Genomic DNA, 60,948 nt, shown 5'->3' on the forward strand with positions numbered 1-60,948 from the left:
TTGAATCTCGAACCTTGTTAAGTTTGAGAACTCAAGGAAGGCAAGATAAGCATTGTGGTTGTACCTCCACATTTTTTAAGTGTAATAACTTAAGAAAAGGTTTGGAGTGTGGCCTGGTGGCCCTACACCTTCTGAGTAAGGGAGCTCGAAGAAAGGTGGGAGGTGAATGTGCTTGAATCTCGAGCCTTCCTGAGTTTGGGAATTCAAAGAAGGCGAGATAAGCGTTATGGTTATGACTTCACATTTTCTAAGTGTAATAACTTGAGAAAAGATTTGGAGTGTGGCCTGGTAGCCCTATACCTTCTGAGCAAGGGAGCTCGAAGAAATGTGGGAGGTGTATGTGCTTGAATCTCGAACCTTACTGAGTTGGAGAACTCGAAAAAGGTAAGATAAGCGTTGTGGCTGTGACTCCACATTTTCTAAGTGTAATAACTTGAGAAAAGGTTTAGAGTGTAGCCTGGTGACCCTATACCTCCTGAGTAAGGGAGCTCGAAGAAAAGTGGGGGTGAATGTGCTTGAATCTCGAGCTTGCTGAGTTTGAGAACTCGAAGAAGGCGAGATAAGCGTTGCGGTTGTAACTCCATATTTTCTAAGCGTAATAACTATAGAAAGGTCTGAAGTGTGGCCTGGTGGCCCTACACCTTCTGACCAAGGGAGCTCGAAGAAAGGTGGGAGGTGAATGTGCTTGAATCTCGAGCCTTGCTGAGTTTGAGAACTCAAGGAATGTGAGATAAACGTTGTGGTTGTGACTCCACATTTTCTAAGTGTAATAACTTGAGAAAAGGTTTGGAGTGTGGCCTGGTGGCCCCACACCTACTGAGCAAGGGAGCTCGAAGAAAGGTAGGAGGTGAATGTGCTTAAATCTCGAGCCTTGCTGAGTTTGGGAACTCGAGGAAGACGAGATAAGCGTTATGGTTGTAACTCCACATTTTTTAAGTGTAACAACTGGAGAAAAGGTATGTAGTGTGGCCTGGTGGCCCTACACTTTCTTAGCAAGGGAGCTCGAAGAAAGGTGGAAAGTGAATGTGCTTGAATCTCGAGCCTTGCTGAGTTTGAGAACTCGAGGAAGGCGAGATAAGCGTTATGGTTGTAACTCCACATTTTTTAAGTGTAATAACTTGAGAAAAGGTTTGGAGTGTGGCCTAATGGCCCTACACCTTCTGAGCAAGGGAGCTCGAAGAAAGGTGGAAGGTGAATGTGCTTGAATCTCGAGCCTTGCTGAGTTTGGGAACTCAAGGAAGGCGAAATAAGCGTTGTGGTTGTGACTCCACATTTTCTAAGTGTAATAACTTGAGAAAAGGTTTGGAGTATGGCCTGGTGGTCCTACACCTTCTCAGCAAGGGAGCTCGAAGAAATGTGGGAGGTGAATGTGCTTGAATCTCGAGCCTTGCTGAGTTTGAGAGCTCGAGGATGACGAGATAAGCATTGTGGTTGTGACTCCATATTTTCTAAGTGTAATAACTTGAGAAAAGGTTTAGAGTGTGGCTTGGTGGCCCCACACTTGCTAAGCAAGGGAGCTCGAAGAAAGGTGAGAAGTGAATGTACTTGAATCTCGAGCCTTGTTGAGTTTGAGAACTCGAGGAAGGCGAGATAAGCGTTGTAGTTATAATTCCACATTTTCTAAGGGAAATAACTTGAGAAAAGGTTTGGAATGTGGCCTGGTGGCCCTACACCTTCTGAGCAAGGGAGCTCGAAGAAAGATAAGAGGTGAATGTGCTTGAATCTCGAGCCTTGCTGAGTTTGAGAACTCGAGGAAGGCGAGATAAGCGTTGTGGTTGTAACTCCACATTTTCTAAGTGTAATAACTTGAGAAAAGGTTTGGAATGTTGCCTAGTGGCCCTACACCTTCTAAGTAAGGGAGCTCGAAGAAAGGTGGGAGGTGAATGTGCTTGAATCTCAAGCCTTGCTGAGTTTGAGAACTCAAGAAAGGCGAGATAAGCGTTGTGGTTGTAACTCTACATTTTCTACATGTAATAACTTGAGAAAAGGTTTGGAGTGTGGCCTGGTAGCCTCACACCTGCTGAACAAGGGAGCTCGAAGAAAGGTGGGAGGTGAATGTGCTTGAATCTCGAGCCTTGCTGAGTTTGAAAACTCGAGGAATGCGAGAAAAATGTTGTGGTTGTCACTCCACATTTTCTAAGTGTAATAACTTGAGAAATGGTTTGGAGTGTGGCCTGGTGGCCCTACACCTTCTGAGCTAGGGAGCTCAAAGAAATGTAGGAGGTGAATGTGCTTGAATCTCGAGCCTTGCTGAGTTTGAGAACTCGAGGAATGCAAGATAAACATTGTGGTTATAACTCCACATTTTCTAAGTGTAATAACTAGAGAAAAGTTTTGGCAAAAAGTGAGGAGAATATTGTATTTAGCAATAATAATGTTTAAACCAGCGGGAATTGACTGGACCTCCCTTGACATTGAGGAGGGTACAATATCCACTAGGGCTAACAGTCTAGATTACAAAAGGGCCTTCCTATTGGGGTGTGAACTTTGGGCAGAGAGACCGCGCATGATATGGGTGGCCGTTTTGAGAACCAGTTTGCCTTTGCGAAAAATTCGGAGTTGGACCATCTTATTATACGCGTAGGAAAGCATATTTTGATAGCGACGCAAATGGAGTTAGGCTCAGTCACGATGTTCATCAAGGGTTTCAAGATCAGCCTGCCAATGGCACAGGGCAAGGCTGGGGCGAGCTAGGTTAGCGGAGGGAACCACAATTTCAACGGTAAAATAGCCTCAATACTGTAGATTAAAAAGAACGGGGATTGACCAGTAGAACATTTTGCTAACGTATAGTAGGCCAAAGAGCGAAAGGCAGTTGGTTAGCCCAAGTTTTAGGAGTTTCCTTGATCGTGCGACTGAAGATGGTGAGTAAACTTTTGTTAGAGGTTTCGGCCTGACCATTGCCTTGAGGATAATAAGCAGTGGAACGATGATGTTTAATATAATTTTCAATGAGCAGATATGTGACATGGCGGTTGACAAAAGGAGTGCTATTACTAGTAAGCATGTGAGATGGGATTCCAAACCGACAGATGATATGCTCACGCATGAACTGAGCAACAGCAAAACCTGTGGCCCGTTTGAACGGGATGGCCTCCACCAAATTGGTGAAGAATTCCGTAGCGACCAAAATCCACTTATAGCCATTAGATGTAGGGCAAATGGGACCAATAAGATCAAGACCCCAAGTATAGAAAGGTTATAGGGTGGTTATGGGATGGAGGAGTGTAGCCGGTGTATGAAGGAGATGATTGTGAAACTGGCAAGGTTGATAAGTCTGAACGTGCGTCTTAGCGTCCGTATCTATCCATAAAGAAGAACATAAAGTGGTTTACTGTGGCATCGACTATGGTGTAAATAATGGGTAAGAGGAAGTCGTCCTTAGGACAAGCTTTGTTGAGATCACGAAAGTCAACACAGATACGGATATCGCCATTCTTCTTTGGTACAGGAACGATATTAGCAAGCCAAGTGGGGTGGATGATGGGCTTTATGAGACCCGCCTGAAGTAGCTTCTGGATCTCGTCCTGGATCTGAAGTTCAAGGGCGGGTCGAAATATATGAGGGGCCTGTTTAACGATGTGGTGGCCAGGTAGAATATTGAGATGATTAGATACCAAGCTAGTGTTAAGGCCTGACATCTCTTAATAAGTCCAAGCGAAAATATCAGAATATTTGCATAGCAATGAGAGCAGTTGTTCGCAGAAGAGGGCTTGTAGATCATCAGCAATGAAAATACAACGAGGCTGGTCTTGATCGAGCGCGAGGTTAACTTCCTTGAGGTCAGTGAAAGATGGTCGTTTGCGATTATGGTCATGGGACTCAAACTATTTGATGTGACAGGCTGAGTCCGGACACCGTCATAAGCAGTAAACATACTTGCCACTATTGAGCGGAACACGCTAGCACTTACGAGGTCAAGAGCGACCATGACGGGAGCGAGGCTTATAAGTCTTGGGGGGTGGGAAGATGTTTTGCTGAGCCTTGTCCCAAGTGGGGACTGGGGTAGAAATGATGTGAGCCTGCTCTGGTTCGTCATCGACCCATTCGTCGAAGAAAAGGGACACGATGAAGTAGGTTTCTTCCTTAGCATTAAGTCGTTTGAAGCATGGTACTGTGATAATACGGTTGCCTAGGAAGCCTTTAAAGCATTGATGATAGGTGGAAGGGACAATTTCGAAACAATGCATCCAAGATCGTCCAAATAAGATATGGTAAGATGTGTCAGCCTTGATAGCATAGAAGCGGGCGTGGGCCCGGAACTTACTGACAGCCAGGTCGGCTGTAACATGGCATAAAGTGCGTCGCAGATCGTTACCAAAACCAGTGACCTTGATGGGCTCTTTGATGAGATGAGCATCCGGAATGTGAGCTTCTGAAATACAACCAATGAAATGACATTGACGGAGGATCCATTGTCAAGAAAAGTGCGTTTAAACTCAACACCGTTAGGGATGCCATGTAATGTTTTCGATTTTTGCCATTTTTCTTTTCCGAAATTTTATCGCCGCAAAGGCATTTTCGTCTTTTCACATTTTTCGTGCCGGACATTGTGGAGTGTACCGGTTATGTCCTAGAATTTGTTTGGGGCATTTCATTGAGTCTAAGACTCTTTGAAATGTAGGGGTGACCATTCTTGTTTTTTTTAGCTTTTCGAGCCGGACGGTCTCGTGTGGGACCTGCTACCGGAATTGTCAAGCATAGGGATTTTAATTGAGTCCATTTGCATCATATGCATTTTTATTGGTGTAATTTTTATGTGGATATAAGTTATTATATGTGTAAATGCATTGTGTGGTGTGAATAAATGGTGAAAGAAAAAGAGAAAAGAAATGAAAATAGGTGGGACACCCATTAAACCACTTAGGGCCAAGAGACCATGTTTGGTCTCTCATTTTTCCTCCTCTCTATCCCGCTGGTTCTCTCTCTCACTCTCTTGCTTGTTTTTTCTTTTTCTTCTCTCATTCAATCTTTGAAACTTGGTAACTCCTTCATTACTTGGTGGATTAAGGTGCCATTCGAGGCAAAACGAAAAGCACGATGAACTCTACGCGTGTGTACCAGCAAATTCAGATTTGGTGCCTCCTAGGGATTTCAAAATTTAGTGGTTCATTTTTTAGGGTTTTGCTCCAATTTGAGGTAGGGGCTTCCTAATTCACATTATTCATGCACCTTTGTGAGTTAATCTACATGAATTATGTTATAGCATGCTTATTTGTGTTAATTGTAGCCTAAATTGTCTTGATTATATAAATATGAATATATGAAGACTTGTCTTGATTGTGTTATATGAGAAGCATGTTTATATTGTAAGTTATGCCTATTGTATTGTTCGCATGCTATGAATGGTGTATGAAAGCATGCCCTATTGTATTTTGTAATAATCCATTAATGTTTAAATATTAGAAGTATGAGAACTTACTTGTGTTATGTCAAATTCCTCATTTCTATAGTATTGAGATCATGTGACATGCATGTGTACCATTGGGTTGCATGAAGGGAAGAAATTGTTTTTGAAATGAAAATGGGGAGTTTTGGGAAAGAATGTTTGATGAAAGTGTTTTGATAAAACTCGGTCGCTGCGGAGTCACCAACGGGCCGGTAGGTTAATGTAACCTAGAGGGAACTAGGGAGATTGCCCTAGCATGGTTGAGTTATCTAGGCCCCACGATGATGCTGCAGAGTCACCAATGATCTAGGGACAATAGCCAATCCTTCCCTCGGCGCTGAGGAGGTACCAAAAGGGGTTACATTAACAGTTTGAAAGCGATGATTCTGATTGTGAAAATGGGGAGTGACATCGGCATGCATTGCATCTCCATAGCATCTTATTATTTGTGTTGAGAATGATAACCATGTTGTATTCTCCCCTATGTTATATGACCCCAACTCCTATTGGCTTATTCTTTATTTTGAATTCACGGGGTCTCATGAGGTGCGTCTTAGGCGCCGCCTACTGCGCAAATTGCTCACCCCATTATATTATTATATTTTCAGGTCATGGCAAGGAAATGGCGGATGAGAATCCTCCGCAAACTTGGAAGTTGTTAGAAGATGATTTTTTTGCTATTTTGTATTTGGCCATTTCATGTATAATTATAGTTTTGGAAATGTAATTAAATTTGTACTTATGGTTTTTGGGATAATGTAATAAAGTTTTACTCACTCAAAATCAGTTTATGCAATTTAAGTAACGTATGGTGATTTATGTCTTAATGGTTGTTGTATTTTTATTTGATATTATAATGTGAATAAAATTACATGTGAGTGTAGTGGCGTGGTTAAATTACCAATGTTGGTGTATTTGGGTTATCACTGGACAGTGGGAAAAGAAGTGAGAGTTTCCCAGAACTGATCGACGTGTGGCTTCCCATACGTCGACCGGTATCTTCACAGTGTGGGTCATTGTGGCTCACGTTGCAAACCAGTCGACGTATTGCTTCCCATACGTCGACCGGTATCATGTCCCAAACCAGTCAACGTATGGCGTCCCATACGTCGACCGGTATCTCGGCAGTAGGTTTTCCCACTATTCGCAGCCCAAACCAGTCGACGTATGGCTTCCCATACGTCGACCGGTATTATGTCCCAAACCAGTCGATGTATAGCTTCCCATACGTCGACCTGTATCTCGACGTATAATGTATATACGTCGACTGGTTTCTGCCTCATATGTAATTGCAATTTAAGTTCTTAAATTACACTTTGATACCCAAGTGAGGTTGCATGTAATTATTTTATGACCCACCAAAATGCAATAATTATATTTTCACCTCCGAAAGGACTATACTGCCCCGAATCTCATTTTATTTATTATGTGATACACGTAAATGACTATTGCGTCCTTTGGGTCTTAAATTTTTTTAATATGGCAAATTACCATCTTGCCCTTTTCGGACCTTGATATTTAAATTTAACGTAAAATGACTGTATTACCCTCAGACGTTTCTGGGTCGAATAAGGACCCGTTTAATGATCCGGATCCATGAGGAGCTGGGTTGTTACATGCCAGCAACATATAAAGGGCAGTCTAGATTCGAGGAAACCTTGCGGTTGGATTCACTAAAAGAAATGACAATACCCTGTGGTTTATCCGCTTCTGTCCGTGGCGGCGCTAAAACGGTAGCCGCACAATGCTCAAGGACCATGGTCTCAGGGTTGGTGAACAAAGGTACCTGGGAAAACTCATCAAATTCATTATAGCACGCGACTCCCGCGGTAACATCTGGTGACGAGGGTACGAGACCTTCCGCACATTGGCGGGGTTAGTAACCTCAAGTTCGCCACTGGCGATTTTTGTTTGAAACAAACACCTGAGTATTCTACAGTCAGTGGTTGGATGATTAACCATCTGATGATAGATGCAGAAATTTGGGTTGGCACGGTCGTGAACAATTGGTGGTTGGCGAGGTACTGGTAAGACTAAATCCCCATGTTGTACCCATTTTTTTAAAGTGTCAGCCACTTCGTTCATGCGAACTGGAAAATGAGGTGGCTCGTCGGGTCGTGGTGGTCGCTCTTTGGATTCAGTGTCTTTACGTTTCTTGGCTCGCTCGACTTGTATAGAGGGCGGGTCTAATTTATGAAGGGGTGTATGTGCGAGGCCTCCCTAAGCAGGGTTTAGGAGATCGCATACTAGATTACGGACAGCGACGATCAAGCCAGTGAAATAATCAAGTCACAAGTTGCAAAGATTGATCTTGTAATTTCTATCCAAGCCTTGGATATAGATCTCTACACGGTCCTTTTCGCTGCTGTTCTTGAAGCAACCTTTCTGTTTAAAAGCATAAGACAAATTAGAGAGGTGATTCCCCAGGGGATTGGGTCTCCTTTGTTAAAGACAAAGTTGTAATCCACTTTTCATCTTCTCAAAACTTAGCCAGAAATTTGTCCACTAGCTGTTCCTAGGTGGTCACCGAATCTTGTTCAAGACTTTTATACCAACGATAAGCCAATTCAGTAAGGGATTTGGAAAACTCTCGCAGCCGTAACAAGGTGTCATGGCTATGCCCTCCAAGTACTTCAACAAAGCATATGACATGTCCTCAGGGTCTCCTAAGATGTAGTCGTATTTAGGAAACTTGGGGACCAGGTATCTATCTGGGTAAGGCGTTAGGGCTATGCTGCGTGGATATGCTGGCTCGTTACGGAAATCTAATGATCGAGCCGTGCTAGGTGAATTCTTAAAGAAGAAATCTCGGAGACGGGCTTCAGTAACTAGGCCATCTTCCTTGCAAAGGGGTTAGGTGGTCGTGCCTGCTTTTAACATTTGGCTTGAGCATAGGTTGGTGGTGACAAAGGATATGTAGCAGTCGTAAACACTGGTTGAGTAGATGGCATAAGTGGTGTGAGAAAAGACGGCCCTCTTTGCAACTTTTGCTTGTAAGTTTTGGAGCAGCATGGTCTCTATGTTTGCCAAACGTTCCCCCAGTTCTCGTTGAGTTTGTTGCATAGATTGAGTAGAAAAAGACATATACGAGTAGGTATACGTCTGTTGATACCTGCTTGTGGCTGTTTCTGCTTATCGGGGCGAAAGGTTCTCCCCTTGCCCTGACTTCTCTGTCTGTGCCGGCTGGTTGTTTAAATCCATCAGTTCTGTAATGATATCCCTAATAAAGTTGCCAAATTGTAGGGCGTTCTTTATTTATGCTTCTTTAAAATACAGTACAAAGTGGTGATATCCAAATACAGAAGATGATAGAAGATAAGTGCAATAGTCTTTACAGATTTCGATCCCCTTTTATGGCGTAAGGGCTTTTTTATTTATGGTCTTAGCCCATGCTTGTCTCTCAAGAGTTTTGCTTTGGGCTTGGGCCCATTTCACTAGGGTAGTCATTATGACCCATTAGGGTCATATAGGGCTATTTTGGCCTTTTCGCTCGAAATTGAATGCACATCCCCTCGAATGCAGCGGTAGATGAAAGTCATTAATATGATTTTAAGTGTTACAGCCAGAGCACATGGGCACATCGCTTTAGCGGTTCAGGCTAAATGGGTTGAACAAAGATGCTTTTTAGACCCACCACACTTAGATTTCGAAATGCAATGCTTGAGTTGTCGATTCGAGTGAGGATAAGTATTTATTTACCTGGTCTCGCCCTGATGTGCCATGTATCACTAGGGATACGTCCCCTACACCTCTCTATATCACTGTTGTTTTGATTTGATAATGAAATCCCTACAACTCTTGAACATAGTCCTATATTTTGGGTGAATTAAGTAAAATCTATGTGTATTTATTGTGTGTGTGTGTGTGTGTTTGATGTATTTTCTTATATTTTTTTATATAATTTGTAACAATATGTCGACAACATTCTCCCAGAGCATCACGATGATCTGGCGTACCTCATTGGAATGATTGGATATATAAAAAAATATATATTTGTCACACTCTTTTTGGTTTTTCAAACAGGAAGTGTATCTATATTGAAAAATGAGATGGATTAGTAAAATGGTGAAAGGAGACTAGTTAGGATCTAGGCTTTATTAAATTGAGTACGCTGAAAAAGTGGTACCATATATTTTGATTATTTTTATTCATTTATTTCTTATCCAATGATTGGATGAAGCCTCAGATGCAATTTAATAAAGATAAGAAATAGGAAATTTTAAGATGATAGATTTATGTTCTTGATCTTAATATTTTTTGTTTAGACACTTATGTTTTGTAACCCTTTTGAGTGAGTGATGAAAACCTTCACGAATATTCTTTTTCATTAACTGCGTTTTTTAACAGTAAATAAAATATATTATCTCATATTTGCCAAGAAAAAATAAAATAAAATTAACGACGAGAAAAATTAGGAAACTGCAAGCGGCATGCATGGGCTCGTAGCCCAGGAATTAACAGAGAAATGGGCCAAACAAGGATTAACTAGACCAAAAGGCCTTAAATAAGAGTAGGCTCAAAACGCAAATCCAAATAGAGAAGCAGGGCAATTACCCAACAAGGGAGAAAGGGTTGCAGGCCCCACCACCAAGACAACAACCAGCCCAGCGTGAGAAAATAATGCCCCACCAAAACCCACCCCTAACCCTAATTCCAATCAATAACAAAAGGCCTATTTGGGGAGAAAAACTTCCTTGCAAAGTGCAACGTGTATTGCATAGACGATTAGAATGCGTCCGTTGCATAGTGCAACAGGACTCGGGAGATTGGTTGCTATTTGGAGAGCATACTTTATTACTTGCACTTAGCATATAACTTTGCTTAACAAGAATGGGAACACGTTTGGGTTTTTTTTTTAGAAAACTGTTTTTAAAAATTCATTTGGATAACAGTTTTCTTAGAATTTTTTTTTTTTTTTTTTTAAAACAAATAAAACTTACAAAGACTATTTTCAGACAGAATTTTCTGTATAACTACAAAGACTACTTTCAACCCCCTAAATCTAGTCTTGTGAGGGTTGGAGTAATGAGTAGAGGTGTACTTACGAGTTGGGTGGAGTGAACATTGATGACAGGGAAGAGTTTTGTGTAGTGACAGGGCAACTCCAGTGGAAGAGTTTTGTGTACATGGTCTCATGTTAATTTTTTTATATTATTCTAATATATCTTTATTGAAATTTTTTTAAAAAAAAATTGTGCATGTAACCCAGAGTTAGAGTAACTACATATATCTTGTATTTGGTGTTCATTGTTTTATTACTTTGTTGGATGTTTCATGTTTTTGTATAGCTTCCCCAACAAAGTGGTAATATATGATTTTTAATGTTGATTGGTAAACGCAATACATTTTATGATGAAACTTTATTAAATGTTTTAGGGTTGGTAAACCCTATAGTTTGTAATCCTACGAATGTTAATGTGATTGTTATTTTATATATATATATTATACATATAGTATTTTATTTATCAGCACTTTATTATTGTGGATGACGCTATATTGACAAGGGCGGAGGCAGCATGTGCCTAGAGAGGGCCTGCCCATGCTGCCCCATTAAATTTTTTTGTTTTTCTATATATAAATTTGTAAAAATTGACACAATGTCCCCCCTCAAATTAATAAAATGGCCCCTTTGCCTTTGAATTCACTAAATTTTATTTTATTTTATGCCTATAATTTGTAAATATTTATAAAACACCCTCATAAAATTTTAAAGTATCCTCATAAAATTATCTATTTCTAAAAATGCCTTTAATTCTTTATTCATTTTCCTTCTTATTCTTCAAATTTCTTTTTATTTCATTTTCTTCTAAAAAATTCCTTTTTCTTCTTAAAAATTTCTTTTTTTTTTTCACTCATGCATAATTTATGTGCAATAACTTTTTTTTTTTTTTTTTTTTATTTTTTCTTTTTTCTCTTCTAATTCATTTTTTATTCACTTATTCTGCTACATAGTTGTTACACTATTATATTTTTTGCCTGCTTAAAAAAAATTATTTTATCAGTGTTAATATACCCCTTGAACTAAATTTCTGGCACCGGCCCTGTATATTGATAGTGCGACTCCTAACCTATTTGTTTGGAACACGTTTCTGTCAATGAGAAGTAAAATTCAATTTGCTATCCTTTTGGCCTTTGGCTAAAAATTAGTAGGATGGTTGAAATTTTAGCAACACCACCAATGGTGGTCATGTGGTCTTTAATCCACAAGGGCGTGTCATGTCTAATCTAATTTAGCTGCAAGACAAACATGCCCCACTCAGTAGTCAGTCCCATTTAACGGAGGATCCAAGGCAGCTTCTTTTGGTGGAGCTATATATATATATATATATATATATAGAGTTAGGGAGAGAAAGAGAAAGAGAGAGAGAGAAAATGGTAGGACCTGGGAGACCGCAGATTGTGCTGTTCGGGTCGTCGATAGTGCAGTTCAGTTTCAGTCACGAGGGTTGGGGTGCGATTCTCGCTGACATCTATGCTCGTAAGGTACTTCTTCTGTTTGCTCTTCGTCTCTCTCTCTCTCTCTCTAAAATTAATTATAATTCTCTTGTGCTGCTGTTATGCTATGAGTTTTGTTTGGATATTACTTCCGACCAATTTTGTTTAATTACTGTAATTAATATTGCCTTTTTTTGACGTTTTCTGTCAATCGATGATTTATTTATTTAATTATTTATATCTATATTCTACTCTACTCTACGTGTGTGTCACTTCAACTATGATTTTCAATGAAACAGTGGCTTTATCTCTAAATAATGGTGGGGCTCTACACACACATCCATCTTATTCATACTGTAACTTCACCTTATCATCTTTCTTTCTCTCCTCTCCTTGCCTTATTCCCTCAATTCACTTTTGTTAATATATGGCATTTCAATTTACAAAATCCATAACAAAATTACACCAATTAAACATAGTATTTTTTTTTTTTTTTTTTTTACTATTGAACGTAGCATTGGTGGAGTCCGGAATTTACTTCAAGGTGCGCAAGGATTAACTGTAATATTAATAAAAATTTTGAACCAAAATGATAATTAAATTGCAAAAATGGGGTTTCTTTTTTTTGTTAAAGGTCTTTTATGAATTTTTAGGAATCCAGTGGGGGCACTTTTATAATTATCAAAATTTGTATATAGAAATGAAAATAATAGAAAATTCCCATTGCCCCCACTGGAGCCAATGTGGCTCAGCCACTGAACCATAGCTCTGTAATGCACACATACATATATACCTTGTGTACAGAGTATAATTTAAGGGTCCCTTCACCTTTGTTATCGATTTTCTATAGACAAAGTTCAAGACAAGAGAAATTGGCCATATTTCTTACCTTTATTTTTTTTCTTTTTTCTTTTTTTAAGGGTTGGGTGGAATATGTTGTTCTGTGGTCACTGTTTGCCAATCAGTCATATTTCTTTGCATTGTCATTTTTAAATTTCCTTTAAAAAAAATATATATGATTTTAAACACCCTTTTTCAGATGGTGGTTGTTATTCTAATGGTGCATTTAGATTTTTGTGTTAAAATGTGATGTGATATATGAACACGACATTTGAATTCGAGGGATATGTCCAAATAAAGTGAGCTTCAAGAATCCTAATTTAAATATTCGATACTGTGTGTAGCTATCATACAAAAAACATTTTTATTTTTTAATGACAGTATTATTTCTGACAGGCTGTCCGCACCAAGTGGCTTCCAATTAATAAAAACTATAAGCTTTTCGTAAGATTTATATAATTTATTGCCTTTAATCCACTAAGAATACTACAATTTGCTATTATTATTTGACATTGTGGACAGTGGTAATGGAACTTTGAATCATATTGGGGCTGTCAACTTTTCTAAGGGAAATAAGTGATGTCTACGGGTGGGGCAATCAGTGTTTAGGTCTAATATGATATTTATCTTTCTTCCGTATTATAATTTGATCCTCACTCTTGTTGTTACTGCATTTTGAAACAAAAGAATATGTTTGGTGATAAATTCTTTTTATTGTATGTCCCAACTGACTTTGGCTTGCAATTGGATTAGGCAGACATAATCCTGCGAGGCTACTCTGGTTGGAACTCAAGGCGTGCTCTCGAAGTCCTGGATAAAATTTTCCCAAAGGTTTTAAATTCCATGTGTATATCGACATTTATCCATCTCTACAAAATTGTGTAATTTAAGCAATTGGTGAATAGCTTTCTGGCAAACATCTTCGTGCATAATTATGTTCCAAGTTGCTTTTTTAATTGAATTTCGAATAGATGACAATGCTCGTGTAAATGTCAGCATTCCTGTTTTTCAGTAATGTTCTTATGTTATTATTAATTTTTTTTTTTCAATTAGGATGCCTCTGTTCAGCCTGATTTGGTTATAGTCTACTTTGGTGGTAATGATTCGGTTCATGCTCACCCGTCTGGCCTAGGCCCTCATGTACCTCTCCCTGAATATATTGAAAACATGAGGAAGATTGTTATTCATCTCAAGGTAATTCTCTTAGGAGATGACTAAATTATCATATCTGCACGTTTGAGATACCTGACCAAATTTGTTTAAGTGGACTTCGTATCACATTGGTTTATTCCCATGTCTTGCATGCTTTATAATCGGACATGAGTCACATATTTTCAATGACCTACAATTATATATGGTAATTTTTTTTTACTCCCAAATGTCGCTAGCCAATCAACTGGTGTGGCATTGGCATTTTGTTAATAATGAGTCACATACAGAATTTCCATGGAATTGAATGGTCAATTTTGTTCTACATTTCCCATGTGAATTCATCTTCTTAAGTAGAGCCATTAAGTAAATGTGGCAGATGTCTGACAAATGTGGATGAACTTCGGAACATTTTCATTTCAAGAATACCCAGAAATTGATGTAACGCCATCAGTTGGGGTCCAAGTTACAGGGGGATTTTATTTTAAAATGTATGGCATTTTTGGCTTGCAACAACAGTCATAAGGAATTTAAATGTCAGATGAGGATTCGGCTTGTGTGGCATGACTTGTTATATTAATCAGAGCAATATTTTATGCTGTGAATTTGAACTATGCCAGAGCCACCCCCTTGCACTACTTGACAGTACACTGGTCTGATATCCTCTCATGGTATCCATTTTATGCATATCCTAACACAAATCTGTTTGATTACCAGAGCCTTTCGGAGAAGACACGTTTAATCTTTCTTGGTGCTCCTCCAGTCAATGAGGCAAAAATTCGTGAATTTTTGAGGTGCTTCCGCATTGATTTGCAATTTCCTTCTTTCTTTTTCTTTTCTTTTTTCTTTTTGGGTGTCTCGGCACTCTTCAGTTTTAATTGGCAGCTGTGTCTTCTCTGCCTGAACTCAGTGGCAAATTTGATAAGCTTGGTCGGACAAATGAATCATGTCGAATATATTCAGAAGCTTGTATAAAGCTGTGCAGGGAGATGGATGTGAAGGCCATTGATCTTTGGACTGCACTTCAGCAAAGGGATGATTGGTTGACTGCTTGCTTTACGTAAGTATGATTTCATATGTCGCTCTACTCCTTTCCCTCTCCTCATGTCCTCACATTGAGCAGCTTCTACACTATCTTATTCTGGAATGATTTTTACATATTTTGATGTCAGAAAAATAAAAGGAAAAATGAAAAACTTATCTAACTTATTCGATCATTTGAGAAATCGTTGGGAGAAACAAGAATGGCTTCTATGCCTTGGCTGTAAGATGCTGCTATTGGTCTTGCCTTTTTTGCTGAGTCAGTTAATTCCTACAATGGCACATAGACAGGGCATTCCTATCAAACGACGTCAAAAGTGGGAATTTGTGGAGATTTTAGCATCAATCTTGTTTGTTTACCAGGAAAATACAGAGAAGACTGATTTGCATTTAATCATTTCATATGTTTTGTGGTGACATGCTTGTCCATGCTGAAAGACAAATCACTTTAGCATCAATTCCTTTTTTGTTTGTTAAACATACTAAATCTTGCCCATTAAAATGAAAAGGAAAAGAGAGAGGAATTGCTTTAGCATCTTCACCTTTTAGTGATATAGTACTGTGTTTGCCAGTTAAAAATAAATAAGCAAATAAATAAGAAGAGAGCGAATATAGTCTATACTAATATTTAGAGATACTATGCCTTTTGTGGTGACAGCTAGTCGATTCTCATTAATGTTTCTAGAGGAACCAATGCCATAGAAAGCTCTTTTACGGTTTCAGCTCTTTGTAGTGTAGTTTCACTTTTATTTGTGTTCTTAACATCTATATAAATGAATATTCTGTTTCTGTTGTGATACAAAAATTAATTCAACTTCATTTTGACATTTCCGCCGTACGTGGTATTAATCTCCTAACCTCAGCATAGGGGCCGATATCCCTGTTTTGTACTTGATACATTGTGCAATGTAGATGATCTTGTGCCTTCTCAGACTCTGCTCGTTCACTAGCTATTTTGGATCTGTTAGTAGCTTCATGATATGCTGGGACATCATTTTCGCTTTTGCTTACCTTTAACTCTAGATTATGAAGCCTGTTAAGAATTGCACGTTGCTTTCCAGAAGAATATTTTATTACACAATAAGAACTCAAATCTGAGAGGAGAGAAAGAACTCCACTAGGGAGGTAGGCGGGAGAGAATTGATTTCTAATTGGCTTATTGCAATTCCCGCGCCAGTACTCTTCAAAGACTGATGTAAAAAATTAACACTAGTGAACTTAAAAAATGCTTACTGAGGCTATAGCTTTAAATAGAGCAGAATGGAAACATAGGATTCATGTAGCCGACCCGGAGTAGTTGTTAAAAAGGCTTCGATTGTTGTTATTGTAACTTAGAAAGCGCCTGGTCAGCCTTTCCCTGTTAAATTTCTGCAAATTGGTTCGGCTCTCTTCAAATATAAACTAATGTTCCAACAGCTTGTGTGTTCTTTTTTGCCTTTTTGTTTTACTTCAAGATAGTTTCATTTGAATAAAAAAGGCTTTATTGGCTTAAGCTGATCTTTGTTACTCTCCCAGTGATGGAATCCATTTATCGTCTGAGGGAAGCAAGATAGTGGTGGAAGAAATACTGAGAGTCCTGAGATTGGCTGATTGGAAGCCAAGTTTGTACTGGAAGTCAATGCCAACTGAATTTTCTGAGGATTCACCGCATGACTTTGTCGGTCCCAACGGTAAGACTGTTAACGTCTCTGAAATTAGCGTTCACGGGAAAATTCAGTGGGACTAGGTACAGATACTGGCTGAATACTCTAATTTAGTATATGCATATATAATTTTTACAATCCCATTTGTGGGAAATGCTTGTTGAAGTGTTGAAATAGTATCCAAGACTATATAGTCTTAGGGTCAATTTCATTCCAACGAGTAGACCATATTTTCCTGATTTTGTAATTGAGTAATAACCTATGATGGAAAGGTTTCTTTTCATAAATATAGTATCATGCATAATTTTCAAGTTAGGATGGCCCTTGGCATTACTACCAAAATAAATATGTTTTATGGAGAAAATTATAAGAACAGCACGCGTGCTGTACTGCAGAGGATCCCAACTCGAAATCTCAATACCTAATTTGGTGTAGAGAAGATCATGATCCTCTCCATTACTTTTTCTGTTTTGTACTCCGTGATGCATGATCATAGGGTTCAAAGCACAGCACACATAATCTGATTAATCTCTATTTTGGTTTTTCAGAATAAGACTGTTGTTTGATAATAAAAAAATAAGCTAACATTGAATGTTGTGTGGACTGTTGTGAACCATTGGATTGTGCATCACAAAGAACAGGAGAGAGAGAAGTGATGGAGATGATCCTAGTCCTAAGTTTAGATTCTGTCAAGCCACAATGTTTTCCATGTGAAATGCAACTACAAAATCCAGATGATGGTGTAATGTCCACTCTTACTTGAAATCACTCATAAGTAACTAGGAAAAAAACTCATAAGAGGTTATTCATTTCATTAAATTTTGTAATATATATAGATGGAGACTCAAGAGTGAAATGATAATGAACTGTTGCCTAGTTACAGTTTTACAATAACACCAAGCAATGATTCCTTCTATTTCATTATATATATATATATATATACACTACATAAAAAATAAATAAATAAATAAAAAGAAAGAAAAAAGGCCTTTGTATATAATCCTAGCTTGAAGTATATGATGGTATTATTGAAAAGTCAAAAAAAGTTAGTATTTTCTACTTGGACAGCTGGATCTCTGTTTTGGACTAAAAGCTTAATTAAACCAATAAGAATGGCCATTGTAGGGACGTCTTGGCACCACCCCGCTAACAAATGCCAAAATTCAACCCCATCATAAATAATAAAAAAAATAAAGCAACATTCAGGCTGTATATTCAATTTAAATCAAATCATCAATTGAGAATCGTATTCTATTCAATTAATCTCAATAAAATCCTTTAATTCAGATCACTTTTAGCATTACCAAAACTGTAGATTACATTTTTCTTCCTCACTGTAACACTATTATTCCAAACCCTAATTTAAAAGAAAGCCCACCACGTTAATAGGTTACTTGAAAAACAAAAAGAATGCCATCCCTTCTCTCTCTAAAAGGTAGCATCTTTTTTTCTTTTAAGGTATATTATTTAAGCGCCTACAAACATTTCTTTGTTAATCTTCATAAGATGTACACATGATAGGGTTGGTTTTGACACTTCTCTTTTTCTTCGGTTCCTGGTACCCTTCGTTACAATTATTCAAGTATAACTTGATTGGAGATCATTTTGAAATATCTTCTTTTCCTATCATTTTAATAAAGAAAATTTCTTAGGTAATTGAACTCGGTTCAACTATTGCATTTGTGTTGGAACATGCAAGAATTGTTCTTTAACATGACATTATACATCAAATATATTGTTCTTCATACTCTTCAATAAAATAAGTACCCGAGCATAAAAATTAGTAAAATAACTTGGGAGTGCTATACAAATGCAATCTAATTGGAAGCGGGAAAGCATTGGTACATTCACAAGCGAACATGGCCGATGCAAAAGCCCCACTCTCATTCAACTTATTTGACGTCATCACAACCATCCCGTAGATTACCGAGACCATGGTAGAAAATGACCATTAAATCAAGGAGAGATAAATCCAGACCACCATCTGATAGATTTCACAAGAAAGAAAACACCAAGTTTAAGGCACTTCCGCACATAAAAACATGGGACATGGAAAGGAACCTCGTAAATTTTCTTTTTTGTTCTTGATGACTATATATTACATCAAATCCGTAATTCTTAAAATCAGTCACCATGTGCACTAAAGAAACTACTGCGTGCCCAAGCCAACATATAACACAAATCAAACTAGGAATGATACATACAAAAGGTGGGGAAACGAGTAGGTACAGCGGCAGCGGCAGCACTCACCTCACCACTTCCACTGCAGCAATTGGATCAAATTCTTTCAACAAAACTAGGCCATATGCAACCGAAAATCAGAAATCATTCCACATAAATGATAGAACTCAGAATTTCAAATGATCGAGTTTGGTGCATGCTCTTCATGGCAATACATGCTTCAACTGGATAGTTGGAACCTGCCACTGGGTTTTCTTCTTCTCCATCCCTGAAGAATTAGAAAATAGATAAACATATGCCTCTAAATTCGGGTAACATAAACACTGATAAAACAAGGCGGGTATAGTGAGTGACACTTACAAATGCCGCATAATACACAAACGTCAGACCAGCTAGGACAATAAATGCAATCTGAAACACATTATACCTGCAATAAAATAGTTAAAATTTACTATTGGATCATACTAGTCTCGTTAACATTAATCAGCAAGTAATGGAGTCAACTGTAACTTACTTGTACAGATATTTGATTCCACGAAGAGATTGCAACGTGTGACCAAATATTTCTTGTGCAGCAGTAGCTTGAGCATAGTATCCAAATGCTGTGGCACAAAACTGAATCACACTGGAAGCAGAAACATCAACCATGATTACTACCAAACATTGACCAAGAACTGAAAACTCAGAACCACAAAAGGAAAGAACAAGACAATTTATATATCAAATGGAAGCAGACTGACTCATGCAGTTTCCAAAAAAAATGAATTATTAAGAGCAATATAAAGATGTCCATCCGTTTCTTCCAGTAATTCAAGTACTAGTTTCCATCATACCAACATAATGCTAATCTTATGTGAGCTAAACAACCAATTGCCAAGACTAAAAACTACAACGCAAAGTTAACAGTTGACACTCTTAATACCATTAGTATTACCAGTGTCTCAGCAATAAGAGGAACTTGTTGCTTAAAAATTGCAGCACCGTAAGTGCAACTTAAACTTTCTCAACATTATTTCTTTAAGAGTACCCAAGCAAATAATCATATACAATTTAGGTCCAGTCCACGTGAATAACTAATGCAAGGGTAACGTAAGGATGTTGATTCAAGTCATAAGAGAAGCAACTTCGTGCAAAACAATGCCAAAAGTTGGGTTTTCCACCAATCTTCTCCTCTAGTATCCATGCAGGATGGACGAAGATTGAGTAATGCCCTTTAGTTTGGGTCCACGTGTTATGCTGTACCTTGGTGAAATTGTGACTGTGCTATCCAGAGCTATTTCAAATACTGAGCCCATATCAAATTCCACATTCATTGTGAAATAATTGTAAATTCAAGATATCAACCTGATGGAGCAAAGGAGAATGAGTCCCACATTAAAAAGAAAAGAATTCATAAGAGTGGCTCCCCACCTGTAAAAAACCGCCACAAAGCGTCAGCCAGAGACCATACAAGAGAACACCGTAAAAATAAAATAAAAGATAATATAATAGCTTTCAAACACTACAAAAGAGATCATTACTTCATTGGATGAATAGTAATGAAAACTAATCTCAAGCCAAGCATCATTGCCCCAGCAATTACAGCAATCAAAAGATAGAAGCAGAAGAATGCAAATGCTGCGGTGCCCAGAAGACCTGATGAAGTGGCACAACAGAGATCTCAAATTAGAATTCACGATTCATCAAGCAGAAGGGGGGAAAAGGAAAGGAAAGGAAAGAGGGGTGGAAATTTTCAACAGTACCCCATACGTCGTCCAACTTGATAAAAACTTCATTCAGGAACGCGGAAAAAGGAGGGTTAATTAATAGATATATTATAATATGTGCAACCCAAGCCACTGAAACAATCAACCTGTTAAAAAGCCACAAACCATATATATAAATTCAATACAGTTTGTGAATGCGCTTCAGAACATATAACAGAAATGTAAATAAAAATATATATCACAGGTTAAAAATTCCAACCCTGAGACCAAAAAGATGGAAATGAGTTCAAAACACTCACACTAAATGAGTGAAATATATATATATAAACCTTCGAAAAGATTTTATACACCACGTTACACAAAGCAATAGGTCAAAACTGAGCCACTTTGGTTAGATGTTTAACCTTTGGGATAAGAACCAGATTGATATGATAGACACTCTAGAGCAAACTGCCAGTGGTAACAAAATAATTAAAGCAATGTCATCCTTCTTAACTACCTCCCAATACTTCAGGTAAAAAAGAGTCATGCCATTGGGTCCAGGAGCCCTCATGGGATCCATATCTGACAACGCATCCTTTACTTTGGAACTGTCCATATTATAGCCATATCTAGCTATAAAGCTTGACAGCAGAATACCCTTTTTTTTTCTTTTTTTTTTTTTTTGATAATTGACGGCAGAATAAGTTCATACCAAGATGCTAACAAAGTGTAGTTACATCCCATAGCACTCTAAATCAATCAATTATTTCTCTAGTATAAGCTAGATGACTAAGGTAAAAATATAAGATATTCAAAAGAAAAATCATATCCATAGTTTTAGAACTTACCCTAAAACTCCCAACACAAGCTTGGCCAAGTAGCCAAGAATAGTCATAGCCCAAGCAGTCTCAGCCTGAACGAATCAAGCATGAAGATTAGGAGAGAGGAAGAGATCTATATAATTCTTATAGAAATAAATTTATTTTTTGAAAGGAAATTCTTAAATATGTTGGTCGGTCAAGAGGTTAAATATATTTCAATCTATCACCTTTTCACCTTGAGGGTACATCTCTTCTAAAGCTTTCACATCTTCTTCCAGAAGAAGACACTCCTGCAAGGTGAAGGAAGAATAAATCTAATAATCATAAATAGAGATAACAAAGTCAACCAACAATACAAGAAAAGAACATATAATTTCTGCAAAACCACTCCTTTTCCACAAATAAATATAAAAAGGAAAAAGAGAAAAATGGATCTGCCACAATAATTTGAACCTGTACACAAGTGTTGGCAAGAAAACCGCATTTTAACAACAAAAATATGAAACTGCGCACTAAGGGTCATATAAGATTATAAAACAGAATAAAATATGGGTATGGGAATAACAGACCCGTTGAAATCAACACAACCGAGGATCAGAATAAACCATTAGCTTTAAAATAAACCATTACTTATCAAAAAAAAAATCTGACCCAAAGTAGCACAAATAATTACAAGGAACCACTGGTAAGCAGCACAAGTGAAGCACAAAACTTTATACTTTACTTGGAAATTGTAAACATTAAAAGTATCACCTTTATATAATTTTGAAGTCTATACTGTAATTCAAATAGTCTGTCAAAATTCTAAAAATTAATTGATCTAGGTTTTGACCGAGTGACTGCATGTGTTAAATCTACCATATAACATCAAAAAATTAAATATTCTTCTTGATGCTACTTGTAGAGTTCTTCTTGGCTACTTGTAGAGTTCTTCATGCTTGGGAGAGAAAGTTTGCTGTGACTGAGATGCGGCCGGAGTCTACTACTCCGACCAGTCACCGGAGTCATTAACTCCGGTGAAATCCTCTATCACTTTTCGTTTTCGTGTTTTCTCTTTCTCAGTTTGGTGTGAGGTTTTGTGCTTTTTGTGATTCACCATCTTTTGTTATGCCCTCATTCTTGGAAGTTGCTAGGTTGCCTCGTCTGTTTCAAGGTGGGACTGTGAGATCTGCTAACACGTATAGAGGACCTTCAATTTTTTTGGATGATGATTCGGTTGGAAGGAGAAGAGAAGATCTTCGTTCGTGTTTGGTGGGCAAGTTTGACGAGGAAGTGGGTGATTGGGCTCAAATCGCGGCTTGGGTGACTCGTGTTTGGAAGGTCTCATCTGGAATTGTGGTGTCTCCTCTGCCGGATTCCTTGCTGTTGTTTCGTTTTCCATCCTCGGCGGAAGCTTCAAGGGTACTCAAAGAGGGGCGCCGTGATTGGGGGACGGCTACTTTACGGCTGGACAATTGGAGTTTCAGATTTGGGTGTTCTGAGGTGTTGAAAGGAAAGGGGCTGAAGATTGTGACACTTTATGGGCTCCCTCTTCATCTCAGGAGTCATGCCCTGTTCGTGACGGTTGGGTATTTATGTGGAGGTTTTATTTGGGTGGAAGCCGACGAAGCCGTGGATGTTGAACGGGTTCGTATCACAGTGTCGGATGGCAGGGTTTGTCCCTCTTTTGTCTTCATCCACGACGATCGGTTTTGTTATAAGGTTGCCGTGTGGGACGAGAAGCCTCCGGAACTTGTGCCGACGACGGATAGTCTTGAAGGAGGGGATGGTTCGCACTTGGTCAAGGAGGCCGAATGGTTCAAGCGGGATGCTATGGGAAAAAAGGGATTGATAAAGCTTCAACGATGGACGGAGTGAAGGGACGCCCTCTGGATTCGCAACTCTAATTGCTTTCGACGGATTTTCACTCAAAAAAGGGACGAACGTTTGGCGGGTGTCTCTAATCTTCGCCGGCAGATGGGCTTCCGGGAAACTCAGAGGAGTGGATCTTTCACCAAGATTGGCCATCCGGCGTTCTTGCAGATATGGGATCGAGGAAGACAGAGAGGTGATTTTCTTGCGATACAAGCGCGTGGAAGGAAGAGTCTTGCTGGCCATACATGTGAGTGGCGCACAGGGAGTGGCCATTTTAAGTGGAATCAGCTGGTTCCCATTTTGTTTCAAATGATTGGGCTCCGAAGGCGAGGATGCAAGCTCGTGGAGATGGGCCTAAGGATGGGCCGATGTCCGAGTCTTTGGGAGTAAGTAATCCTTCCCCGTGTGGGCCGACCCAGACTTCGGACTTGGCCTATACTTCAAGTGGACCTACTGAAGGTGTTAAAGCCCAAAAGAATGATTTTGATGTAATTGGGCCTATTGGTTTGGGTCGCAATTTGAAGGGCGGGCCGGGTTCATTTAAGGACGTTCCTAGGCAATGTTGGGCAATCGTTTTGAGGCCTTGTCTAATGTCGTGATTAACAATGATGCTCTTCCGTCCGACGTTTTTTCTAATGGGTCTAGAGGAGGAAGACGAGCTAAGGGTTTTGTTCAGGGTCACCGTCTGAAGAAGAAGGTGTCTCTTCCTTCTTTTGGTAGAAGATGGTCAAGGAATGAGAAGCAGAAGTGGATTCCGAGAGCACCGGTTGACTCTGTTCCGGATAAGTCAAGTTTTTCACATGGACTACCATCTTCTCAACCTTTTTCTCCCTCTTCCTCTCAATAGCGAAGGTGTTTGGGGTTGAATAAAGGCGTGGTGGAGTCGGGTTCATAATGTCCCCAGCTTTTGAGAGAGAGCTGGTGGTTGATTGTCATGGCGAAGGTAGTGATTTTAGGCTTGGCTCCTCTCGGCTGTGTGATTTTAGTAGCGAAGGAGTTACTGTTTACGTGGGAAGGGATGAGAAAATTAAGCTGGATGATGTAACAGCCAACGTGTTTTTGAAGGAATTGCGGGACCATTTGGCATTAAAAGGCTTGCAAAGCATCTCAGGAAGTTCTGTTTTGGATGAGGAGGCTGGGACGCCTTTGACTTGCGGTTCCCCTTCCTTTTCCGATGCTTGGGAGGGAGGTTCAAGTTCCTTTTTTGAAGGGGATTTGGGCTTAGTTCAGTGGGAAGGGGTGGTGATGATTTTGACTATGTTGTCCCTTTGGCTGTGATGGGGCCGGAGGTGGAGTGCATGGAAGCATCAGCTGTTGGTGTGGGCAAAGTGAGTTTGGAAGAGGAGTGGTTGAGAGAGAAGGGTGGAGAGGTGGGTTCTCTTGGTGGTGTGTCGTTTGAAGGTAGGTTGGATGAGGCAATGAGGTTGTTTAATGATGTTATTGATGCTCAGATTTGGAGAGCGCAGGTAAAAGGGATGGGTTGCAGGTTGAGGTGGGGGAGAGGGAGGTGAGGAGTCCCACTGATGTCGTTACTTATGAATGGAGGAACAAGGGGTCCAGGGAGTGGGACGATGGAAGGAGGAGTAGGAGTGATTTTTCATCTGTTTCCTCATGAAGCTACGACTTTTTTCATGGAACGTCCGGGGTCTCAATGACCCGAAGAGAAGAAAAGTTGTGAAGTCGGTGATTCGGAAAGAGGGTGGGCATGTTGTGTGTTTGCAAGAAACTAAGATTGCATCGATGACGGACTTGATTGTGAGAAGCTTGTTGTTGGGAGAGGGGGGGGGGGGGGGGATTTGTGGAGTGGATTGCTTTTGATGCGATTGGTTCTGCGGGTGGCATTCTTATCATGTGGGATAACCGTTGGGTTTCTTTGGGGGACTCTCAGGTGGGGCTCTTCTCTGTTTCCTGCGTTCTCTCTCTGTTGGAGGATGGTTTTCGTTGGGTCTTCTCTGGTGTTTATGGCGCTACAGAAGACAGTGTGCGACATTTGTTTTGGGAGGAGTGGAGAGGTCCGTAGACGATGGGAGTTGCCTTGGTGTATTGGAGGGGACTTCAATGTTGTCCGTTCTCCTTTTGAGAGGTCGACGGGGGTAAGATGGACATTTGAAATGGAGTCATTCTCAGAGTTCATTGATGAGTGGAGATTGATTGATTTGCTGTTGGTGGGTGGTCCTTTTACGTGGTCTAGTGGTCGTTCTCCTCCTACTTTCTCTCGTCTTGAAGGTTTTCTGGAAAGGGTTCGATCCTAGTGGGAGGGGTATTGCGTGAGTGGCTCCCCTAGTCATTCTCTCGGAAGTAAGCTTCGTCTGTTGAAGAACGATCTTAAAGTTTGGAATAAAGAGGTTTTCGGTAATCTGGTTTGGCGGAAGAATAGGGTCTTTTCAGAGATTGCCAATATTGATCGGATTGAGGGTCAGGGATCTTTGTCGGACTCCTTGAGACGTAGGAAGGTAGAGTGTCAGGTGGAGTTTGCTGAGATTGTTGTTTTGGAGGAGATTTCGTGGAGGCAAAAGTCTAGAGCTTTGTGGCTCAAGGAAGGGGATAAGAACACAAATTTTTTTCATAGACTTGCTAATGCTAATAGAAGGGGCAATCATATTGGGAGAATCCGAGTGGATGAGGAGGTGTTGTGTAAGGAGGAGGAGATTTGCACGAGTATAGCAGATTTCTACTCGAGATTGTTCACAGAATCAGCTGGTTGGAGACCTTTGCTTGCAAGGCTTCATTTTGACTCTTTATCGGGTGAAGAGAGCTCTGTTTTGGAGGAGCCGTTTTCTGAAGAGGAAGTGTTGACCACGTTGAAGAGCTGTAATGGGGATAAAGCCCCAAGTCTAGATGGTTTCTCCATGAGTTTTCTTTCGGAGAGCTGGAAGGTGGTCCGTGAGGAGATTATGGGTACTTTTCATGCTTTCCATGCCTAGGGCTCTTTTGAGAAGAGCTCGAATGCCACTTTTATTGTTCTCATTCCGAAAAAGGGTGGGGCGTTGGATGTCAGGGAGTTTCGCCCTATTTGCTTGGTGGGGTATATTTACAAGTTGATTGCTAAAGTCCTGACCTCTAAGTTGAGGAAGATCTTAGATGGTGTCATTTTTGATTCTCAGAATGCCTTTATGGGAGGTAGCAAGATTTTGGATTCAGTTCTTATTGCTAGCGAATGTGTTGACTCCAGATTGAGTAGTGGGAATCCGGGTGTTTTGTGCAAGCTGGATATTGAGAAGGCGTATGATCATGTAAGCTGGAGTTTCCTCCTCTACTTGATGGAGAGGATGGGATTTGGGGAGCGGTGGAGGAGATGGATTCTGTTTTGCATCTCTTGTACTCGTTTTTCAGTTCTTGTTAATGGAGCTCCGACCGGTTTTTTCTCTAGTTCGAGGGGATTAAGACAAGGGGATCCTATTTCTCCGTTCTTGTTGCTTTTTGTGATGGAGGCCCTTAGCAAACTGATTCAGAGGGCGATGGAGTTGGGATTCTTGAGAGGTTTAGAGTGGGCAGGGATGCTACTAGCCACTTGGAAATTTCCCACTTGATGTTTGTTGATGATACTTTAATGCTCTGTGATGCTGATGCAGATCAGTTGAGATATCTGAGATGTGTTTTGGTCTGGTTCCAAGTTGTTTTTGGGTTAAAGGTGAATGTTGGTAAGAGTGTTCTTGTGCCGATTGGGGAGGTCCCTGAGATTGAGAGATTGGCACAGATTCTTGGTTGTCGCACTGGCTTATTTCCTATTACCTACTTAGGGTTGCCCCTGGGCACCCCTTCGAGATGTGTGGAGAGTTGGGATCCAGTTGTGGATAGATTTAAGAAAAGATTGGCGGATTGGAAGACACAGTATCTCTCTAAGGGGGGTCGGGTCACTCGGATTAAAATCACCCTTTCTTGTCTCCCCACTTATTTCATCTCTCTTTCAGATTCCTTCCTTTATGGCGGAGAGGATTGAAAGATTGCAGCGCAATTTTCTTTTTCTTTTTTTTTTTTTTTGGAGGGAGGGGGGGGAGGAGTTCAAGTTTCACTTGGTTCATTGGGAGCAAGTTTGTTGTCCTATTCGGAGGGGTGGCTTAAGGATTAGGAGGTTGTTGCCTTTCAACAAGGCTCTCCTTGGGAAATGGCTTTGGAGGTTTGGAGTGGAGAGACGTTGGCTCTGGAGGAGGGTTATTGCGCATAAATTTGGGGAGAGCAGTGGAGGGTGGTGTTCTCTCGTGGGACGTAGGACGTGGTCCTTGGGGAGTGGGGGTTTAGACTGGCATTCGGAAGGGGTGGGATCATTTCTGTAAGCATGTTCGTTTTCGAATCAGGGATGGTAGGAGGATCAGATTTTGGGAGGATCTTTGGTGTGGGGATTTTCCTCTTGCACTCGCTTTCCCACGGCTTTATAGGATTGCTTCTCATAAGCAGGCCTTGGTGGTTGACTGTTATCATCTTAATAATAGGAGACTGACTTGGGATGTTCAGTTTAGGAGGCACTTCCAGGATTTGGATATTGAGGAGGTCACCCGGTTTTTGGACTTTCTGTACCGTCAGACGATCACAGCTTGGGATTCTGATTGTTAGCTTTGGATCCCCAACCCTCAGGGTCGCTTCGAGGTGAAGTCCTTTTTCAAGTGTCTTACGGTAGGCGCTGGAGGCTTTTTCCCTTGGAAGTCTATTTGGCGATCCAAGGCCCCCCTCAAGGTGGCCTTCTTTGCGTGGACTTCTGTCTTGGGTAGGATTTTAACCCAGGATAATTTGAGGAGGAGGAACCAGGTGGTGATTAATAAATGCTATTTGTGTTTGCGTGATGAGGAGACTGTTGATCACCTTCTGCTTCATTGTAGCATGGCTAGGGGCTGTTGGGATTTGATGATTGGGTTGTTTGGGATCCCGTGGGTGATGCCTAGCTCCACTAGAGGGTTGATTGAGGCTTCGAGAGGATTTTCAGTGGGGGTTCTCATTCGGGCCACGCCTCTTTGTGTTTGGTGGTGTATTTGACTTTAGAGAAATCGGAGATACTTCGATGGAAAGGAGAAGCATATCTCTATGCTTAAGTTCTCTATTCTTTCCTAGATGGTCCTCAAGTAAGTTGACCATGTTTGACTTTTCTCTCTCCTCTCTCTTCTTTTTTTGACGCCGGAGTCTCTCACTCCGGCGTCTATCGTTTACATTTATGTTCTTTGCTTTTGGATATTGGCTTCTCGGCAAGGAATTTTGTCATGCTTCGTTCCTATCTCAATGTAGCGACCTTACCTCGTCTCAACTTCCATGGTGAAATCAAAAGTTGTTCCATAGGCGGTGACTCGGTCTTTAGGGTTGATCATCAAAGCATCAAGGAATGTGAATTCGCTTTGCGGTCATGTCTAGTAGGTTGTTTTGACAGAGATGTGGGGTGTAGTGAAGGGATTGAGGCGTGGGCTACGAAAGCTTGGAAGGTTTCAAGCGGCGTAAAAGTTTCTTCCCTTCTCGACGATCTTTTTCTGTTCAGGTTTCCGTCAAAGCAAGAGGCTTTAAGGGTATTGGATGAAGGAAGGAAGAGATGGGGTGAAGCATTTTTATCCATCGACATCTGGTATTTCGCGGTTGGATGTTCTGCAGTGAAAGATCGCAGTATACGGAGGGTGATGTTATTTGGCTTGCCCCTTCAGCTGTGGTGCCATAAGTTATTTGAAGCAATCGGAAATCTATGTGGTGGATTTAGAGGTGTTGAGGCGGATGTTTCGGCGAGTGGAGTGAGAATCCTTCTCTAATGGAGAGAGAATCCTTCTCTACGTTTCCGCAGGAAAAAAGATGCAGTACGTCTTTGTTGAGGATCAAAGAGTGGCCTTTAAGGTCAATTTGATTGAGGAAGTCACACCTCGTATCCTCCCGAAGTCTCACTATGAAGGTGGGGAGAGTTCCTACTTCCCACATGCTGCAACAATCATCAAAGGGGGTCGCCGGAATTTACAATTCCGTCAGGGCTTCAAAGGAAACAGTCGATTGCATGCCCACGCGCCAGAAGCGAGTAGACAGAACAGACCTAGGAGTCATGTTAATCATGTCCTCAATTAGCGCCCACCGTCTCGGTTTGCCCGTTTCAACAATCACTAAACACGTGGCAAAGATCGTGGCATTAATGGAGCCATTCACGCAATAGCCACTGATGGGCCTAAATATGGGCCTGTTGCACGTTCTGGGCCTTTTTTGTTTAATGGGCTAACTAACAGCTTTCAGAAAATTAAAAGAGCCGTTAATTGGGACCCAGCAACCAGCTATCAATTTCAGACTTATTACGCAAAGCCCAAGCATAATGGGCAACACTGAAGCAATTCAATGACCAATGTTACGCGGGGCCCATCTCTTTTCTTAAATCAAAGCCCAGCCCACCTCACTCTCATATTCTAAGTACTTCGCATAGTCCACACTTAAATGGATTCCCCGGAGCTGTCTAGAACTCGCCAGAAAGGAGGAGATGGATGAATCTCTCTGCTGCAGAGGCTGGTGTAAGACCTGTTGACAAGGGGTTTCGTCATTTTTAGTGTTGTGCTGACTTTTCTTCTACATCCTATTCTGCTAATCCACAGCTGAAGGGAAGCACTAGACCTCCGTCTCAGGGCCATTTTCCTGGAGTTCAATGGTCAAGAAAAGAAAAGCAGAAGTGGGTGACTAACGGTTCAGGTATGTCTTCAGATCTTCGGAGCCCCTCTACTGATCCACCCTCTTCTTCTACCCCTTCCTGTGAGGTGATGAGGGGTGATGCATATGTTACGGAGAAGATGGATGGGTTGCCACTTTTGAACTCTGAACATAATGATGGGATAAATGGTAAGGAAGATTGTAAGATTGATCCTCCTGGACAGTTGGTTACTGTTGGTAGTGCAGATGATCTGTCTGAAGGAGTAACAGTTTATATGGGAAGAGATTTGCAGTTTAAGCTATCCAATGATGAGGCTATGGCTCTGTTCAAAGAGATACGTTTGAATGTTGCGTTGAAAGGTCTTAAATGTATGCCTTCTACAACGGATGAGGAGCATGAGGTTGGTAATATTGTTGGATTGGGTGATTATGTTACAGATTCAGATTCTGTTTATGAGTATGGCAGAAAGACTGAAGAGGAGGTGGCTGATGACTTGGGATCTATCCAACAGGTCTGCTTTACTAAGCTTCAACCTTGGCTGAAGGATGACTCTAACATATCAGTGGTGGAACCCCTGGCAGTGGTGAGACCTGATGATGAGGTTACTAATTTGGGGAGGGATTGGGTGGTTGATAACATTGGAACTACTAGTGAGTTGTTAGGAGTTTCTTCAGAAGGTAATAATGCTAAGACTTTATCTCTTCTTCAAGCAATTGTGACTGGAACTGAGATATCAGTCACTAATGAAGTTACAAACACGAAGCCCATATCGTCTTGGAAAGGGATTCACGAGATTAAGAATCTCATCTCTGATGTCAATTACGACAAGAAGAAAGGCGTGGTGATGGAAAGGGGCAGGACTAGGAGGAGGAGTTTGAAGAAGGGGGGAGGGGAGTTAATCTCAACTGGTTTTTAATGAAGCTACGAATCATTACATGGAATGTTCGTGGTCTCAATGACCTGAATAAAAGGAGGGTGGTGAAGGTAGCTTTAAGGAAATGGGGGCCAAGTTGTTTGTTTGCAAGAAACCAAGATGGCATCCATTACTGACGGAGTGGTTAGAAGTTTGTGGGGAGGAAGGTTTGTGGAATGGGAGGCCTTGGATGCTACAGGTTCTTCGGGTGGTATTTTAGTTATGTGGGACAGTAGGTGGTTGTCCAGAATGAATGTGTGGAAGGGGAGATTTTCTGTTTCCTGTGAGTTTAAGATGGAAGAGGACAATTTCAGATAGGTTTTTCTGGGTCTATGGACCGGTCGATGATGCTACGAGACCTATTTTATGGGAGAAACTAAGCCACGTTCAAGGACTATGCTCTTTACCATGGTGTTTGGGTGGCGATTTCAATTCAGTCAGGTTCCTGTCAGAGAGGTCTACTGGGGGAAGAAGGTCTATAGACATGGATCAGTTTTCCGGCTTCATTGATGAACACCTTCTCATTGATCTACTAATGGAAGGTGCAACCTATACCTGGTCTAATGGTAGAGACCCAGTTACTCTCTCAAGATTGGACAGATTTTTGATCTCTAGGGAGTGGGAAGAAAAATTCGCAGATGTTGTTTAGGCGGTCTTAGAAAGGGTTACCTCTGATCATGTTCCTTTAGTTTCAGATTGTGGGAGTTTGTGTTATAAAAAAACCCCATTCCGTTTCGAGAATATGTGGCTGAGAGTGGAGGACTTCCAAGGGGCAGTTCGTTCTTGGTGGGAGGAAGCGTTCGTTACAAGTGCGCCCAGCTTTATATTAACACGGAAATTAAGAGCTCTCAAACTCGCTCTTAAGTAGTGGAATAAGGATGTCTTTGGGAATCTTGAATGGAGGAAGAATAGAGTCTTTGCTGATTTTTCTGAGATTGATCGGCTTGAGGAGGCGAGTGGGAATGTGGAGTCTCTTTCTACTAGGAGAGCTTCCTGTCAGGCAGTTCTTGCTGAGATTGCTTGTATGGAGGAGATTTCATGGCGACAAAAATCCCGGGCTCTTTGGTTGAAAGAGGGAGATCGTAATACAAAATTTTTCCACAGACTTGCTAATGCTCACAGAAGGAGCAATCATATAGGACGTCTACAGGTTGAAGGCGTGGAGTTGTGGAGGGAGGAAGAGGTGCGCAGCGGGATCGCTTTTTTTAATCAAAAGCTCTACACAGAACCTTTAGGTTGGAGACCTAAGCTTGATGGTCTTCCTTTTGAGGCTACTTCTGTGCTGGAGAGAGATGGGTTAGAGCTTCCTTTTACTGAAGAAGAAGTTCTTAAGGCCTTATCCAGTTGTAATGGGGATAAAGCCTGGAGGCCAAACGGGTTCACTATGCGCTTTTTGATGGAAAGTTGGGCGGTTGTGAGAAATGAAGTGATGAGTACCTTTCAGGAGTTTCATTCTACTGGTGTTTTTGATGGGGATAAAGCCCAGAGGCCAAACGGGTTCACTATGCGCTTTTTGATGGAAAGTTGGGCGGTTGTGAGAAATGAAGTGATGAGTACCTTTCAGGAGTTTCATTCTACTGGTGTTTTTGAAAAATCGCTCAATGCATCATTTATTGCTCTTATCCCTAAGAAGGGAAACGCTTCAGATATTAAGGACTTTCGTCCTATTAGCTTAGTGGGTTGTATTTACAAACTCATAGCTAAGGTGCTTGCTCATAGAATAAGAGAAGTTATGGATGGGATTATTTCAGATTCCCAGAATGCCTTTGTTGGAGGACGGCAAATTCTTGATTTAGTTCTTATTGCTAGTGACTGTGTGGATTCAAGGTTGCGTAGTGGTGTTCCTGGAGTTCTATGCAAACTTGATATTGAGAAAGCTTATGATCATGTTAACTGGAATTTCCTTCTCTACTTGCTTAAAAGAATGGGGTTTGGAAGTAGATGGAGGACATGGATTGAGACATGTCTTTCGTCTGTCAAGTTCTCAATTCTTGTGAATAGTTCTCCTGCTAGTTTTTTCGGGTGCTCTCGGGGTATAAGACAAGGTGACCCATTGTCATCTTTTCTTTTTCTTATTGTTATGAAGGGCTTAAGCAAACTTATGCACCAGATAGAGAATTTTGGTCTCATTAAGGGATTCCAGGTGGGAAGAGATATTGACAATCAGGTGGAGATTTCACATCTACTATTTGCAGATGACACTCTGGTTTTCTGTGATGCAGATGTGTCTCAACTTAGATATTTGAGATGCATTCTGGCTTGCTTTAAGGCAGTTTCCGGGTTAAAGGTGAATGTGGCCAAGAGTGTGCTTGCCCCGGTCGGGAATGCACAGGACATCTCTTCTTTATCTGCAGTTTTTAAGTGTAGGGTGAGCTCCTTTCCTATCCCTTATTTGGGATTGCCCCTAGGGGTTTCTTCCAAGTTAGTGGGGAGTTAGGATTCTGTGCTTGATAGGTATACAAAGAGGTTGGCAAGTTGGAAGAAGCAATATTTATCTAAGGGGGGTAAAGTAACTCTTATTAGGAGCACTTTATCAAGCCTTCCCACTTATTTTCTTTCTTTGTTCCAAATTTCATGCTCCATTGCTGATAGAATTGAACAAATTCAAAGGAATTTCCTTTGGGGAGGAAGGGGAGATGAGTTCAAGTATCATCTTGTTAGATGGGAGCAAGTATGCAAACCTATAAAATTGGGAGGTCTCGGTATTAGACGATTGATTCCTTTTAATCAAGCTCTTCTGAGCAAGTGGTTGTGGAGATACGGGAAGGAAAGACATCGTCCTTGGCGCAGATTAGTATCTTGAAGGTATGGGGAAGATGTTGGCAAATGGACTACGTGTCCGGTTTCTATTGCGGGAGGAGTTGGGGCTTGGAAATCCATTCGGAAAGGATGGGATGCCTTTTCCTCTCATATCAAATTCAGAGTTCGTAATGGTAGTTGCGTTCGTTTTTGGAATGATCTTTGGTGTGGGAACCAGCCTTTATGTCGTACATTTCCCAAAGTATATAGTATTGCAGTTGATAAACATGCCATAGTAGCTAACTGTTATCACCTTGATAATAGTGGGATTACGTGGAATGTTCATTTTCAGCGTTCATTTCAGGATTGTGAGTTGGAAGAGGTGAGCATTTTCTTGGATCAATTGTATCGGCAAGAAGGAATTGGCAGGGGTTATGACAATTTGATTTAGATTCCCTCCTCTCACGGGCGTTTTGCAATAAGGTCCTTGTTCTTATGTCTGTCTAATTTTGCATCCTATGATTTTCCATGGAAGACTATTTGGTGTTCTATGGTTCCTACTAGGGTGGCATTCTTTGTATGGACTGCTGTTTGGGGTAAGATTCTGACGATCGATAATCTGAGGAAAAGGAAAAATTTTCTTGTTAATTGGTGTTGTTTATGTAAGCAGGATGGGGAGTCAGTTGATCATCTCCTAATGCATTGCTCTGTAGCGCACGATTGCTGGAATCTCATTCTTGGCCTATTTGGCATGTGTTGGGTAGTGCCACGCTCTACTAAGGAGTTGATTCATGTTTGGAGAGGTTGTCGTGTGAGTAAGAGTGTTCGTGCTTATTGGAGATCTGTACCACATTGTATTTGGTGGTGCATCTGGAAGGAGCGAAATAGTAGAATGTTTGAAGGGAATGAGTCGTCTACAGCGACACTGAAACTTTTTATTATTCGTTCTCTTTTTTTATGTGAACAGAAGTTCGTGTTCCTCTTCTGTTGATTTAATTTCTTTTTTGGATTCTTTTGGGCATTAGACACCGGTTTCTTTTATATCTACGGGACGCGTTCCCCTATTGAACACCTTTTTTAATTTATTATTACTTATTAAAAAAAAAAAGTTCTCTACTCTTTCCACTCTTTTTTGTTGGGTTTCAGGGAAGGATGTTCGATCTGTAGAGGAGTTGGTTGTTTTCTTGGCCTCTTTGAAGGCTTGAGGCGTTTTGGCCTTGTTTTTGTACTTGGGTCTCGCTCCCCTTTTGAGCGGTTCTTCAATTAAATTTACTTATCAAAAAAAAAAAAAAAACATCAAAAAATTAATGATCTGAAGTCTTTTAATCATTAAAATTTATGTCATAAAGAAATCAAATTGCTTCTAGCTCATAATAGTCATTATTACTGCACATAAGAAGCTTATAGAGGTTTGAGCACTCATATTCAGGATATCCCATTTTACGATCAGCACATTACATAAACCTGATGCCCAAAATGTGAAACTCTAAGCTTAAGTACCAGTGGTTACATATATATATAATTGAAATACCTTTTCAACTGCCTTAACATTTTTACGCCATTTTCTTCCCTTAGAACCACTCCTTTCTTCCTGATGAAGTGCATCAGCTGCTTTCTTCAATTCTCTTGCTTTTTTACCTAGCTCAGTTGCTTCCTACGGTATATAGAAATCAACCATCCATTAGCAACTTAAGTATGCATCTATCCATCATGACAAAACAAAGGTGTTAGGTATGTAAATTCAAATAGATACATTATGCGCACAGCAAGACGTACCTTGATATACTGTGAACGAGTGATAACAGCCTTTGGACGCCTAATAAATGAAAATATAAGTCCTAATGGCAGACAAGCAATGCCAACACCGCCAAATATCTACAAGCCAATGAGAGATGCCAATGAGAGATCAATTCTATAAGCATAAAATATCTACAGACCAATGAGAGATCAAAAATATAGGCATAAAACTCTTGTGAACAAGATAAACTTGAAATATATCCAGATCTAACAAATGACACTTTTTCCAATAATTTAACAGACAAATGACACTTTTTCCAATAATTTAACAGACAACCCTTTTAGTCCTTCCTTTTAGTCCTTCTGGACAGTCCATGAAATTTACTCATATTTTTTTCATCGAACCTTGGGGTCTTGTTCTCTGTATAATACCATTAAAATTCCACCATGTGGTGCAGAACCATTTTATCTTACTCCCCTTCAGACGCAATTCAATACCGTACCTTAGTACTGTGCATATCATTGATAAATATAGAAGAAGCAGGATACCACCCCTTCAAATTATATTGGAGAAAAGTAAACATGAGATATGAAAATGAAAAGAATATCACATACAGAGAAAAGAACAGATCCAACAATTGTAGCAAGAGCAACAACGTATTCTGGGAAGGTAGTCTGCATAGTCCATGTTTTCTCTGACGAAGCACTTGCAGTATATGCTGAACACTGGAAAATAAAATGAAAAATGAGAATCATGAAGTAGAAGCCCAGCTGATTTAAAGAATGATTTAATACTGAGCAATACCATGCTAAGCAAATAAAAAGGAATGAAAAGGATTATTGAAAAAGATAAAGGTAATTTGTTTCTTAACCTGCCGTGCACCGCTTCCAATGCATTGTTGACTACTAGAGAAGTCCCATGTACTTGGAAAGGAAGTAGTGGCTGAAGAGAGATGCCTAACAGTGAAATCCACCTTTCCAACAAGCCCTAAAACAATCAAAAAAGAAAAAGGTAAGTTATACAAAGCCAACATGTCAAAACAAAATCAAGGCAATTATAAATCTCCAACACAAGATGCCTCAACTCGCTAGGAAACAATTTCCACCCTAGTTTAATCACACTAGTGTAAATTAAGGAATTATAAAATACAAAAAATGAAAGGGACAAATAAAATAAAAACAAACAACTTGATTAAAGACCAGAGAAGTCATATGATGCTATGGCCAAATGAATGACTATGTATTAGCATCCATCATCAATCCATTTCATACATTCGAATCAATACTTTACACTCCAGGACTTCTAAAATTTACTTCAGTGTTATACTTCTGTAACTTATAATATATTTAACCAGTTCAATAACGAAAAGAAATGGAAGGAAAGCACAGTTAATAGTTATATTTTGTTTAGTAAAAAGGATGGAAAAATGGGTAGAAGGGAAGGTAGGAAGGATGGATGAGATTTCTCGAAGGGAAAGTGCCCTCCTCTCTTCTTGCTTGGTTAAGTGGACGGAAATAGAAGGAGGTGACACCTTTCATTGTTTAATAAGAGGAAAGATAAGGATGTATTTTATATTCTTTTTAATACTATACCATCATTTTATAATTTTACAAAAATTGATGAGGGGTGATAATGTAATTTTACATATGTAACATTAGGGGAAAAAGCAAAGAAAGGAAATGAAATCAATAAAACCTCCTTTTATTTGGTAGGTCATAAGAAGAAAAAGGTAACAGAAAAAAGAAAAAAGAAAAAAGAAATAGTGCAAACTCCTCATGTGTGGGAAAGACAGAAAAAAGGAATGGAATAAAATTGAAGTGAGTATCAGAAGAAAGGGAAAAAAATGGGTGACAGCGTTTGGGAAGAAAGCAAGAAGGGAAGTCTCAAGGGTTAAGAAGCCCCTCCTCTTCCCTCCTCACTTCTTATCCAAGAGAGTATACTCTTTTATTGGTAAATAATTGTTTGTGATTTCTTTGGGGACTCCGAATATGTATTTTTACTTCCCGATTCCATCCAAATGACCTCTTGTGTCGATGTATCTGTATGACTGAAACATATAAACCAATTATTTCCATCATCTTCATATACATTCTACTTTTAAGTTCCCAAGTTTTCCATGTGTTTCCAGTATTTTCAGATATCTTTCCAGAACATTTCCACCACAATTCCATTCGAAGACGACTGAGACAGCATAATAAAATGATTTTGATTCTTGATGAAGAGGCAACGAAATAACATTCTGACACTTGAGAAGAATAAGAAACAGCTGAATTCAAAGACATAGAGATAGACAATGGCATCAAATGTAGCCTAATCCCAACGTGCATTGTCAAACACTGAATACAATTATTAAAGTTCAAAAAAAAAAAAAAACACTGAATACAATTATTAAAGTTCAAAAAAAAAAAAAAAACTACCTCACAGATCAGAATCATAACATATATACCGTGGAGCTAATAGTTGCAAATAATTGTTTAAAGAACATCCAAAAACATCTAAATAATCAGATACGCAAGTGAAAACTAACCATACAAGATTCCGAGCACTAGACCACAAACAATAGCTGTAATTATCACCCACAACAATGCGCTTTTAATCCGTTTGCCGATGCTCCTATATACAAAAACAGCAACATTACATACACAAACAAACGCATATACATACAAATATACACCCTCTAAACTTGTATATGAAAAATCCTAAAATGTACCGACTTGTCCTGATCGCCTTCGTAGTAGAACATAGCGAACGGTATGACGAAGAAGACCAGAATAGCATCGAGAATGTAAATGGCGAGCCACAGATCCTTCATCGGCAAGGTGAGGTTACATGCGCCGTTGTAAATCGCGTGCCGGCAAGCCTGCCGGTTGGCAACATCGGCCGGTAACATCAGGATGGAGATTGCAGCGACGGAGAGGCCCAAGACAACGACGAATTTGGGGAAGTAAGCCTGGTTGGCATCGTCGGGGTGTTGGTAGTTGACGAGGAGGTAGACATTGAAGAGGAAAACCAAGACGCAGACTACTATGGCTACGATCACGAGAGCGAGGTTGAAATCGCCCATTGTTAGTGCTCACGATTCGAATCAGAGTCGATTCGAATCGATTTGGATAAATTAGGGTTTCGTTATGCTGTGATTTAAATGGCTCGAATCGGAGTAGATTTGAATAAATTAGGGTTCGTGTTTGTGTAATTTGAATTAGAACGAGGCTTCGTAGATCTGGTTTTGAGAGGTTCTTACAAAAGCAGAGAGAGAAGGGGTAGGGGTTTCCCCAGTGACGGTTTGATGTGGGGTTAACGTGTTATGTTGAAATCACATTTATGCCCTCGAAACAAAAGTCAATGACGCGTAGGAATTGCAGCGGGTGTGGGGATGGAATTGGGATTTAAATACAGGTTCATCCATGTTATGATTATGACACAGCTGGAGTCTTTTGTTTTCAACGGGATGTTATATCTATTTTCTATTTTCTTAATATTTTTTATTTTTTAAAAATTAAAAAAAATGTAAAAAAAAATAAAAAATACCCGTTCCCACCATTACAAAAAAATTTAAAACCTAATTCACATTATTCGAACAAAAAAAATATATGAAAAGAAAAAAAACATAAAACAAATACACGCAACAAAAAGGAAAATATATATATATCGTTTTTGTTTCTAAAACACACTACCACCATTTTCAAACATTTTTACTTATTTTAAATTTTGAAAAATTATTAACATATATATTAACTATATATTCATACAAATCTTTTGTTTTTTTGCCATTACAACAAATTATTATGTCAATATAATGGTTCATAATAGTATTTTAAAATTCTTTGATGATTCATTTGTCCATAAGTTTTCTAATAAATATTTTCTTAAATTATGTGATAATTTATAGTCACAAGGTATGTTTTGTGATTTATCTGAATAATTATTTTGGTTGTTACCGAGGTGATGAAACACGTAAATGGGATTACCGTCCTGTTCAAACAATGCATTAATTATATAGTAATGGTATGACAATAACAAACAAAGCACACATGAACACATGGATGAACAATTTGGTAAAAATGTGAAAGAGAAAAAATAAAAATAAAAAGCACCCGCTATTTAAAAAGGAGCCTTTCCTTCCAAAAAAAAAAAAAATGTCCTTCCGAAAGTTCTAAAATCTAATTCACATTATTCCAACACAAAAAAAAAAAAAAAAAAAAATGGTATCATATTTATTTTAAAACTAAAAACCAAATACAATAAACGTAAAAGGAAAAATCTATATATCCATATCTATCTTCGCATTATTCGAAAAAAAAAAAAAAAAACTACCATATTTGTTTAAAAACAATACACGCAACAAAATGAAAAAGAAAAAAAAAAAAAAAAGGTAAATGGAAAAAAAATTACCATTTTTGTTTAAAAACACACCTACACTCAACTTCAAACATTTTTGCTTATGCATTAGTTCTATAGCAATGGTATGACAATAATAAGCAAAGCAGTCATGAACACAGGGATGAGCAATTTGATTTTCAGTGTTCTATAATGTATATGGCATCCTCATTCTTCTTCAATTTTTCATATTCCAGTTCCATAAATTTCTTATATATATAATATATACACACACATATATATCGACCAAGATATTTGTTTTTCATTTTTAAACAAGTGACCTTATATCACTTTTGGCTTCCAGTGGGGATTCTTCCACCTTGACTTCCTTGGGTATATGATTTAAAAAATACACACATATTAATATGGATATCTAACCAATTTGTTCCTATCAGTAAAATTGCTCTATTTAATTATATATAGAAATTTTGTTACCTAAAAAAAAAATTCAACTATGACTCGTTTTTTTTGGATGGAACTATGACTCTTTAATTCTAGAGCAATATTGAGTAATCTTAAGCCAGTTATTACTTTCTTATTTGCAATTATTTTCAAAAATGATTTATAGAGTAAATTAGTCAATTGTAATTAATTATAAATAAATAAATAAAGTAAGAAGAAAATTTATATACCAAAAATTATGATAAAAATAAAGGTTGGGTTATGAGTCTGCTTATATAATCTGTAACTAATATAAAACATATACACAAAAATGCGCGCACACGCAAACCCCTTTTTCCCAATTCCATTATTATTAATTTTTGAATAGAAACTGAAGATGCAATAAATTTGTTCTAATATTACACTATATATAATCTCTCTTTTTCTCTCTTATTAACTTTTATTTATTTATAGAAGGTTAGATTTACCCAAAATTCCTCTCTTGGCTCTCAAGCCTGGACCTTTCTGGGCTGTGTCTTCTTCCTGGGTCACACTAGATAGGAAACCCCGCCCACAGTGCTGATGAAATTGGGCCCTGGCCTAATGGATTGGTTTGTGTGTGGCCTAACGGCCCAATAGTGCTCCAGGCTTGGTGGATCGGCCCGAGAGTGGCCCGGTCCACTTTCTGTCCTTTCAGAAACCTGCATACAAAATTTATGGATAAGTTATAGAAATGAATAGTCCTTTCATGTTTGTGTTGATGTTTATAAATGTGTTTTTTTTTTGTTTGAGCCGGTTTATGATAATTTGATTAAAAAAAAGACATTACCTGTAGATTACATTTACGTTCCATTACATTTGTAATCTTGAGAGTGTATCAAGTCAGACAGGTTCTTGGTCGAATTATAATTCTTATGAAGTAATTTTTAATGTTATTTATTAAAAATCTTAAATTTTTTCTTTCATCGGTTAGTGTCTTTTTTTTTAACGCATTGTCACGGCCACAGAGGTTTTCTTTTTGTTCTGACAACAATGGTTGCAATCAGATAACACAATGGTAATGTAATAATTACATAGCTCAAGTGAGAGCAAATGTTGATTACTGTTATGTTTTCGTTTGCAAAAATAAGTAGTAATAAATAAAAATGGGTATTGATTGGAATGCTTGATTATTTTAAACTTATTTATATTGAAGGTTTAATGCATACAAGATCAGGAAGGAGCTAAAAGTTTGGGGTTTAATCCTTTTCGTTGTTTCATTTTGTCACCATTCTGAATATTTTGTATACAAAAATTCTATAACCCGACTACAAAATTCAAACAAACAAGGCCTGAATTCATCATGTAATAATAAAAAAACACAAGATTCAAATCCATATTTCATTAAACCAGAAATGAAACCCAACCATGCAACCAATATTACTCATTGCATCATCACATTACATGAAATTCTTATGTAATTTAATACAATCTCTTGGATTTTGCATATATAATTGCCTGAATCTTCTTCTTCTTCTAGCCATGCCCTAAAGTTGCAACTTGCAATGACATGATATAATTCTTGTATCTATCTGACAAAATATTCCTTTTTTTGCAAAAAAATAATGAAAAAATAAATTCTCCATATCTTCATCTTCTAGCTATATCCCGAGCTTTCTCCTGAGTTTGTACCAATTTCTTTTGAAAAAGCCAATAAATTTCCATGAACTTTCTATCAGAGGCTCCTTGATGCTCAGACCCCTCCCCTTCACCAGTTCTCCCATTTCTAATCTGAGATTGAATCAAGTGGCATTTATGTCCTCCCCTCATTTCTCTTTCTTCAAATCACCTTTGTGTTTGGTGCAACCATATCTATCACACAACCTATAATCTCTCCAAGCATACCTTTATTTAACTGCATTCGTCTATGTGAACAGTTTTTGGAAGTTAGCTGTTTCCCTGTTTTGAGGAGCCGAATAGACACCTCTACTTTATTTGACATTACATTATATTTATATATATTTATTTATACAAGTCCAGGAACATATATTCATGGACACATGTATTCGTATACTTAGAAAATTGAAAATAGAGTAATTTACGTCATAAATATTAGGGGTAGCAAATGGACGGGTTGGGTTGGGTTGTGTTTGGGCAGTGTCAAATATAATGGAGTCGAATATAGGTTGGGACTCATTCAACCCGCTCGTAACGAGTTAAATATGAATTGGATGAAAATGAGTCTGATCAACTCATCATGACCCACCAACCTGTTTTAGGGAAAAAATAATATTATTATTTTAAATAATCTCATTATTATAGTTTTTTATTTTAGATAGATAAAAGCTTGTAAAGATATGTATGAATAATTGTAAATCCTCTAATTTATTTTGAAAATTCATTAAATTTATATTATTTTATTTTGTGACTAGACGTGAACGAAGGTAAGATATTATATATTATAGGATAAATAATTAAATGAATAAATCATGCCGTCTTCCTTTGAAATACAGATGTAAACATAGGTTTATTTTGAATTGTAGTATTACGTACACGAGGACTCGAGGAGTATATGATGCAAAAATAATCTTAGAGAGAGAGAGATAATTTGGGATTGTGAGATAATTTTAGAAAGAAAGAGATGAATTTGAGTCAAATAGAGGTTGTGAAATTGGGTTTCTTATATAATGAGTGAAATAGTTCACCCGCATATATTTTTAAGCGGGCGAATAAAAACGATTTGGTGGGTCATAACCCATCTTGTCACTCCTAAGTTAACTGCTATCATGATAATATACATCAATATACATCAAGAGCCTCATGGTCAGTAACATCCCTTCTACCTTCAAAAGAGAATGGTCAAGGTCCAAGTCTCTACAAAATATGTGTGAGTTTCTTGTCATTTGTCACTGACAAAAAAAAAAAAAAAAAAAAAATTTCATTGTGATAATATAAATTTATTTTTTTGAAACTGAACCCAGCAAACTAATTGCTGAGACATTTCCTCTTGTTTGAAAATTTACACTAATTTTCTTTGCCAAACATAATTTTGCAACAAATTTTTCTCTCAATTAGTTTTGTTGATCTTGATTATAGTTTTAAATTCTCAATAATTTTGGATTTTTGCGTTTTTTTATCGAAAAGTATTTAAACAACTTAAGGGTAAGACGATAAAATGACAATATCACCGACACCTAGTAAATATTTTGATTCAATAGGAGAAGGTAAGTGCCTAAGTGGGGTGTTTTTACACGTGTCTTAATATGCTCACTAGTGTATCCTCCACCTTCACTTCACTTCACTTCACACGTTGAACTGCGCGATATAAAAATTCTCCTAACCGTCTCTCCGCTCACAACTACCAGTCTCACACAGAAAGATTGAAACGACTGATTGGTGAAATATTCGGTTTCTCATCCCTTCTTCTTTGTTCTTCAATGGATTATACCCAACTTTTCAGGTACGTTACATAACAAAACTAGGGTTAGGGTGTGGGTTTTCACCTATCCCTTCAATCTCACCCATCTCTCTCTAGATTTGTGGTGTTTCAGGATGGAGGGATCAGCTCACACTTCATCAATTCCCGCTTCTTCTTCGTCGGCCACATCGCCGTGGGCTTCGAGGACTACAGAGACATCGACATCGTCTTCTTCTTCGCGTGTGCGTGAGGGAGAGGAGGAGACAGGGGATATTGGGCAAGCTCCACAGCTGATTCAGCAAGAGACTGGCGTTTCCTATAATATGGACTTCCCTATGACCGATGAAGAGACGTCGAGATTGATCAGAGACGATACCTGGTCTTGTATCATCGTTGTCCTCACCTTTTGGTTCTTTGGTTCGTTTTTAATTGATCTTAAATCTCTCTCTATATAAATAAATATGCGTGTATTGACTTGAGAATGCTAATTGTGCCGTTTAGCAAAAAATCTCTCACTATGCGCGTATATATATTGATGTTAATGCTTACTTTTCTGTTCATTTGATCTTAATGTCTCTCTCTATATATATGTATGCTATTGTGCTGTTTGGCAAAAATCTATCTCTCTATATATATATCGATGTGATGCTAATTGTGCTGTTTAATTAATCTTAAACCTCCTTCCCTGTATAATTATGCGTGCATTCAGGAATGCTAATTGCCTAATTGGGTTGTTTACCAAAGAAATCTCTTTTATATATATATAAAGAGATTGTGTTGTGAATGCTTGTGCGCGTGTAGTGTGTTGTGAATGCTAATTGTGTTGTTTAGTAAAAAATCTCTTTGTATATATAAATATCTTGACATGAATGCTGATTATGAAAGCTAATTGTGTTAATTATGCTGATTGTGAATGCTAATTGTGCTGTTTAGCTAAAGCTCTGATCAATTTGAGTTTATTTGGTTTTGAATTTGCGTTAATTTTGACTTCAGTATCTATGACTCTGATGTTGGGGGTTTACGGTACCGTGACTTTACAATTTGGACCAAATTGCTCGCTTCTAATACAACCAAACCCCTTCTTTGTTGATTATATAAAGGTAAGGTGGCACTGCGGACTCACTTTGAAAATATGTAACGTGTTTATGCTATTTCACTAATGTTTGTTTTTGGTGCCATGCGGATTGTGTTTTGTTTACAACAGGCGCAAGATTTAGATGATGCAAAGCTTGGGACTACTTTATATGGATTTTACAATGTTCCTCCTCTTGACGTCATTTCCACTTGGTCCGATACTCATACTCCCTATCTACCTTATGGTTCACATAAGGCAAGCTATTTCATTAAGTTTGTCCTCGAACCTTTTACTTTTCTGGGTAATGGTGCTAGAGTTGATTCTTTTCTATGCTACAGGAGTGGATATATTACTTGAATGAGAGATCTCAAATAAACATTTCATACAGTGTAAACTCCTCAAGCTCAGCATACAGTGTAAACTCCTCGAGCTCAGCTTCTATAATCCTTATAATTGCACAAGGTGTGTTTAAACTTCTCAAGCAGAGTTTATATAATGAACTACTGTTCATCTACTTTCTTTCATTACCCAATTAATAGGAATACCAGTAACTCATGTTTGGGAGTTCCGTGATAATTGCATTGCTCCATCTGTGTTTCTATGTCATTTTGTGTACAAAACCCCAACATCACGATGGAACCATCAGAGAAATTTGTGCCATCTTCACAAAAAGATTTCATCAAATCCTAATAGAGATCCCATTAAAAAGATTTGAGGTGAAGACTCCCATTTGCTTTAATGATTCCACCCAGAATGCTGAATTTGTACCTACAATTCTGTGTTAACTAGCTTACAATGGAGCCGTTGAAAATCCATGAATGTGCTCGATGGACAAAATTAGTACTGTTGATCTAAATGTTTTCATGAGCACATTTTCCTTTCTGTATTTTTCTGTCAAGTCCCAGATCATTGGCAGTTTTCAAATTGTAAATAGTTATGATGATAATCGGGCTCTATTCGAAGAAAAGTATTTGGGAATGTAGATTAAAATGCTTGAAACAAACCTGCCACTTCATTTACGATCTTAGAGGCTATCTTTGAATCTATGAACATTCCGCTATTTGTTGTATGGTTTTTAATTACTAGAAACAAGTGTGTAGATACTTTATTGGCTGTTCATATTTGATAAGGAAAGCGGGTATAGTACTTGCTGCTGGTAAATAACTTATCACTTAATGTCTCTATATACGTTTTTGATGAGCATTAGGGAGGAGTGGACGGCTTTTTGTGCCTACATAGCATTGCTGAATTTTCAGGGTTATTAATCTTTTTTCTCCCCTCCTATGAAATCTAATGATCATCAATTTTCCAAGAAACCTATATGCTAATCTAATAGTACTTTCTTCGAATATGTGCCTAAAGTCCAAACTAAGCAAACTGATAATGCCGGCATTGATGTTTCATCTAAACCATTTAAGGTTCTTGCTTATGAGGTGTGCTTGTGATTAGTAATTTACAAATCATGAACCATTTCCCCGACTTTCTATGCTTCTTCAGAATAAATGACGGCCAAGGATGGGATAATTTCTAACCCAGATCTTTACCTGCAAATGTTCTAATTTGGCTCTCTTTTTTCTCACGCTATTTTGTATCCTTTACAATTGTGTGCTTGACTTTGTGTTTTAATAGGCAGAAGTGGTAGATCTGGTAGAACTGTAAAATGAAATTTTATATAGACTTTTGTTTTTGTAAGGTTATCATCTAACTACTATTTTAAAGCTTTAACATTGCAGGAAATGAAGGATTTGCCAAGTGGATTGAGGACCCATCATATCCTAACACGACCTTATCATGGAATATCATTCACGGTTAGTTGAAAAGTTAATAAGTATGTGTCTTCTTTGTATCCCAAGGCTATAATGACATCAACTGCTTCTCCACAGGAAGTGGTACGATCCAGCAGGATATCGTGACGTCTTCCAGTTACTATGTTGCAGTGGGTAACTTGAACTCGGAAGAAGTGGAGGTAATATGCAAAACCGCATCTTATTCGATTGATTTGTGTTTATTGGGAATGTGTTGGGCTTTGTACTATCAGCTACAAAGTTATTTAAAATAATGAGAAATACAGATATTGGGGCTAATAGGTGTTGTTTACCATGAGAGATAGAGAGAACAGAGAGAACAGAGAGAACAAATCTGTATATATTTCACCTACACGCACCAAATAAGCCTATATAGGCTTATATAAGGGATACAAGTCTCCTTAATAACACAAGGGCCTACTAATATAATGTAATTACATAATGGCCCAACATATATATATATATAACATTCTAACACTCCCCCTCAAGCTGGAGAATATATATCAAATAATCCTAGCTTGGAACAGATAGTTCTTAACCGGTTATGACCCAATGCTTTGGTAAACATATCAGCTAATTGATCTTCAGACTTCACGAATGGAGTAGAGATGCTCCCAAGCAATATCTTTTCTCGAATGAAGTGACAATCAACTTCAATATGTTTGGTCCTCTCATGAAACACAGGATTTGAGGCAATGTGAACTGCTGCTTGATTATCACAGAACAATGGAGTAGGAACTTCAACTGTTAACCCAAGTTCTTTTAGAAAATGTTGTATCCAGGTCAACTCACTAGTAGTATGAGCCATTGCCCTATACTCAGCTTCAGCACTAGATCGAGCTACCACCGTTTGCTTTTTACTTCGCCATGTAACAAGATTGCCTTCTACAAATGTGCAGTAGCCTGTAGTAGATCTCCTATCTGAAGGAGAACCAGCCCAGTCGGCATCTGTAAAACCTTCCACCCTGAGATGACCATTTGATTTATATAGTAACCCAACACCTGGAGCTTGCTTGAGATATCGGATAATCCGAAGAACAGCAATCCAATGTGGCATTCTAGGAGCTCCCATAAACTGACTTACAACACTAACTGCATATGAAATATCAGGTCGAGTGATAGTGAGATAAATTAATTTCCCAACTAGACGACGAAATCTGCCCGGATCATTAAATAGATCACCCTCATCAGACACAAGTTTTGTATTCGAATCCATAGGAGCATCAACCGGGCGACCACCCAACATACCTGTTTCTTCTAATAAATCCAACACATATTTTCGTTGTGATAAACTTATACCCTTCTTGGATCTAGTAACTTCAATACCCAAGAAATACCTAAGTTTACCCAAGTCTTTAGTGTGGAATCAATATTGCAGAAACAACTTCAACTTAGCAATGCCTTCAGAATCATCACCTGTGATCACAATATCATCTACATATACAACAAGAAAGATGAAGCCAGCTTTAGTGCGCTGGTGAAATACCGAATGGTCAGTCTGACATCTGTTAAGACCAAATTTGAATGCTGCCTCAGAGAATTTTCCAAACCAAGCCCGTGGAGATTGTTTCAATCCATATAGGGCCTTTTTAAGGCGACAAACAGTGTGAAGAGACTCCCCCTGAGCAACAAACCCAGGTGGTTGCTCCATATAAACCTCTTCGACTAAGTCACCATGCAAAAAAGCATTTTTAACGTCTAACTGAAACAGAGGCCAATGTCTATTAGCAGCAAGAGAAATCAAAACACGAATAGAAGAAATCTTAGCAACAGGGGCAAACGTCTCATCATAGTCAATACCATAAGTCTGGGTATAACCTTTGGCAACAAGACGAGCTTTAACCGCTCAACGGAACCATCTGGAAGATACTTCACGGTGTAGACCCAGCGACAACCAACTGGTTTGACACCTGGAGATAAAGGAACAAGATTCCACGTGTCATTCTGATGCAAAGCATCAATTTCATCTTGCATGGCTTTCCTCCAGCCCGAATCAGAAAAAGCATCCTGCACAGTCTTAGGAACAAATGTAGTAGACAATTGAGAGGAAAAACATGAGAAAGATGGCGATAAGGAATTATAAGAGACATACTGAGCAATGGGATGTTTAGTAACACAGGAGCGAGGAGCCTTACGTAGTGCAATAGGCAAGGATTCAGACGCAATGGAAGGTGTTGGATCCAAAGACTCTGAAGACGACGGAGGAGGCACGACAGCAGATGGCTTTGGTCTTCGAGTGTACACCTGTAACGGGGCAGGCAAAGGAGATCTAGGCTGAAGAGAAAGTGAGGGAAGTGGAACCGCAGGAAGAAGCGACTCAGAAGTAATATCAAGAATTGAATCACTATCTGAAAAATATGGGACGGACTCACAAAAGGTCACATCCATGCTAATAAAGTACCGTTGAGAAACAGGACTATAACAACGATAACCTTTATGAGAACGAGAGTATCCAAGAAATACACACTTTGTGGCACGTGGGTCTAGTTTATCAAAACCAGGACCAACATTGTGGACATAACAGACACAGCCAAAAACTCGAGGAGTAAAAGAAAACAAAGGAGAATCAGGAAATAAAATAGAATGTGGAGATTTGCCATGTAATACAGATGACGGCATACGGTTAATAAGATGACAGGCAGTAAGAACAGCATCACCCCAAAACCGTTTAGGCATGCGCATATGAAACAAAAGAGCACGGGTTACTTCTAAGAGGTGTCGATTCTTACGTTCTGCAACTCCATTTTGTTGAGGAGTATAAACACATGAATTTTGATGAATAATTCCTTTATCACTAAGATAGGTATCAAAAGGGGTTGCAGAATATTCCTTAGCATTATCGGAACGTAAAATACGAATGGGACAGCCAAACTGAGTTTTGATTTCTTTTCGAAATTTTTGAAAAATTAAAAATAATTCAGAACGATCTTTCATTAAAAACAACCAAGTCAGGCGAGAATAATCATCCACAAATGTCACAAAATAATGAAATTTATTGATTGAAGAATGCTTTATTGGACCCCATACATCTGAATGAACCAAATGAAAAGGACTAGAGACACGATTATTAACCCTAGACTTGAAAGACACACGATGGTGCTTACTAAGTTAACAAACCTCACATGACAAGAATTTCAAATTACTAAGACTAGGAACTTGACGCTGCAAAACTTGAAGTGACGGGTGTCCAAGACGACAGTGCCACTGGAATGGAGACAGAGAAGACTGAAGAGCCACAGGATAAGGTGCCACATCAAAGTAATATAAGCCACCAGTTTCATTCCCCGTACCAATCGTCTTCTTCGTCTTGAGATCCTGAAACACACAAAAAGTAGGATAAAATGTAACAGAGCACTGAAGAGATTTAGTAAGCTTACTGACAGACATTAAATTAAAGGGAAACTGAGGAACATATAAAACAGATGAGAGAGACAAGGAATCACTAAGTTAAGTTGTCCCCAAACCTGAAACCTTAGCGGAGGAACCGTTAGCAAGGGTAACTCTTTGAGAAGGAGGTACAGAATTAAAATCAGATAGAAGAGAAGAACATCCAGTCATATGATCGGATGCTCCAGTGTCTATGATCCAAGGACTGCGAGTGGAAGACAATAGACATGTGGGTGCAGTACCTGACTGGGCAAAGGTAGCCGTGGAAGATGAATTAGATGCTTGCTTATAAGAAAAAAACTGAGTATACTCATCACGTGAGACAGGGACCGTATCTGATTCAACTACATTATGAGATCCAGAAGCAACATCATTCGGAGAGGAGGAAACTTGATTTGCATAACTAGATGGTTTCCCATGAAGGTCCCAACAAAAATTCACAGTATGATTAGAAAGACCACAATGAGTACATTTTCGTGATTCCCTGCCACGACCACGTCCTCCCCGTGAATCACGACCGCCACGTGTGGAGCGTCCCCCACGACCTCCACGGAAAACAGTATTTTCACCCTTTGAAACAATCAATGCTGAACGTTCACCACTCTGCCCAGTATTCAAAGTGGAGGTATCACTGACAAGTGTAGCGCGTTGAAGTCTAGAAAACACATCAGCAAGAGATGGAAGTGTGGGACTGCCCATAATCTGTGAACGAAAAGACTCATAAACTGAGGACAAACCAGTAAGAAAACGAACAACATTAAAGTCCTCACGTTGTTGTTGCATACTGCGAACATCAGCAGTAATGGGCTGATACATATTCAGCTCCTCACAAATGCCCATAACTTTGGAATAATACTCTTCTATACTGTGACTACCTTGTTCAAGATGAAAATACTGCTTACAAAGCTCATAAACATGAGTGATATTACCTGTCCCAGAATACAGTTGCTGCAATCTGTCCCATATCTCCTTTGCAGTATCTAAATAAAGTAAAGTTGTACTAATTTGGGGTTCAATACTGTTTATCATCACAGAAATGATCTGAGCATCTTCCTTTTCCCATGCATCAAAAGAAACATCAGTTTCCTTGAGTTTCTCTTTAGTCAGATGATTACCAAGGCCTCTACCTTTGAGAAAAATTTTAACTGATTTAGCCCACAGTATATAATTCTTCCCATTGAGTTTAACAGAAGTCATGGAAGAATGAAGACCAGAAGTGGGAGAAAACAAATCTGAAGTGGAGGCCATGTCTTACCCAGCAAAACAGAGAAGAAAATATGAAGTAGAATTGGTATTCGGGCCGAACCTGGGCAAACGGGTCGGATCCGAGAACAAGTCGGATCTAGGCAAACGGGTCGGATCTGTACGAGCGGGTCGGATCTGGACAAACGGATCGGACCTCGGATCGGATCTGGTCAAACGGGCCGAATCTGGGCTATCCCGGGTTTACGAAACCAGGGTTGGAATAACTATCCCAGGTTTAGTAAACCAGGGTTGGAATAGCCTCACTCCTGCAGCCAAACACCACCCTTCTCCTTCACAATCAGCGCCGGCGAGAACCAGAATGTTGCCACCGATAAGAAATTTCAACACCCGAGATTCGCAATGGAAAGACAAGGCTAGTACACACCCTAGCCCTTGCAGCGGTGACGACAACCCAACAACAACAAAAAAAAACAGCGATCTAACAACGGAGCGGAGAGGGATCGCGATGATGGAGCTTCTGCAACTTGCGACAGCCAAGGAAGCCTCGACCAGCAAAACGAAAGGCGTCAGATTTGAGAACGACGAACAAATCTTCAGCGAGTCAGATCTGAGAACGACGAACAAATCTTCAGCGAAGAACAGAGTTGGCTTCGATCTTGATTTTGATTTGTAGAAGAACAACCCAACCCAGATGCAATCACAACTACAACCCGCTCTGATACCATGTTGTTTACCATGAGAGATAGAGAGAACAGAGAGAACAAATCTGTATATATTTCACCTACACGCACCAAATAAGCCTATATAGGCTTATATAAGGGATACAAGTCTCCTTAATAACACAAGGGCCTACTAATATAATGTAATTACATAATGGCCCAACATATATATATATATATATAACATTCTAACAATAGGTAAAGAGCAAGAAAGAAAAGAAAACTCCTCTTCCTTCTAGATGAACCCAATACTTGCTACTTTTTATATTACTGACTTTTGAAACCAATGTCCTTGATATATATATATATATATATATATTATTATTATTATTTTTTATACCTTAACTTTGACTCTGATTTGTGAAGAGAGTGTCTGATCCAACTTCTTTTTGATTAAACAAAAACATCGTAAGATAAGGTAAAGAAAGAAAGGTAGAGAATAATATAAAAAAATAGCAAGTACTAGATTCATCTGGAAGGAAGATAAAAAAGGATGATGTTTCGAGTAGATGAAGATGAGAAAAGAGTAAGAAGATAAGGTAAAAGAGAGATGAGTAAGAAATAAACAGGAGATGATGATAGACAGGGATTAATAAATGAGAACTATTTCAATTCTCTCAAAGTATTATAGTTACAAGAGAGAGAAGAATCCATGAAAATATAGTTTGGAGCAATCAACTATTTTCCGCCACACGACAATTTCATGAGCTCCCCTTTCCACAATCTTCAGATGTAATATCAAGCTAGTGATCAAAGGAACAACAAGCCCTTTATGTTGAAGTTCAGAGGTGGAGGCTCCAAAATCTCACCAGAACTATATGTTAAGAAAAATAATCCTAACCCATAGTTTGTGAGATGCAAAAATAATATATAGAGAACAACACAAACAAGAACAGCAGATTTATGTGATTCACACGAACTAGGGCTATGTCTACGGAGTCGCAACGATTTTACTATGATGAAAAGCAAAAAATAATTACACAGAGATCACAAATAATAGTCGTCCCCCACTTTACTTATATAGAACTAGGGTGTTAGATGACGTGGCATTCACATCATAATCAATGGCTCAAATTTTGGCTCTTAGTTTTCACCAGCTCACTTATTCGTGGACCGCAAGTCATGATATTCATATGGAAGTTTGCCAACCCACTATGGAATTTGTGCCAGCCATTGATTGGTTCAAGCTACCATATATATATATATATGATATATATGCTAATTTGTTGGCTGGTCTTATTAACAAAGGAAACTAATGATATTAGTTTCAATTTACGGCTCATATAGCTATATAATATAGTTGTATCATTGTAAGGAAACAAATTTGATTGATTGGCATGATCAGTTGACCTTTTTCGTTATACTTGGGCACCAAGTATTTGTTTGGCTATAAATAGCTTTGTTTGTTATTCAATTGAAGATCATCCGAAATTCGAAATTGAGTGAGTTGTATCAATATCAGTATTGAGTAAGAGCTTGTGGGTTTAATTGGGTTTTGGGTGTGGGCCACTTTGCTCTGTATCTTTTTATTTCTATAGTGGAATATTGTTATGTTTTCTCCCCGTGAACGTAGGCCTATCAAATCACGTAAATCCTTGTCTTGTTTGTGTGTATGTTATTTTATCTTCTTGTCATTTATTTTTTCTTGTTCTCATAAACTCCTATTCGATTCTTATTTCATAATAAACTGGTATAAGAGCTTTTTTGGGGAGTTTTTTGAGATGTTAACAAAATACGCGATTGAGAAATTTGATGGCAAGATTAGCTTCAGTCTTTGGCGAATTAAAATGCAGGCCCTGCTCACTCAGCAAGGTCTAAAGAAGAAGATGTTCGGAAAGAACAAGTTGCCAAAAACTATGTCCAATAAAGACAAGGATGAGGTCGATAAAAAGGCGCACAATGTGATTCTTTTGAATCTAGCTAATGAGGTGCTGCGTGAAGTTATTGATGAAGACACGGCGGCAAAGTTATGGTTGAAATTGGAAAGTCTGTATATAACGAAGTCTCTCACCAACAAACTCTACTTGAAATAGAGACTCTACACCCTTCGTATGAAGGAAGGTATGCCTCTTAAGGAGCATATTGATAATTTCAATTCTATTCTTATGGATTTGAAAAATACTGATATTAAAATTAATGACGAGGATCAAGCCCTTATTTTGTTATGTTCTTTTCCTCCTTCCTATGAGCATTTTGTTACCACATTGTTCTATGGAAAAGACACTATTAGTATGAAGGATATTAAATCCTCATTGAACTCTCAGGAGTTGAGGAAAAAGGTGTTTGAGAATATTGGAGATGAATAGGTCGATGGTCTATTTATAAGAGGCAAAAGTGAGACAAAGGGTTCTGGTAGTAGGGGCAAATCTAGATCTCATAAAAATTTGGAATGTTACTATTGTCACGAGATAGGGCACATCATCAGGCACTGTCCCAAACTAAAGGCAAAGAATGGGAATGGCAAAGAGAAGGTTCAAGAAGCAGCTTTTGCGGCAGCTGCTACAACGAGTGATTCGGAAAGTAACGAATATGTTCTTATGACAACCTTGTGTTCAGGTATGTCATTTAATGACAGTTGGATTCTTGATTCTAGTTGTTCCGTTCATATGTGTCCCGGTAGGGATTCTTTCTCCTCCTATAAAGAGGTGAAAGGTGGTTTGATTTTGACGGTGGACAGGAAAGCTTTCAAAATTTTGGAAATTGGAACAATCAAGATCAAGACGCACAATGGGTTGATGAGAACATTGTCAAATGTGCGACATGTACCGAATCTGAAAATGAATCTTATTTCAATAGGTGTGCTAGACTCCAAAGGTTACAAGGTTGTAACAGAGGGTGGAGAAATGATGGTCGTGATGGATTCTCTTGTGATGTTACAGGGCACCAAGGTGAAAAATTTGTATCCTCTCCAAGGAAATACAGTAGCAGGTGGAGCTACTACATGATCTTCTACACTTCGCATAAAGCTGTATATAGGTCTTGGCAAAGGAAGAGTTAGAAAGAGGAGTGACGATCCTAGTTCTCAAAAAAGTTGTGAAGGGACTACACAACTTGATGGGAGAATGAAATCCGTTTTCATATAGCAATCGAAATTGCAACAGTCTTTACAGGGAGGTAGACCCATGAGGATAGGTGTGATATTAACTTGCAATAATCTTGGTGGCAATGAGATAATCCATTCGAGCGCCATTAAGATACGTGGGAGGTAAGTAGTTGCTCACAATAGAGATGCAAGAAAAAGTCAAGGACGTCCTGTACTCTACAAGGGTGAGAAGATGACTTTTCATTACGAACCGGTGGTTTGTGGGCGGTTGAAGAAGATTGTTGAAGGAAAGAGTTTCTAAGGTTGTTTTTGGTAAGCGCTTAGAGTTGGACAGAAATATTGGAGGTATGCTTGTGGCTGTGCAAGACATGCATGGGTTGAAGAATGAGAGCCTAAGGGTTAAGTTTTAGGATGACTCAAACTTATCTAAAATTCTATATAATTTGTTTTGTGGAGAAGACGTGTTGTTTGGCAGAGATACAGTGGCTTATACAAAATTTTCGCAAAGGTGGAGATTTGTTAGATGACGTGGCATTCACATCATAATCAATGGCTCAATTTTTTGCTCCCAGTTTACACCAGCTCACTTATTCGTGGAGCATAAGTCATGATATTCATATTGAAGTTTGCCAACCCGCTATGGAATTTGTGCCAACCATTGATTGGTTCAAGCTACCATATATATATATATATATGTATGCTAATTTGTTGGTTGTTCTTAATTTCTTATTTACAAAGGAAACTAATAATAGTAGTTTCAATTTACGGCTCATATAGCTATATAATATAGTTGTATCATTGTAAGGAAACAAATTTGATTGATTGGCGTGATCAGTTGACCTTCTTCGTTATACTTGGGCACCAAGTATTTGTTTGGCTATAAATAGCCTTGTTTGTTATTCAATTGAAGATCATCCGAAATCTGAAATTGAGTGAGTTGTATCAATATCAGTTTTGAGCGAGAGCTTATGGGTGTAATTGGGTTTTTTGGATGTGAGCCACTTTGCTTTGTATCTCTTTATTTTCATAGTGGAATATTGTTTTGTCTTCTCTCCGTGGACGTAGGCATAGCCGAACTACGTAAATCCTTGTCTCTTTTGTGTGTGTGTTATTTTATCTTCCTGTCGTTTACTTTTCTCTTGTTCTCATAAACTCCTATTCGATCCGATCCTTATTTCATAACATAGGGTTACAGAAGCGCGCCCCGCCCCCCCCCCCCCCCCCCCCCCCCCCCCCGGCGGGGTCTGCCTCAGAATCTGTTTTCTTTTTTGAAATGGCTGCTCTTATGGCCAACCTTCTAATAGTATTGTAGCCATTTTTGAGACTGTTTTCTTCATTGTTGTTGTACTATTAACTTTTTTTCATTTTGTCTAATAATTTGGTGGATCATACCTGTTTTATTTATTTAGTATTTTAAGATCGGAAGGCTCCCACTGTTGTACCATGGAGGTTAGAAATATTTGTTTATGGAGAGAAACAAATGGTTAATATTTCCATTTGTGTGGGCAGTGGTGATGTCATTGTTTCTGAAGCTCATATATATGAAATAACACATATAATGGTTGTTACCATATTAAATAATTGATCAGTTGGAAGCGACCCTGTAATTTTAGGATCTATTTTTTGGTACAATTTGATTAACCTATGTAGCACAGTGTGTCGGGTAGAGTGCTGGTGAGACACATGACCACCAATTTTGAAAAATAAGATGATTTTCAAAGGCATTACACGTGTTGTGCGTATGTATTACAGTGGAATTAGACTTAAAAATACAGCCGCGTTACCTGTTTACTTTTTTGACTTGTTAGCAACCACCCTATCACTACTTCTCCATGTAACCCATGTCCAACTAGCTAGTCATGCCTTTAGTTACAGGACCTCAGCAGGTACTGATTTCATCTAACTGATTGGTGGTGGGCTTTAGAATCTAACGTCTGTTATATGGATTCTTCTACGTGTGTGAGGTACCCCTGTTGAACATACAACACTTGGCTATGGGTACGGGATTGTGTTTAATATGTCTGTTTGGATATGCACCTAGCAAACGTAACTGCTCATTTAAGCTCACTATTAGCATACAAAACTCTTGTTAAGTTCATTTTATCCTAAAAACAAAAGAGATATATATATATATATATATATATATATATATATGGATAGCAATGATGTACTAGTCATTAACCAATTCTTGCAACCATAAAGTTGGAAGTGTGAATCCATGCTATTATGAAACTTGTCAGCTCAATATTTATAAAAAATTAAAATTAAAATTAAGTAGTAGATTGATTGGACGTTTGTTTTCTTCTTTAAGCTGTGTTTATATATCATCCATTTTTTCTTGTTTTCTTCTGTAAGCAACTTTGATGCTTCACTACTTTTTCACTAGTTCACAAAATTCTCACATCGGATTGTATGTTGAACAGGTGCAATTAAACCTTAGGGTAAAGGCTTTTCTGTATAATGCAACTGAGGCTTACTACAAGTGTAATTTGGCTGATGGCCCTTGTAAATTGAAACTTTTTTTCCCAGAGGGAAACGCTGCTGTGTTAACATCTCCTGGTCCAGAACAGGTTAGTCTGTTAGTAGAATTGCTTGCAAAGGAAACATTCTTAAAGTCAACAACAAATCCATCCTAGTAAGTAGTACCCTATATTGCCATTGTCTTCACTGGGAAGCTTAAACATCTAGTTTTCCAGTCCAAGTATTTAACAATATCTTTTATACAAAAATCTCAATTCTGAATTTTGAGGTTTCAGATAATACCCCATGACAATTTAGACAATTGGTAGGAGGATGGAAACAACTAGTGTTCCCTGCCACTGTCCCAAATATGATATGCATCCATGAGTGGATGCTTCTCTGCCTCTCAGTGATGATACACCCAATTTTAAATACATGGGGACCGTCATACATTCCCAATTTTATTAATCCAGCTACATGTTTCTTTTAGCACAATTTGTATCTTTAGAGATTGTTTAGGACATATATTGGTTGGTTTTGAGCAGAGATTCTCTCAGCCACTAAAAATGAGTTTTCCATGGAACTGGAGTAGCCTATTCAATGGCTGGTTCGAACCTTATGTTCTAAACATAACACGGGGATTCAGTAGGACTCTTTTATCCTTTCCTTCAGAACTCCATGCATTATATGTTTTTCAAATTTCTTCCATACGAATTCAAAATTTACATTAAATTGAGGTTCTTATTGGTTCTTCCAGGGTACATCCAGTAACGAGTGGCATGTTAAACTGTCCTATGGACCTCGATGGATCACATATATTATCGGCACAGGTATACTTTCCCCGCCATTTCATTCTCAAAACAGAAACTCAGTATATCGAGTTTCTAAGTTTTCATTTTTTCCCTCTTGTAGGTGGAATGACCATCCTCATGTTATTGGCATTCCACATCTTGAACAATTTCCAGTGCAACCGTGAAGTTGGAACTAGAGCACATTTTGGGGATATGGGATCTGAGAGAGCTCCTTTGCTCTCACGCAAAGATGATGATCTCTCAAGTTGGGGCTCATCTTATGATTCTGTCTCAGACAATGAAGATCCTGAAGATGGCCTGGCTGTGGGTTCACTTGAAGGAAAGCCACTGAAAGACGGTGAATACAATAGTAATATCCGGCGTCTTTGTGCAATTTGCTTTGATGCTCCTAGAGACTGCTTCTTCCTTCCATGTGGGCATTGTGTGGCTTGTTTTGCATGCGGAACAAGGTAACTACCATCTGCCCTCACCTTTAACACCAAATGGAGTTTTTGAAATGCTTCACCTCAATGCATTTCCGTCAAATTAGGGAAGACAGTGGAGCTGTGCCATCCCAACATTGAACATGTTGAAAATTATTCTGCCCTGAACTAGGGTTGGATTTTAAATGTGACAATGGGGTTTGGTGTGGCACATATAACACATGAATGAAAACTAAAAAACATGATATTTAAATGGTTGCATGGAATATATTGATGAAAGGCATGTGGAAAAACCATATTCTGTCACTGGATAAGAAAGATAATAAATCATATACCAAAGCTGAGAGAGATTTCAAATATATTACAATAATAATCTTATATGGTGCTTTAATAACTTGCAAGAATGTCACGATCGAAGCATTGTTTGACCTGCCCTCTTGAAATTTCAAATCGATATGCTGCAAAGTGCAACTTTATTGTAATCTCCACAAATTGCTTTTATGTGGTTTCCATTTTGATGTAATGGTAGCCAATGTAGTTTTTAAATGTCATTGATGTACGACTTAATACGATACTGCAGGATTGCAGAGCTGGCAGGTACTTGCCCCATCTGCCGTAGGAACATGAAGAAAGTGAGAAAGATTTTTACGGTTTGACCAACATACAGAATTTTCTTACACGGGTGCTTCTTGGTTGAGTAACTCACAAAATGGACTAATTGTGTTTACACCATTGCTCTTGTGCTGGAGATAGTATTTGATCACGGAATTTATAGATAGGTGATCAAAATAGTTTTGCAAAGTAGGATGGTAGAGCCTTTTGTTTTTTACATGTATCGTGAGTTGATCACTTTCTTTTTCTTCTTTCCCCTCCGTTATGGTTTATGTATATTTGTTCAAAAACAATTTGCTCCAAAAATCAACACTTTTTTCCCTTTTTTTTTTTTTTTTTTACATCTCCAAAAACCAACTTGTTGATTATCATATTGGCTGGATTTATATCACATTTTGGTTATTGAATCGAGTGTTCCTTATTATCTGACCCAATGATTGGGCTCCACACTGCATGTTGTTGTTTGAATCCAGCTCATGGAATGATGGAATGGCCTAATTAAATGTGTTTTTTTATGATTAAAGTCATCTCATCTCTTCATGTCCTTATTGCTTGCTGAAATTAAAGCTCTTTACTTTCAAAGGTGAGAATGCTGATTTGTGAAAATAATAATAAAATGTTAAATCCGTGTCTCTGAATGCAGTCTATACCAACTAAAAACCATTCTAGTCTCAAATAATGTCAAAACAATAAAAAAAAAATTCTAATTTGGATGTTCATGTTTTTCTCAAAAGAAAAGCCAATGATGGAACGAGGTTGAGTTTGGAATCTTTGGATGTGCAAATATATATATGTACGTATCATATATATGTATTGTCCTTCTGGAGACATATTTGAAGACAAAGTTCTGCCAATTTGAAAACGCGTTGAAATTATACCCCAACTTTTTTTATTTCGAGTCGTGGGGCCATGCTGTAAGAATTTCAGAATGGATTCATTTTTTCTTTTCATTACCAACAAAAAATCAGCAGCGGGGATAGCTCAGTTGGGAGAGCGTCAGACTGAAGATCTGAAGGTCGCGTGTTCGATCCACGCTCACCGCATCCTATTTTACTTTTTATTTCGCTTTAATTTACCCAAAAAGCCCTTCAACTTTTAAGTTTTTGCCCCATGGTACTTTAAATTTAGCAAGAAACCCCCTTTGAACTTTTACTTTTTTTGTCTCTTGTACTCTAAATTTAGCAACAAAGTCCCTCAATTTTCAGAAAAGATTGAAATCTTCCTCCCTGCTGTTAACTGGGCTCCGTTTGTTTCGACATAAAATATTCTTTTTGAAAAATATTCTGTTTTTTTTTTTTATAGGTAAAATATTTTTTTATTTTTACTTTATCGGTATTTGATAAAGATCTACGTCAAGGTTGAGATCGAGTTCATCAGGCGGGACATGTAAAATAACTTGTCGAAAATTAATTAATAAGTTATTTTTGTTAAATTTTAATATTTTTTTTCTTCTTAAATATTTTACGACAACCAAACACCAAAAAATAAAAATATATATATTTTTATAATATATATATATATATATATATATATATATATATTTGAAAAATAAAATGTTAATTATTTAAAAAATATTTTACTTGTAAACAAACGGAATGTTAAAAATTTGACTTCACATGCATTTTACAAGACGAATTAGTTGCTATAAAATTTTCCTATTTACTATTTAAATTGCCCAAAATGTCCTTATAATTTATCTATGATAGAATGTATACGGTACTAGAGTACCTGACTGATTTATTACGGTACTATTCTGTTCTTTGCTCATTTTCTCAAACATCTCTTTGTAAAACTACCTCATAATCTCTCCTCTCCTATGAAATCCTCTCTCTTAGCCCACTTCACTGTATCTTTTTATCTAATCAATGTAACCTTCAAATAAACACAATGGCCTTCCATGAGAAATCACAAAAATCCAACAAAAGAAATAGAACCAATGACCTAGATCCCTAAACAAATCGACAACAATTCTTTTTTGAGATTTTTTATGCTTGAGTGATTTTACTGAAGCTTAATGAATTTGATTTTTTTCCTATAAAACTCACTTTGCCGTGTGTGCAAGAGTGAGAGAGAGCCCAAAACAAAATAGTGAAAGAATAATTCTATCAGGGCTAGTTTGGTACACTAGAATGGGCTGGAATGGAATAATCATTCCAACTTCTCATTCATTTTGTTTTGTTTGGTGTGCCATTTTAAAGGTGGAATGACTATTCCAACTCATTCCCTGAGAAT

At 38.5% G+C, this 60,948-nt stretch overlaps 3 protein-coding genes and 1 non-coding gene across 7 annotated transcripts; 3 read left to right on the top strand and 1 right to left on the bottom strand.

Annotated features, from left to right (window-relative positions):
- Positions 1-11,595: 11,595 nt before the first annotated feature.
- On the top strand, positions 11,596-16,812 carry LOC132313297 (GDSL esterase/lipase WDL1-like). 3 transcript variants are annotated; one of them, XM_059812005.1, is made up of 6 exons: positions 11,611-11,872; positions 13,418-13,495; positions 13,718-13,858; positions 14,531-14,607; positions 14,724-14,873; positions 16,370-16,812. In XM_059812005.1, the coding sequence occupies exons 1-6, from the start codon at positions 11,762-11,764 to the stop codon at positions 16,578-16,580; spliced, it is 768 nt and encodes a 255-aa protein (XP_059667988.1). In that variant the 5' UTR covers positions 11,611-11,761; the 3' UTR covers positions 16,581-16,812. The 3 variants fall into 3 exon arrangements, with proteins under 3 accessions (XP_059667990.1, XP_059667988.1, XP_059667989.1); XM_059812006.1 differs by lacking the exon at positions 11,611-11,872 and adding an exon at positions 13,167-13,253 and having other exon boundaries at positions 13,422-13,495; XM_059812007.1 differs by lacking the exon at positions 13,718-13,858 and having other exon boundaries at positions 11,596-11,872.
- A 1,652-nt stretch (positions 16,813-18,464) lies between these two features.
- LOC132313296 (LIMR family protein At5g01460) lies at positions 18,465-38,300 on the bottom strand. The gene is made up of 14 exons (XM_059812004.1): positions 37,735-38,300; positions 37,548-37,633; positions 35,892-36,007; positions 35,635-35,745; positions 35,059-35,157; positions 34,814-34,936; positions 21,415-21,477; positions 21,215-21,279; positions 20,421-20,530; positions 20,199-20,313; positions 20,023-20,088; positions 19,193-19,303; positions 19,039-19,105; positions 18,465-18,946 (listed from the first exon to the last, which is right to left on the bottom strand). The coding sequence occupies exons 1-14, from the start codon at positions 38,082-38,084 to the stop codon at positions 18,899-18,901; spliced, it is 1,530 nt and encodes a 509-aa protein (XP_059667987.1). The 5' UTR covers positions 38,085-38,300; the 3' UTR covers positions 18,465-18,898.
- Positions 38,301-43,074: 4,774 nt separating this feature from the next.
- Positions 43,075-59,140, top strand: LOC132313298 (E3 ubiquitin-protein ligase APD2). Of its 2 annotated transcripts, XM_059812009.1 has the most exons (11): positions 43,075-43,217; positions 43,293-43,592; positions 44,169-44,275; positions 44,380-44,505; positions 44,589-44,712; positions 45,984-46,058; positions 46,134-46,216; positions 56,834-56,980; positions 57,628-57,700; positions 57,783-58,131; positions 58,685-59,140. In XM_059812009.1, the coding sequence occupies exons 2-11, from the start codon at positions 43,310-43,312 to the stop codon at positions 58,758-58,760; spliced, it is 1,443 nt and encodes a 480-aa protein (XP_059667992.1). In that variant the 5' UTR covers positions 43,075-43,217; positions 43,293-43,309; the 3' UTR covers positions 58,761-59,140. The 2 variants fall into 2 exon arrangements, with proteins under 2 accessions (XP_059667992.1, XP_059667991.1); XM_059812008.1 differs by lacking the exon at positions 43,075-43,217 and having other exon boundaries at positions 43,224-43,592.
- A 546-nt stretch (positions 59,141-59,686) lies between these two features.
- On the top strand, positions 59,687-59,759 carry TRNAF-GAA (transfer RNA phenylalanine (anticodon GAA)). Its single transcript has one exon. It is a non-coding gene; the product is annotated as a tRNA-Phe (tRNA).
- Positions 59,760-60,948: the final 1,189 nt, after the last annotated feature.

This window comes from Cornus florida, unplaced genomic scaffold (genome assembly GCF_030987335.1).
Source record: "Cornus florida cultivar Cherokee Brave unplaced genomic scaffold, ASM3098733v1 CherokeeBrave_3.0.0_Hap2_Chr06, whole genome shotgun sequence".
NCBI lineage: Eukaryota > Viridiplantae > Streptophyta > Magnoliopsida > Cornales > Cornaceae > Cornus > Cornus florida.

Bases quoted from the DNA above. Each gene is read 5' to 3' on its own strand.
- LOC132313296 (XM_059812004.1), bottom strand. From the start codon at position 38,084: ATGGGCGATTTCAACCTCGCTCTCGTGATCGTAGCCATAGTAGTCTGC. The intron at 19,304-20,022 runs GTTGATATCTTG...TTCTGCTTCCAG, and splicing joins ATTCTCCTTTGCTCCATCAG to TGTGATTCAGTTTTGTGCCA. The intron at 18,947-19,038 runs GTAAGTGTCACT...CTAATTCTTCAG, and splicing joins TTGTGTATTATGCGGCATTT to GGATGGAGAAGAAGAAAACC.
- LOC132313297 (XM_059812005.1), top strand. From the start codon at position 11,762: ATGGTAGGACCTGGGAGACCGCAGATTGTGCTGTTCGGGTCGTCGATA. The intron at 11,873-13,417 runs GTACTTCTTCTG...CAATTGGATTAG, and splicing joins CTGACATCTATGCTCGTAAG to GCAGACATAATCCTGCGAGG. The intron at 13,859-14,530 runs GTAATTCTCTTA...TTTGATTACCAG, and splicing joins AGATTGTTATTCATCTCAAG to AGCCTTTCGGAGAAGACACG.
- LOC132313298 (XM_059812009.1), top strand. From the start codon at position 43,310: ATGGAGGGATCAGCTCACACTTCATCAATTCCCGCTTCTTCTTCGTCG. The intron at 43,593-44,168 runs GTTCGTTTTTAA...TTTTGACTTCAG, and splicing joins CCTCACCTTTTGGTTCTTTG to TATCTATGACTCTGATGTTG. The intron at 58,132-58,684 runs GTAACTACCATC...ACGATACTGCAG, and splicing joins TGTTTTGCATGCGGAACAAG to GATTGCAGAGCTGGCAGGTA.